We start from the raw sequence: 72089 nt of genomic DNA, 5'->3' as shown, positions 1-72089 counted from the left end.
TTTGGGTAATAGTTGATCGTCTCACCAAGTCAGCACACTTCCTGCCAATAAGAGAAGATGACAAGATGGAGAAGTTAGCACGACTGTATTTGAAGGAAGTCGTCTCCAGACATGGAATACCAATCTCTATTATCTCTGATAGGGATGGCAGATTTATTTCAAGATTCTGGCAGACATTACAGCAAGCATTGGGAACTCGTCTAGACATGAGTACTGCCTATCATCTACAAACTGATGGGTAGAGCGAAAGGACGATACAAACACTTGAAGACATGCTACAAGCTTGTGTTATTGATTTCGGAAACAGTTGGGATCGACATCTACCGTTAGCAGAATTTTCCTACAACAACAGCTACCATTCAAGCATTGAGATGGCGCTGTTTGAAGCACTTTATGGTAGAAAGTGCAGGTCTCCGATTTGTTGGAGTGAAGTGGGGGATAGACAGATTACGGGTCCGGAGATAATACAAGAAACTACCGAGAAAATCATCCAAATTCAACAAAGATTGAAAACCACCCAGAGTCGACAAAAGAGCTACGCGGACAGTAAAAGAAAAGATATAGAGTTTGAAATTGGAGAAATGGTCATGCTTAAGGTTTCACCTTGGAAAGGCGTTGTTCGATTTGGTAAACGGAGGAAACTAAATCCAAGGTACATTGGACCATTCAAGATTATAAATCGTGTCGGACCAGTAGCTTACCAACTGGAGCTACCTCAACAACTCGCGGCTGTACATAACACTTTCCACGTCTCAAATTTGAAGAAATGTTTTGCTAAAGAAGATCTCACTATTTCGTTGGACGAAATCCAAATCAATGAAAAACTTCAATTCATTGAAGAACCCGTCGAAATAATGGATCGTGAGGTTAAGAGACTTAAACAAAACAAGATACCGATTGTTAAGGTTCGATGGAATGCTCGTAGAGGACTCGAGTTCACCTGGGAGCGTGAAGATCAGATGAAGAAGAAATACCCGCATTTATTTCTAGAAGATACGTCAACACCTCCAACTGCTTAAAATTTCGGGACGAAATTTATTTAACGGGTAGGTACTGTATTGACCCGAACTTTTCCATGTTTATATATATATTAAATAAAATTGTTATTTACATGATCAAGTGTTTCCAACATGTTAAGCAATCAAACTTGTTAAGACTTGATTAATTGAAATAGGTTTCATATAGACAATTGACCACCCAAGTTGACCGGTGATTCACGAACGTTAAAACTTATAAAAACTATACGATGACATATATATGGTTATATATATATAGTTAACATGATTTTATTATAAGTATGTATCTCATTAGGTATTTTAACAATGAGTTATATACATAAAAATGAGACTATTAAATTAAGAAACTCGAAAACGATATATATAACGATTATCGTTATAACAACGTCTTACTAGGTACATATGAATCATATTAAGATATTGATACAATTGGTTAATTATGTTAAATGATAAGTAAATATATTATTAAGTGTATTAACAATGAAATACATATGTAAAAATAAGACTACTAACTTAATGATTTCGAAACGAGACATATATGTAACGATTATCGTTGTAACGACATTTAACTGTATATATATATCATACTAAGATATATTATATATCATAATATCATGATAATATAACAATTTAACATCTCATTTGTTATAATAAACAATGGGTTAACAACATTTAACAAAATCGTTAACCTAAAGGTTTCAAAACAACATTTACATGTAACGACTAACGATGACTTAACGACTCAGTTAAAATGTATATACATGTAGTGTTTTAATATGTATTCATACACTTTTGAAATACTTCAAGACACTTATCAAAATACTTCTACTTAACAAAAATGCTTACAATTACATCCTCGTTCAGTTTCATCAACAATTCTACTCGTATGCACCCGTATTCGTACTCGTACAATACACAGCTTTTAGATGTATGTACTATTGGTATATACACTCCAATGATCAGCTCTTAGCAGCTCATGTGAGTCACCTAACACATGTAGGAACCATAATTTGGCAACTAGCATGAAATATCTCATAAAATTACAAAAATATGAGTAATCATTCATGACTTATTTACATGAAAACAAAATTACATATCCTTTATATCTAATCCATACACCAACGACCAAAAACACCTACAAACACTTTCATTCTTCAATTTTCTTCATCTAATTGATCTCTCTCAAGTTCTATCTTCAAGTTCTAAGTGTTCTTCATAAATTCCAAAAGTTCTAGTTTCATAAAATCAAGAATACTTCCAAGATTGCAAGTTTACTTCCAAGTTTTCTAAATCCATTCCAAGTAATCATCCAAGATCAAGAAACCTTTGTTACATACAGTAGGTTATCTTTCTAATACAAGGTAATAATCATATTCAAACTTTAATTCAATTTCTATAACTATAACAATCTTATTTCGAGTGGAAATCTTACTTGAAATTGTTTTCGTGTCATGATTCTGCTTCAAGAACTTTCAAGCCATCCAAGGATCCTTTGAAGCTAGATCTATTTTTTTTATTTCCAGTAGTTTTATTCAAGGAACTTGAGGTAGTAATGATGTTCATAACATCATTCGATTCATACATATAAAGCTATCTTATTCGAAGGTTTAAACTTGTAATCACTAGAACATAGTTTAGTTAATTCTTAACTTGTTCGCAAATAAAAGTTAATCCTTCTAACTTGACTTTTAAAATAAACTAAACACATGTTCTATATCTATATGATATGCTAAATTAATGATTTAAAACCTGGAAACACGAAAAACACCGTAAAACCGGATTTACGCCGTCATAGTAACACCGCGGGCTGTTTTGGGTTAGTTAAATAAAAAACTATGATAAACTTTGATTTAAAAGTTGTTATTTTGGGAAAATGATTTTTATTATGAACATGAAACTATATCCAAAAATTATGGTTAAACTCAAAGTGGAAGTATGTTTTCTAAAATGGTCATCTAGACGTCGTTCTTTCGACTGAAATGACTACCTTTACAAAAATGACTTGTAACTTATTTTTACCACTATAAACCTATACTTTTTATGTTTAGATTCATAAAATAGAGTTCAATATGAAACCATAGCAATTTGATTCACTCAAAACGGATTTAAAATGAAGAAGTTATGGGTAAAACAAGATTGGATAATTTTTCTCATTTTAGCTACGTGAAAATTGGTAACAAATCTATTCCAACCATAACTTAATCAACTTGTATTGTATATTATGTAATCTTGAGATACCATAGACACGTATACAATGTTTCGACCTATCATGTCGACACATCTATATATATTTCGGAACAACCATAGACACTCTATATGTGAATGTTGGAGTTAGCTATACAGGGTTGAGGTTGATTCCAAAATATATATAGTTTGATTTGTGATCAATACTGAGATACGTATACACTGGGTCGTGGATTGATTCAAGATAATATTTATCGATTTATTTCTGTACATCTAACTGTGGACAACTAGTTGTAGGTTACTAACGAGGACAGCTGACTTAATAAACTTAAAACATCAAAATATATTAAAAGTGTTGTAAATATATTTTGAACATACTTTGATATATATGTATATATTGTTATAGGTTCGTGAATCAACCAGTGGTCAAGTCTTACTTCCCGACGAAGTAAAAATCTGTGAAAGTGAGTTATAGTCCCACTTTTAAAATCTAATATTTTGGGATGAGAATACATGCAGGTTTTATAAATGATTTACAAAATAGACACAAGTACGTGAAACTACATTCTATGGTTGAATTATCGAAATCGAATATGCCCCTTTTTATTAAGTCTGGTAATCTAAGAATTAGGGAACAGACACCCTAATTGACGCAAATCCTAAAGATATATCTATTGGCCCAACAAGCCCCATCCAAAATACCGGATGCTTTAGTACTTCGAAATTTATATCATATCCGAAGGGTGTCCCGGAATGATGGGGATATTCTTATATATGCATCTTGTTAATGTCGGTTACCAGGTGTTCACCATATGAATGATTTTTATCTCTATGTATGGGATGTGTATTGAAATATGAAATCTTGTGGTCTATTGTTACGATTTGATATATATAGGTTAAACCTATAACTCACCAACATTTTTGTTGACGTTTAAAGCATGTTTATTCTAAGGTGAATACTAAGAACTTCCGCTGTTGCATACTAAAATAAGGACAAGATTTGGAGTCCATGTTTGTATGATATTGTGTAAAAACTGCATTCAAGAAACTGATTTCAATGTAACATATTTGTATTGTAAACCATTATGTAATGGTCGTGTGTAAACAGGATATTTTAGATTATCATTAATTGATAATCTACGTAAAGCTTTTTGAACCTTTATTTATGAAATAAAGGTTATGGTTTGTTTTAAAAATGAATGCAGTCTTTGAAAAATGTCTCATATAGAGGTCAAAACCTCGCAACGAAATCAATTAATATGGAACGTTTTTAATCAATAAGAACGGGACATTTCATAGTACAACAGCGGAAGCAAGCAACCTTAAGCACCTGAGAAAAATATGCTTAAAAACATCAACACAAAGGTTGGTGAGCTATAGTTTAAGTATAACAGTAATGTAAGGTAGGCCACGAGATTTCAGTGCTACAAAGAGCGTTTCAAAACAGTATGATAAAGTATATGTTTAACCGTGGGCACTTGGTAACTAACTTAACGTTTATAACCCCCTGAAAGTACACTTGGTGACTGCGTATATTTACGAAGTATTAAACACTCGTTAAATGCTAGCGCTACTAGCCCGAGTGGGGATGTCAAACCCTAGGGATCCATATCTAAGATTCGCGTTCACCGGTTCAAAAACCAATGACTAAACGTTACCAAGCTAAAGGGAATGTTTATGCCGTTGTATAACCCACACATATATAAAGTTTAAGTACTCGTGCCTAGTATGTAAAATGTAAAATGCGCATGTATTCTCAGTTCCCAAAATAGTTAAAGTAAAAAGGGATGCTATAACTCACAATGGTAAAGTAGTAGTAAAGTTGAGTCGGGAAGTAAGCAAGTATGTAGGTCCGGAAAGTCCTCAACCTAAGTCAAATATTACTAAGTCAGTAAATCATCCCAATAGGTTTAAATGTATGTAAATTAGGTCTTAAGGGTCATCATCATTCATCATCAAACAAAAAGTATAAAGTAAGTTTCGTTCTAGAAAAGAGTTTAAAACAAAGGCTGAATTCGATCAGTCACCACGGCCTCTATACCTACTGAAATAAGGTGAGACCAGTGGCCATGGCTCCGTATATAAGTCCTTTAGTTTCTATAAAAATTCCATAACCAAACTCGTCTTCGTTTGACCGTGGCAACGGTTTAAGTGCGAGTAGGTCAGAATTTTCAGCACAACGTTAAAAGGACATACTGACTTTCGGAGGGCCATAGATCCTAAACCGTAACTCGGATTAAGACGAGTCTTAAACGAAAAATTATCTAATCGAACAGAGCTAACTGAAAATCAACTTTACAGTTGCCCAAGTATTCTGATCAGTTCCAGAAAACAGTAAACAGTAAGTTCCGGTGGGTTCTTGGTGCTTGATGTTCATCACGGTTCTCATCCTTGATGCATATAGCTTCAAGTGTACAACTCGTTGATGTGTTTACATCATCTTTACCAAGTTTCGACCATCATAACACAAGTGTAAGTCTAATATAAGTAGCACAACTCAATTAAGTGTTGCAAGTAGTTTGATGAACCAAAGTTACATCAAGATCTTAGATTTATCACATACATGAGTTATAAAAGTAATATTGAACTACAAACTTGAAAGTAAACTAACTAATCAAGATCTTAAGTTGTAGAACATAGTTCTTAGTTAGACCTTGAAGATCCAAGACCCAAAAGTCTAGATCTAAAGTTATTAAGTTAAATCTTAAGTAATAACACTTGAATCTTTACTTTAATGAAACCATAAGCTATAAAACTTAGATTTTCATCTTGTAAAGTATATGTAAGCTTTCAAGCTTTTGTTTATGTCAAAATAAGTAGACCATAAGCTATAGAAACTTAGATCTTTCATATGTATGTGAAGTTGTAACTAGAAAGTTAAGCTTCCATGTTCTTGAACTTATAAAGTTAGCTTTTAGTTCAAGAAAGTATGAGATCAAGATTAACTTGTAATACTTGACCATTTATCCAACAAACACGAATTTAAAGTGCATAATATGAAGAAATAAACTAAATAAACAAGTAACAAGTTCATGGTTGTTCACACTTGGAAAGATTCAAGCCAAGGCTTGATCCTTAAGAAAGTAAACTTTAAGTTTACAAACATGAACACAAGTAATGATTTTACAACTCATGAACTTTCTTTCTTTAAAACATTAAGTGTAGAACATAAACTAGAAAGTTTTGTTCTTGTATGTTCTTGTATGAACAAGATAAAATGAAGAACAAACTAAAGAGTTTGATTCTTATTAACATGTAAGTAATCAACAACAACTACAAGTAATCAAACAACATACAAAGATTGATGATGAGAAGTGTTGTTTGCTACGGTTTTTAGGGAGAAAAGAGAAGAAGAAGTACTCATGTTACTTACAAAGTAGAGAGAAAAGATAAGAGGAAAAGTTGAGAGAAAAATGCAAGTAAGTGTGTAAGTGGGAAGTGAAGTGAACTAGTGCTTGAAGTAATACAAAAAAATGAAACAAAGCTCCTCCCCATGAGCTCTAGGCTGACGGTTTATAAAAGGGGAGGGGGAAGGGATTAGTCCACTAGTTCCTTCATGTATTTGGTTCAAAAGTTGGTAATAAGGTTGCATGGTGTTGGAACAAGGAGTAAACATACTAGTAACTAGATTCCTCACACTTAGTTAATCTTGTTTAGTTTCAAAGTAATACTTGCATGATAGTAATGGGCTACTTAATCCATTAAGTGTGTAGGGTGGGCTCTTAAGTCCATTAATCATGAGTCCATTAATAAAAGACCAAGTATGTAACAAATAGTCCAATAAAGCCCAAGTAATTAACTAGTAACCTTAGTTAATTAAAAATGATTAATAAAAATTAATCATGCATGCAAATAATATCTTAAATATTATTCGTGAAAAGTTCATGTGTCACAAAGACGTGTCGGGCATTCAAAAGTCATGGACGGTAACAAGTAAACGTAATAAAATACATTCAATAAAACACAAGCATTAATAATAACCATTATTAATTAAACATTGGAAAATCCAGGGTCGTTACATTACCCACCTGTTAAAGAAAATTTCGTCCCGAAATTTTAAGTTGAGGTAGATGGAGGAGTCGGGAAAAGGTGAGGATACTTCTGCATCATTTGATCCTCTCGTTCCCAAGTAAACTTAGGTCCTAGTTTGGCATTCCATCGTACTCGAACGATCAGAATCTTGTTGCATTTCAAAGTTTTCACCTCACGTTCCATAATCTCGACATGTTCTTCCACGAAGTGGAGTTTGTCATCAATAGTACGTTCTTCCAGTGGTATGATGAGTTCGGGTGCAGCAAGACACTTCTTCAAGTTTGACACGTGGAAGGTAGGATGAACTGAGATTAATTGAGTTGGAAGATCCAAACGGTAAGCAACGGGTCCAACACGCTCCAAGATTTCAAAAGGACCAATGTATCGCGGGTTTAACTTTCCGCGCCTTCCAAAATGAATCACACCTTTCCAAGGTGCAACCTTCAACATTACTTGGTCACCCACGTTGAATTCAAAGTCTTTACATTTTAGGTTGGCATAACTCTTTTGACGATCACGGGCCGTCTTAAGTCTCGCTTAAATCTGAGCAATCTTCTCCGTTGTTTCGTGAACTACCTCGGGTCCGGTGATTTGCTTTTCGCCTATCTCGGCCCAACAAATAGGAGATCGGCACTTGCGGCCATACAAAGCTTTAAAATGTGTGGCATTAATGCTCGAGTGATAACTGTTGTTGTAAGAAAATTTGGCGAGTGGCAAATGCCTTTCCCAGGCCTTTCCAAAATCAATAACACATGCACGCAACATGTCCTCCAAAGTCTGAATCGTTCATTCACTTTGCCCGTCAGTCTGTGGGTGATATGCAGTACTCATGTCGAGACAAGTTCCCATGGCTTCTTGCAAAGAACGCCAAAATCTAGAAGCAAAACGGGGATCGCGATCTGAGATGATCGATAAAGGTACACCATGACGAGATACAACCTCTTTGATGTATAGTTGAGCAAGTCTCTCCATCGTATCTGTTTCCTTCATCGCTAGAAAGTGTGCAGATTTAGTAAGACGGTCAACGATAACCCAAATGGTATCGTATCCGCCCACCGTTTTTGGTAGCTTGGTGATGAAATCCATTGTGATTATTTCCCACTTCCATTGTGGGATTTCCGGTTGTTGAAGCAATCCAGAGGGCCTCTGATGTTCGGCCTTAACTTTCGAACAAGTCAAACATTTACCAACATAAGTTGCAACGTCCTTCTTAAGATTAGGCCACCAATACTGTTCTTTAAGATCGTGGTACATTTTACAACTCATGAACTTTCTTTCTTTAAAACATTAAGTGTAGAACATAAACTAAAAAGTTTTGTTCTTGTATGTTCTTGTATGAACAAGATAAAATGAAGAACAAACTAAAGAGTTTGATTCTTAATAACATGTAAGTAATCAACAACAACTACAAGTAATCAAACAACAAACAAAGATTGATGATGAGAAGTGTTGTTTGCTACGATTTTTAGAGAGAAAAGAGAAGAAGAAGAACTCATGTTACTTACAAAGTAGAGAGCAAAGATGAGAGGAAAAGTTGAGAGAAAAATGCAAGTAAGTGTGTAAGTGAGAAGCGAATTGAACTAGTGCTTGAAGTAATACAAAAAAATGAAACAAAGCTCCTCCTCATGAGCTCTAGGCCAATGGTTTACAAAAGGGGAGGGGGAAGGGATTAGTCCACTAGTTCCTTCATGTATTTGGTTCAAAAGTTGGTAATAAGGTTGCATGGTGTTGGAACAAGGAGTAAACATACTAGTAACTAGATTCCTCACACTTAGTTAATCTTGTTTAGTTTCAAAGTAATACTTGCATGATAGTAATGGGCTACTTAATCCATTAAGTGTGTAGGGTGGGCTCTTAAGTCCATTAATCATGAGTCCATTAATAAAAGACCAAGTATGTAACAAATAGTCCAATAAAGCCCAAGTAATTAACTAGTAACCTTAGTTAATTAAAAATGATTAATAAAAATTAATCATGCATGCAAATAATATCTTAAATATTATTCGTGAAAAGTTCATGTGTCAGAAAGACGTGTCGGGCATTCAAAAGTCATGGACGGTAACAAGTAAACGTAATAAAATACATTCAATAAAACACAAGCATTAATAATAACCATTATTAATTAAACGTTGGAAAATCCAGAGTCGTTACAGTTGAGGCCCATAATGCCCTCCTGTTGGTCCTGTGTGACAATGGTTTAAGATTTGACTAGCTTCATCGCCGAATATGCATCGGCGTATTATTCCATCGGGACAACTTTTAAATAAATGTGGATCTTTCCAAAAATAGTGTTTTATATCACTAAAGAATTTCTTTCGTTTTTGGTACGACAACCCTTTTTCAAGGAATCCACATACTAAATAGTTTGCATAGTCTGTAAACCATGGAATTTCATTATAATCTATCTTCAATAGATATTCATCAGGAAAGTTATCTTGTATGGCCGATTCATTTAGAACTTCTAATTCAGGATTTTTAAGACGAGAAAGATGATCAGCGGCGAGATTTTCTGCTCCCTTTTTATCTCGGATTTCAATATCGAACTCTTGTAAGAGTAAGATCCAACGGATTAATCGTGGTTTGGCATCTTGTTTCGAAAATAGGTATCTAAGAGCAGAATGGTCGGTATAGACCACCATTTTAGCTAGAACGAGATATGAACGAAATTTGTCAAAAGCAAAGACAATAGCAAGGAGTTCTTTTTCAGCAGTTGTGTAATTCGTTTGTGCTCCTTGTAACGTCTTACTAGCGTAATAAATAGGTTGAAATCATTTTTCAATCCTTTGACCTAAAACGGCTCCCATTGCAAAATCACTTGCATCGCACATGAGTTCAAATGATAGATTCCAATTTGGAGTTATCATCATCGGCGCATTAGTGAGTTTTTCTTTAAGAATATTAAAAGATTTGATGCATTCATCCGAAAAGATGAATGGAGCATCCTTTTCTAGGAGTTTATTCATAGGAGTGGCAATTTTAGAAAAATCTTTTATGAAACGTCATTAAAAACTGGCATGCCCTAGAAAACTCCTAACTCCTCTAACATTGGTGGGATGTGGAAGTTTAGCAATTACATCTAATTTAGCTCTATCCACTTCAATTCCTTCCTTTGAAATTTTATGACCAAGAACGATGCCTTCTCTAACCATGAAATGGCATTTCTCCCAATTAAGTACTAGATTTGATTGCTCGCATCTAATAAGCATTCGTTCAAGATTAACTAGACATGATTCAAATGTATCACCGAAGACTGAAAAGTCATCCATGAAAACTTCCATGCATTCTTCTATCATGTCGTGAAAAATCGCCATCATGCACCTTTGAAAGGTTGCAGGGGCGTTGCAAAGTCCAAATGGCATGCGTTTGTAAGCAAAAGTACCATAAGGGCACGTGAACGTGGTTTTATCTTGGTCCTCGGGTGCTATTGGAATTTGAAAATATTCGGAAAAACCATAAAGAAAACAATAGTAACTATTTCCGGCTAATCTTTCCAACATTTGATCAATGAAAGGTAAGGGAAAGTGATCTTTTCTGGTGGCGTAATTTAATTTTCTATAATCAATACAAACACGCCATCATGTTACAGACCTAGTAGGAATAAGCTCATTTTTTCATTTGTGATGACAGTCATGCCACCCTTCTTAGGTACGAATTGAACTGGGCTTACCCATGGACTATCAGAGATTGGATAAATTAAACCTGCATCTAGCAGTTTAATAATTTCTTTCTTAACAACATCTTGCATATTCGGATTTAGTCTTCGATGGCGTTGCACATACGTTTTATGACCTTCTTCCATAAGGATTTTATGTGTGCAATACTGATAATGCTAAAAACGAACATATATTTCATAGCATTATTTCTCAAGAAAGACAAGCTTTTAGTTGCAATTGTCCTATTTACAAGTGATATTCGGTTAAATATTAAAAGGTGAAGACAAAAGGCAGATTCGACGAATTGAAGACGCAAACGACCAAAAAGCTCAAAAGTACAAAATACAGTCAAAGAGGTTCCAATTATTGATAAGAAACGTCTAAAAATGACAAGAGTACAAGAGTACAAGATGCAAAACGCGAAGTACACGATATAAAATAGTACGCAAGGACGTTCGAAAATCCGGAACCGGGACCAGAGTCAACTCTCAACGCTCGACGCAACGGACTAAAAATTACAAGTTAACTATGTATATAAATATAATATAATATATAATTAATTATATAAATTATATATATATTATATTTATATATTAAAACCGTCGGCAGACTAGGATCCAAACTTGTGTGAGCTGGATTTACGAACTCCGCGACTTGCGGAGTTTGTAGTGCAAAAATACCGCGACTCGCGGAGCTGTCCTGGATAAAAATGCCTATAAAAGCTCACGCATTCTGAACGTTTGATACATCTTTTTCTTTCTCTCTATCATACGATATATATATATATATATATATATATATATATATATATATATATATATATATATATATATATATATATATATATATATATATATATATATATATATATATATATATATATATATATTATATTTTAATTTTAATTTTAATTTTAAATCCTAATAATAAGGGTATGTTAGCGAATGTTGTAAGGGTGTAAGTCGAAATTCTGTCCGTGTAACGCTACGCTATTTTTAATCATTGTAAGTTATGTTCAACCTTTTTAATTTAATGTCTCATAGCTAAGTTATTATTATGCTTATTTAAAACGAAGTAATCATGATGTTGGGCTAATTACTAAAATTGGGTAATTGGACTTTGTACCATAATTGGGGTTTGGACAAAAGAACAACACTTGTGGAAATTAGACTATGGGCTATTAATGGGCTTTATATTTGTTTAACTAAATGATAGTTTGTTAATTTTAATATAAAGATTTACAATTGCGCGTCCCTATAAATAACCATATACACTCGATCGGACACGATGGGCGGGGTATTTATATGTACGAATAATAGCCGAACACGGGAATGGATTAATAGTCACTAGAATTATTAAAACAGGGGTGACATTATGTACAAGGACACTTGGCATAATTGATAACAAAGTATTAAAACCTTGGGTTACACGCAGTCGATAACCTAGTGTAATTATTAAACAAAGTATTAAAACCTCGTTACAGTTTAAGTCCCCAATTAGTTGGAATATTTGACTTCGGATATAAGGATAATTTGACGAGGATACTCGCACTTTATATTTATGACTGATGGACTGTTATGGACAAAAACCAGACGGACATATTAAATAATCCAGGACAAAGGACAATTAACCCATGGGCATAAAACTAAAATCAACATGTCAAAAATCATGATTAAGGAAGTTTAAATAAGCATAATTATTTTATTTCATATTTAATTTCCTTTATTTTATATCTAATTGCACTTCTAATTATCGCACTTTTATTTATTGTCATTGTATTTAATTGCACTTTTAATTATCGTATTTTTAATTATCGCAATTTTATTTTATCGCACTTTTATTTATCAATTTCATTATCGTTATTTACTTTACGCTTTAAATTAAGTCTTTTATTTATTTAATATTTTACATTAGGTTTTAACTGCGACTAAAGTTTTAAAAATCGACAAACCGGTCATTAAACGGTAAAAACCCCCCTTTATAATAATAATATTACTTATATATATATTTGTATTTTTATAAATTAAAACTAATATAGCGTTAAGCTTTGTTTAAAAGATTCCCTGTGGACGAACCGGACTTACTAAAAACTACACTACTGTACGATTAGGTACACTGCCTATAAGTGTTGTAGCAAGGTTTAAGTATATCCATTCTATAAATAAATAAATATCTTGTGTAAAATTGTATCGTATTTAATAGTTTTTCGTTGTAAAATTTAATAGTATTTTATACCCCTTAGCTTTAACATCAAATACGAAGGACTTATTCCTTTAATATCATGAATCTTCCATGCAATAGCTGGTTTATGAGCTTTTAGCACAGAAATGAGTTGAGATTTTTCATTTTCCGTAAGAGAAGACGATATTATTACAGGTAATTCAGATTTACCATGTAAATAAGCGTATTTCAAATGGTTTGGAAGTGGCTTTAACTCTAATATCGGTGGTTCTTCTATCGATGATTTGTATCGATATCTGTCTTCCTCTTTTAGCATTTGAATTTCTTCTGTTGTTGGTTCATATCCATTAGCCATGAGTGCAGCTAACATTTCAGCTTCATCAATTGGTTCAGTTCCTTTTCCTAAAGAACATTCTCATGTTCCTTGTAATTCTGGAAATTCTTCTAAAAATTCTGCATGTGAATCTATAGTTTAAATATAATAACATGTATCATCTGCAGATTGCGGTTGTTGCATGGCTCTATCAACAGAAAAGGTAACACTCTCGTCCTCTATACTTAGGGTCAGTTTCTTACCGAACACGTCTATTATTGCTTTAGCCGTGTTTAAGAATGGTCTTCCTAATATAAGAGGAACTCGAGAATCTTCTTCCATGTCCAGAATAACAAAATCTACTAGAAATACTAAAGTACCAACTTTAACTAGCATGTTCTCCATTATCCCTCTAGGATATTTTACTGATCGATTGGCTAGTTATATACTTATTCGTGTTAGTTTCAATTCTCCGAGGTCTAGTTTAGTGTATAGTGAATACGGCATTAAATTTATACTCGCACCTAAGTCTGCCAATGCCTCTATTGAACTAAGACTACCCAGAAAACATGGAATTGTGAAACTTCCTGGATCAGATAATTTTTCTGGTATCTTATTCAACAGCACTGCAAAACAATTAGCATTCATTATAACAGCTGAGAGTTCTTCCATTTTCTTTTTATTTGTGATTAGATCTTTCAGAAATTTAACATATCTAGGCATTCCTGAAATCACATCAATGAAAGGAAGATTGACATTTATTTGTTTAAACATATTCAAGAATTTGGATTGCTCGATTTCAAGTCTTTCTTTTCTCATTTTACTTGGGTAAGGAAGTGGTGGTTGGTATGGTTTAACATAAGGCTTTGCCTTAACTGTGTTATCTTCATTAACCTTTTCAACTACCGGTTCTGTTTCCTTCTCTTTCTCGGGCTGTGATTCTTGTGGAGTAGGAAAAGAATCATCAGAAATTATAGGCATTTCAGGTGGTTTAAGTGTAATACCACTTCTTGTGGTAATAGCTTTAGCTGTTTCATTCCGGGGGTTAGCATTTGTATCGTTAGGTAGACTTCCCGGTTATCTTTCACCTATTAACCTTACTAGGTTACTTACTTCTTGTTCCAGATTTTGAATAGAAGCTTGTTGATTTCTAAATGCTTGAGCATTTTGTTCATTCGTTTGTTTCTGAGATGTGAAAAATTGGGTTTGAGATTCAACTAGCTTCGACATCATGTCTTCTAAATTTGGCTTTTTATCATCGGGTTGTGGTGGTTTATTTTGAAAAATAGGTCTTTGCTGATTTTAAGTATTGTTGGATACTTGTTGATTGCTAGGACCTTGTTGGTTGTTGTATGGAATATTTCGGTTATAATTTTGGTTTTGATTGTAGTTTGGTCTTGGCGGTTGATAATTATTCTGATAATTATTTACAGGCCTTTGGTTTATGTATGAAACATTCTCTTTTTGTTCTATTTTTTGTTCAATACTGAGACAATCTTTTGTCAAATGTGGTCCTCCACACTGCTCACAACTAATTCGTATTGAGTGAATATCTTTAGTCATCTTTTCCATTCGTCTCTCGACAACATCTATCTTTGCGGAAATGGAATCAAAGTCATGGCTAGAATCGGCTCTAGCCGCTTTAGATGATCTAACGATATCTTTTTCTTGATGCCACTCATGTGAGTGGAAAGCAGTGTTATCAATAATTTTGTAAGCTTCAGTTGCGGTTTTCTTCATAATGGTACCACCAGCTGCTATATCGATGTCTTTTCGTGTAGTGATATCGCATCCTAGGTAGAATATTTGTACTATTTGATAAGTGTCTAAACCATGTCGAGGACATCCTCTCAATAACTTTCCAAATCTTGTTCACGCCTCATATAAAGTTTCATTTGACTTTTACGTGAACATAACAATTTCTCCTTGAAGTCTCACGGCTTTAGATGCCGGAAAGAATTGTTTAAGAAATTTTTCAACTAGAACATCCCATGTATCAATCGCCCCTTCACGTAATGATTCTAACCAATCTTTGGCTTCTCCCTTTAAATTCCAGGGAAATAACATGAGATATATCTGTTCATCCTCCACTTCTCGGATCTTAAATAGAGTACAGATCCTATTAAAGGTGCGAAGATGTTCATTTGAATCTTCCTTCCGCGCACCACCAAATTGGCATTGATTAGTTACCATGTGTAGGATTTGTCCTTTGATTTCATAATCTGGCGCATTAATGTCTGGTTGAGTAATTGCGTGACCTTGGCCAGTGCGTTTAGCCCTCATTCGGTCTTCCATACTTAGAGGTTCCAGATTTTCTATGATTGAATTTGTTGAATCTGAATCACTAGAGAATTCTGATTTAATGGTTTCTTCCTCAACAATTTCTGGATGAGTGATTTGTAGTTCAGGAGGAATGATTAGTGGTTCAGGATCTCTGAATTGTCCCTGAATATCCTCCGGATTCTCAATTGTGAGGTCGGGTTCAAAAAATGAATTATCAGAAATTTGAATTGGAGTACTTGGTCGACTAGATGACGATTCTAAAGAAAAATCAACAGCGACAATATTGGCTAGATGTCTTGATCGAGTTACAGGTGGTGAACGTATAAAAGGTGGTGAACGTTTTGCTCGGTGCATTCACTGAATATCCTATTAGTTATAAAAGATAAAAAATTATATAAGTTATCAAATCAATAGACTTTTCTAATTTTGTCCACGTTTCGAATAGCCAATAGATGCAGCAGGTAGCCAGGACCCTTTAAATTGGAAGCCCACAACTCGCCACTAATAAATCCAACTATTACTACGAACCAGAAAATTTTGAATGTCTATCAATTTAACCGCTTAAAATCATTTTTCGTTGAAATTTTAGAGATAAAAATCTATGTCCTAAAAACTAGAGCGTCGAGAAATAAGAAAGAAAAAGAGTGCGTCGAAAAACGTCGAAAAATAAAAGGTCGAAAAATAAGCGTCGAAAAATAATAAGAAAATAGCGCGTCGAAACTTAAAAAGCCTAAAAATTAAAAATTAAAAGTTACGTCTAAAGGTATTAAAGCTTAAAAGGAATTTTATATCCAAAACGGCAATAACTAAAAAAAATACTAAAACTTAAAACGGCGTCGCAAAATTCTAAAGCACCTAAATCTTAGTCTAAAGAAAAAGCACTTAAGGGATTTTACGGCAAAGCCTAAAAATCTAGAAATATAAAATAACTACGGCAAATACTAAATTTCGAACGAAAAATATACAAATTACAAATTAAACGATAAAAATACAAATTATAACTAAAATGATAAAAATACAAATTTTATAAAAATATTATTTTTCTATTATTATTTTATAAAAGTATTAATTTTTAAAACTAATTAACACTAATTAAAACTTAAAAATACAAAAGTAAATAAACTAAAACTAATTAATATAAAATATAAACCCTAATCTTAATTAATTAATAATAATAATAATTAATAACCTAACCCTAATCGTGAGTCTAAGGTTTCAGACCTGTCACCTCACTCCATGCGATCGCATGGAGTACGGGTTAAATAATCATGCGATCGCATGACTCCGGATACCAGGCCTGATTAGTTGGGCTGCTACAGTGTCGGGCCCGTATACTTTTTATATTTTTTTTTTCATGTTTTATATTTTTGTAAAATATTTATATAAAACTTATAAATAAGAAAAATTTACTTATTAGTTTTTATAACTTTTCACAATAAATAGAAATATAAACTTTTTAAATTTAACTAAACTTAAAAATATAGATATATATTTTTCTTTTTCTTTTATATTTTTGATTGTATTATATAAAACTTATTTTTATAAAAATGAATTAAAGCTTAATAAAAATCTTTTTTTTTAATAGCGTTTCGCTTCGGCGTTTAAGAGAGTTCTCCGGCAGCGGCGCCAAAAATACTTGATGTTAAAGCAGAGGGGTACGAAATAGTTATATTTTTATTACGAAATACTATTAAATACGATACAATTTTACACAAGTTATTTATTTATTTATAAAGTGGATATACCTAAACCTTGCTACAACACTTATAGGCAGTGTACCTAATCGTACAGTAGTGTAGTTTTTAGTAAGTCCAGTTCATTCCGCAGGGAGCTAGCCAAGTTTAACGCTATATTTTTAAACTATAGTTGTATAAATATATATATATATATATATATATATATATATATATATATATATATATATATATATATATATATATATATATATATATATATATATATATATATATATATATATATATATAAGTAGTATTATTATTATAAAAAGGGGGTTTTACCGTTTAATGACCGATTTGTCGATTTTAAAACTTTAGTCGCAGTTAAAACCTAATGTAAAATATTAAAAATAAATATAACTTAATTTAAAGCGTAAAGTAAATAACGATAATTAAAATGCGATAAATTAAAGTGCGATAAATAAAATGACGATAATAAAATTGTGATAATTAAAAAGTACGATAATTAAAAGTGCAATGAATAAAATGACAGTAAATAAAAGTGCGATGAAATATGAAATAAAGGAATTATGCTTATTTAAACTTCCGTAATCATGATGTTCGACGTGTTGATTTTAGTTTATTACCATGGGTTAATTGTCCTTTGTCCTGGATTATTCGATATGTCCATCTGGTTTTTGTCCATAACACTCCATCAGTCATAAATATAAAGTGCGAGTGTCCTCGTCAAATTATCCTTATAACCGAAGTCAAATATTTCAACTAATTGGGGACTTAAACTGTAATAATGTTTTAATACATTGTTAATGATTACACCAGGTTATCGACTGTGTGCAATCCAAGGTTTTAATACTTTATTAACAATTACGCCAAGTGTCTTTGTACATAATTTACCCCTGTTTTAATGAGTCCATTGACTATTAATCCATTCCCGTGTCCGGTTAAATGAACGATTATTAGTATTTATAAATATCCCGCTCATCGTGTCCGATCGAGTATATGTGGTTATTTATAGATACGTCTAATTGTAAATCTCTATATTAAATTAACGAACTATCATTCAGTTAAACAAATATAAAGCTCATTAATAGTCCATAGTCCAATTTCCACAAGTGTCGGTCTTTTGTCCAAACCCCAATTATAGTACAAAGCCCAATAACCCCGTCTTTAATATTTTTTTTTTTTTGAAAAGCAAGAAATTTTATTTATATAATGGAAAGTTACAAGCCCTATAAATTCTATACAATATGATGATAACGGAAAAAAGCAAATGCCGCCTTCATGAATAAATCACACATTTTGACACCGCGGAACTTGAGGATTCAAGTAGGATAGAATTAACCGAACAGTACCGAACTTTCGGTGACAAAGTTGATTAATACTATCCGTTTAACCAAGTGACAAAATGCAAAGACCTATCCATGGAGAAGCATGAGTACAAAAGGACTATTTAGGACGTGAAGTAAATTAGCCAATGCCCGTTCTTTGTTGATCCGAGGTGTATGATGATGGGTTGATGAGCCATTGATGCCAATCGATTATAGACTTCTTTGCTCTTTTGGAGATCCAAGCGTAAGATTGTGATTGGATTTCGGTTAAAATTGTAGCAACACACCATTCCTTTTTGCTAAAGACATTAAGATTCCTATGTTTCCAAATAATGTATGTAGATGCCCATTTAGTGGCTTGCCATTTGTATGAACCGGATTTCGACGTAGGGAACGGTTGCTCCGAGATGGTAATGTCGGTAAAGGTGGTGAGGGTGTTAGAAGGAAGGTTCCACCATTTTAGTATAGATAGCCATACACTTGATGTTTTCGGACAAAGAAAAAGAATGTGTTCAATGGTTTCGACGTGTGAGTTGCATAATGGGCAAAGAATCGAATTAAGGTCAACATTACGTTTGTCTAGTTCAATGCGAGTGGGAATTCTACCATAAATTAATCTCCAGATAAATATGTTAATTTTTTGGGGTAAAAGTTTGTTTTTCGGAGTTTTGAAGGTGTGTTGTGGAGTGGCGAGTATGGTGTTGTCGAGGATAGAAGCAAGTTTCTTTGTTGTGAAGATACCATCGTTATCTAAGGCCCACTTCCAAGTGTCAGGTTTATCAGTTAAATTAATGGAGGCAATAAGATTGTTGAGTTCCGTTAATTCGTTGAGGGTACGTCCATATGGGTTTCTCGACCAATTCCATAATCCGGTGGAAGTAGAGTTTTGTGACGTGATACGATCGGCAACCAGAGCTTGTTTGTTGCTTTCAAGCATGTATAGTCTTCTAAATTGATTGCTGAATTTTTCGGAACCACACCAAGTGTCATGCCAAAATTTGGTGTCGGTTCCGTTTCCAATGCATTTGGTGATAGACTTGGTGAAGTTTGTCCCGAGGTTGTCCGCGATATTACCCGCCTTGATAATTTCATTCCAAATTGTGCTACCTGAAACATTTCTAGATAAATCATTAGCGCAAACCCCCCCCCACCCGGACCGTAAATGCTAGATATTATTTTAACCCAGAGAGCATCTTTTTCGTTATGGAATCTCCACCACCATTTGGAAAGTAGGGAGATGTTTTTGCAAGATAATGAACCAATGTTTAAACCACCCTTATCATAAGGTAAAAGAATGTGTTCCCATTTGATCCAATTAATTTTTTTGTCCGCTTCGGACCCACCCCAAAAGAATTTGCGTCTTTTTGTTTCGAGTAAATTGATGATGTTGCAAGGGGCATGGAATAAGGAGAAGTAGTAAAGAGGGATACTAGATAATACGGATTTGATTAAGGTTAGTCGTCCGCCAAAAGAGATTGATTTTGCTTTCCAGTCAGAGAGTCTTTTGTCAAACTTCTCAATGATTGGTTTCCAAGACGAGGCTTTTGTAGTGAGGGTGCCGATGGGAAGTCCGAGGTAAGTGAAAGGAGTTGTGCCGGCCGTACAATTTATGTAGCAAGCCATAGCATCAACTTCATTTTGTGCAACACCAATTCCGTATAAATTACTTTTTTTGAGATTAACTTTTAGGCCCGATATGTTTTCAAAGCATTTGAGTAATTTGGACACGTTTTTAGCGTTCCGTTTACTCCATTCACCAAAGAAGATTGTGTCGTCCGCATACTGGAGATGGGATAACACAATCTTATCATGCCCGACACAAATCCCTCGTAATTGGTCGTTTGCTATAGCACGCTTAGTGAGGATGTTTAGACCTTCGGCCGCGATGATGAAAAGGAAGGGAGAGATAGGGTCGCCTTGGCGAATTCCTCTTTCAGGAGAGAATTCCGCCGTCGGGGAACCATTGATAAGGATGGAAATGGAGGAAGAGGAAAGACATGCATGGATGAAACTGATCCATTTGCGTCCGAATCCCATACATGCCATGGTCTCGAAAAGAAAATCCCATTCGATGCAGTCGAATGCCTTTTCGAAGTCCACTTTGAATATGAGGCCTTTTTGCTTTTTTCTTTTAAGTTCATCGATAATTTCGTTTGCAATTAGAACGCTATCGAGGATGTTACGACCTTTTAGAAATGCGGTTTGTTCAACACCGATTATTTTATGGATAACTTTTGAAAGACGGTTAGCGAGAATCTTGGTGAGGATTTTATAGTAACTTCCGATTAAGCATATGGGTCGATATTCGTTAAAGCCAATAGGGTTGGATTTTTTAGGTATTAGCGTGAAGAAAGATGCATTGCATCCCCTAGATATTTCGGATTTGAGCCAAAACCAATCTAGGGCCCTAATGAGGTCTTCTTTAACTAACCACCAGTATTTTTTGAAGAATTTCATGTTAAAACCGTCCGGTCCAGGCGCCTTGGAGCTTTCGCAATCATTAAGGGCATCCCAGATCTCTTTTTCTGAGAATTGGGATTCGAGGATTAGATTATCTTCTTGCGAAATGTAGATGCGGTCAGGTTCATTTTCGAATGGGCAAGACCCTTTACGTGGTTTGGAGCGGAAAAGTGATTCAAAGTATTTAAGTGCCTCGTTTTTTATTGTGTTAGGTTCTTCGGACCATGTACCATTTAGGGATATGCCACGGATATTGTTTTTGTTAACTCTTCTTTTAATGTAATTATGAAAGTATTTAGAGTTTTCATCGCCCTCGAGGTTCCATTTGATTCGGGCTTTCTGTTTGAACATGTTAGATTTCTGTTTTTCTTTTACTATGTGTTGCATTCTGTTATTAATCCATTTGTCCTTTTCGAGATCTGTTAAGGGCCTAATTTCCGCAAGTTTCTCAAAATCATTAGAAGCATCGAGGTGTGTTTTAATTTCATTGTCTAGATTATTTAGTTGTGCGCTTAGTTTTTTTAGTTCAAATTTGACGTTTTTTTGTTTGTTTCGGAGGATACAGTCAGGGCGGTTTCCGCTTACGGGTTGTGACCATGTAGATTTTATGATGTCGTCTGCATTTTTTAATTTCAACCAGGTATTAAAAACACGAGTGGGTTTAGGGCCAAAGTCTACGATAGAGTTTTTAAGAATAATAGGACAATGGTCGGAAAGGTCACGGTCGAGTGATTTTGAGGAGATATTCGGCCAAAGTTTTAAGATGGACTCAGACACCAAGAAACGGTCAAGTTTACTGAATTTCATTGTCTTGAGACACAAGCGGGTGTATTTCTTACCTCCAAGTGGAATATCGATAAGGTTAGAGTTATCAATGAATTTATTAAAATTGTCGGCCCAGGATTGCTTGAAGAAACAGTTTAGGCGTTCAGATTTGGATCGAACTTCATTGAAATCACCAAAGATGATGTGAGGAATATCAATGGAATCAACAAGTCTTGAGAGTTCATCCCAAAATACAAGTTTTTTCCTGTGTGAATGGGGCCCGTAAACATTAATGATTACCATGTCTGAGGCATATCCAGACCACTTTCCTTTGATAGCAATGAAAAATTCACCTTCAATTGCACTTTCAAATGTAAAAGTGGAGGAGTCCCAGATCAATAGTAGACCACCCGAGGCCCCGATAGCGTCTTTTTGAACAAAATTGAAGTGGGGATTATACCAAAAGGAGTCAATAAGTGAATCAGGAGATTGTCCACATTTTGTTTCTTGTAGACCTAAGATGATAGGGCAGTTTGAGTTGCATATTTTTTTAAGCCAATTAATTTTACCCGTTACCCCTACTCCCCGAATATTAAGAGAAATACAAGCCATTAGAAAACTTACAAAGAACGAGATGATGAAGGAGGGTGCTAATGTTCCGCATTCCATCGGATTCCGATACCTGTACCAAATTCATTTGTACTTGTGCTGCTTCCAGATGCATTTTTTGAGCCCGATTTTTTGGGAATATTCAGTGTAGAGTTGGGATTAGATGTCGAGCTACATTTGCGGTTAAGTTGACCGAATTTCAGTTTTTGTCCGCTACGTGCACAATGTTTAATATATAGGAATTTGGATTGCGGTGCTTTTCTACTCGGTTCAGCTAGCGTAGAATGGTGAGGCGGTTTTGGTTGATTCCGTGCGATTTTTTTGAATTCAAGGTCGCTAGTTCGATGACTTTTCTTTTTTTCTTTCTTCGCATGCAAACGTTTCTTCTTTTCGTTAGATCGAATCTCGGCTAGTGTTGGATTAGAAGTCACATTGTCGTCAATATTAATTGGACAATCATGAGTGGATGAAGGGATCCCTGAGGAGCTGTCTGTATCAGCCTTATTTGACACATCACAGCTTCCATCAAAGTTAGAATTAGAAGGATTGGTTTCGTGGTTTGGTTGGGTTAAAGGGACGGGTTCGTTATGAGGTGGGTTAGGAGAAGATAGGTTTATTGGGTTTGTTATAGGAGCATGGAGATCGATATTGGGCTTAGCGGAGTTCAAGGATTGTAGGTTATTCATAATCTGAATTGGGCTAATAGGTATGGATGGAGGTGTAGTCTCGTTTAGAGGATTGGGGTTGGGTTCAGATGTCGAGTTGTGTAAATCATGGGATGTATGGGGACTGTTCTGATTACCGCTTATAGGGGACGATAAGTTATCATCACCTGTGTCCGTTTCCGAAACATGATCATAATCTGATGAAACAACATGTTCATTATTACCATTATCTTTAGGCTCAGAGTTCGAATTAGTGTCATCAAGATTTTTTGGAAACTTGCAGGCAGCAAATCTCTTCGAGTTAGACAAAGACGACCCATCCGAAGGTGGTATATTTTCGGTGCCAGAATTGTTGTCGCTAGTGTCGTTGGTATTGAACATGTTTTTTGGCGATTTTTGTGTCGCATAACCTTCAAATATTTGGTTACCATCCATGAGGGATTCTTCGTCCGAAGCATAATCATCAGATAGTACATCATCATCCCAAACTGATGATTCGTTATCCATGGAGTTAAACTCAATCGTAGGTTCGTTGATTTCAGAAACAAAAGCATATGTAGATGTAGACCCGTGATTGATAAGGGCACGACCGTAAATGGGTTCAAGTGATCTAGTAATGATGAGAACCTTTCCTGAAGATAAATCTTGTGAACCTTTCTCATCAATGGAACAATTTTTTTGTTCAATTATTTCACCCCATTCTTTAGCAATGTCATTGAACGTTGATTCAAACCAACATGTAAACGGTACCCCTTTGATTTCAACCCAAACTAAACGCCCAGGATAGGAGTATTCATCAGGATCCCAAGGTTGGATGTCATCAAACCAATTCCCCAAGGGGTTCCTATTTTCGTTCAGTTTGCTAGTGTTTAAAACATCGAGAGCCAATTTTTTGTCATCAAAGATAAGCATAACATCACGACCACCTAGGTATTTAGGCTCAAATCCTATAAGATTTTCCGATTTACAGATTTCATCAAAATACATAAGGTGATCAATGTTTTTGATCACCCCAACAAGAGCATGACCAAGTAAATCATTGAGCTTTTCGTCTTGCAATACGTTAATCTCTATAGTTTTAAGATAGTTATTAGTTATACCTGAGCTTTTGTTCGATTCATTTTGAGCCTGAGGGGCAGTGACTTCGGAGAATTTGCGATCATCAGTGAACTTGTTTGTTGGCGGATGATTATTCTGACACGGTTTGTTCACAGGAGGATGAGTATTGGACACGTTGTGCAATTTTCTGTCATGAGCTTTGTAAACTACAAGAAGCATACCATCAACAACAATCATATTGAGTTTCCTCACCATCGAATCAACAAGATGTTCCGGAATGTTCCTGTATCGGACGAAACCGAAGCGTTTTCCATTTTTTAACGTTTTCTTTGGGATGTAAACTTCGGTGATATCCCCAAATTGTTTGAACAGACCCCATAGTTTTACAGAATTCCAGGAGTCGGGAAAGTTGAAAAAAAGGAAAGATATGATGTTTTTTGGTTCAGGTTTATCACGAGAATGCTGGTTGGAATTAGATCCGTATTGCTTGATCAGGTTTTTTGCATTCTCATGGGATTTGAATCGTTGGTAGATGTTGTTAGATGAGGTGTTGAATCTGGCGGCTGTGGGAATATTAGGGTTCCTGATAGATTGGTTCAGATCGGGGAATTCATCAGGCTTAGGGACTTGATTAATCGAAGGTTGGACAGTCTCGTTGCTATTATTCCGATCAATTTTAACCCATACCCCAACATTGTCTGGTTTATATTTGATGTGATTGATTATGTTGGGTTTAGGGTGAATCGACTTTTTGGATGTAGAGTGATGTGGTGTAAACGGTGAAACAGGTATTGAGAACATGATGGTTGAAGCAATCAAATTAAAATAACGATTAGAATAGAGAAAACTGGTAGCCGGAAGTTTACCGGAGAAGAGGACGTATCATTATTATTAATTACTACTCCCCCGTCTTTAATATTTAGCCCAACATCACGATTACTTCGGCTTAAATAAGCATAATAATAACTTAGCTACGAGACATTAATTTAAAAACGTTGAACATAACTTACAATGATTAATAATAGCGTAGCGTTACACGGACAGAATTTCGACTTACACACTTACAACATAACATAACCTTATTATTATTAATCTTAAATTAAAATTAAAATTAAAATTATAAATATAAATATATATATTTGTGAGAGAGAGATTGATAAAGGATGTGTAAAATTCGGCCAAAACTCGCGAAATTTATAGACATGGCCAAACTTTTGGGGCAATGCGATCGCATGGGCTTCCTTTTCATTCGCCATGCGATCGCATGGAGTCTAGGGATAGCTCACAATCTTTTGTTTTCTTGTTTGCCGACGGTTTTTAATATATAATATAATATATATATAATTTTAAGAATTAATTATATATTATATTATATTCATGTGCATAGTTGACTTATAATTTTTAGTCCGTTGCGTCGCGCGTTGAGAGTTGACTCTGGTCCCGGTTCCGGATTTTCGAACGTCCTTTCGTACTATTTAATATCTTGTACTTTGCGTTTTGCTGCTTGTACTCTTGTGATTTTGAGACGTTTCTCATCAATAAATTAAACCTCTTGGATTGTACTTTGTACTTTTTAGCTTTTTGGTCATTTGCGTCTTCAATTCGTCGAATCTGTCTTTTGTCTTCACCTTTTATTATTTAAACGAATATAACTTGTAAATAGAACAATTGCAACAAAAAGCTTGTCTTTCTTGAAGGATAATGCTATGAAATATATGTTTGTTTTTAGCATTATCATGAATCATAAGTGCTTGAAACAACAATCACTCATCATTGAATTTTTTTTATCTATTATAAGCAACCTTCTATATAGATTTACTTAATATTGTAGTTTAAATGAGATTCTAAGTGATTGTGTGTGTGCATGTATGTGTAGGTGACATTTGCATATCATTTTTGGAGGGGATTGATATAAAGGATGCCAAGGTGTAAATGGTTTAAATTCATATGAGTAATCGATTTTTGCTACGTTCGTTAACATGTTACACCAAGCCGAATACGGGCTCTTTATAAGAGTCAACAATCATATAACTGTAATTCATGTGGCCCTATTTAAAATAGTGTAGCATATTATGTAGAGTCAACAAGTTGTGTAGACTGCTACTGTTTAAAAATTGAATGCCTACTTTCACACTGGATGATAGTCCAGAAGTAGATTTTACTACGAGAGCATTGCTTATAGCCCTCTCAAGAAAAGTATAAAGCAGGAGCCAGGGACATTCCCCGATGTTGGTTGTCTTCGACTAAAAAGGCAAAGAGGCCTCACCTGATAAAGACGATATTTGAGAAAAAGAAATTTTATATTTTCAACTATTAATTATATCATCATAATCTTTATATGTTTGAGATAATACTGAACCTAGAACATTTGACTTTTTTAGCCTGAAGGTATATTTGTTCTTCAAGTCAATGTAACGGTTGTAACAAGAGTTATATGTTATATCCCGTTCCTAATTAACCATATGTAGGAATTAGATATATTAAGAAAATATGGAACTTTATAATTATGTATTAATGTTTTTGAAATAATATTTTACAGGATGTAACGTCACAACTATTGAATATGATCCAGGCCATCGACTTTGTTGTATCCGATGTAGGTGCTTATGAGAAGGGTAAACACAAGTGGGTAAGTTATTTTAGTATATAGTGTCTACATTTGGGTTTGGGTTTAAATGGAGAAGTTGGATATCCTCATGTCTCAAATCAGCCTCAATCTCGGTTCTTGTTAATGGTTCCCCCACTCGCGAATTCTCCTTAGAACGTGGCGTCCGTCAAGGTGACCCACTTTCACCTTTTTTATTCATCATTGCAGCGGAAGGACTAAATGTTATGGTAAAGCGGGCTGTGTGTAATAAAAAATACATTGGTGTGGAAATTGGGCGCGATAAGGTTCCTATCCCACATCTACAATACGCTGATGATACGATTTTTTATGGGGAATGGAGTGAAGAAAATTTGAGAAACCTTTTTAAACTTCTTAAATGCTTCGAGAAAACATCGGGTCTAAAAGTTAATTATCTCAAGAGTATCTTATACGGGGTTGGTGTTGGAAAGTGTGAAGTTGAAAACTTAGCCAAGTCTTTTGGGTGTAACGCCGGATCTTTTCCTTTCACTTACCTTGGGCTACCGGTTGGTGGTAGAATGAATAAAATTGAATGTTGGAGCCCGGTTATTGAAAAATTCTCGAAACGCCTCTCGGATTGGAAGGCACGTTCGTTTTCATTTGGTGGACGCTTGACCCTTGTGAAATCGGTGCTTAATAGTCTCCCGTTGTACTACTTCTCGCTCTTCCGTGCCCCGCCATGTGTGGTAAAAAAACTTGAGTGTGTAAGACGTTCTTTCTTTTGGGGGGGGGGGGGGGGGGGGGGGGGGGGGGGGGGGTTAAATTTGGGGTCTTTGAAAAGTAAAAACTTAACTTAGATTGGCAAGTGGTGGTGGAGGTTCAAATCCGAAACCAACTCCTTGTGGGTCAAAGTCATTTCAAGTATTCATGGTTCGTCGGGGGGATTGTCACCTTGTCTAGATGGGAATTACTATTTACCTTATAACTCGGTTTGGACTAACATTGTGAAAGCAGGAAGCGACATTGATTCAAAAGGAATTTCGTTTACTAACTCCTTTGTTAGGATTATTGGGAACGGGCTTTCTACTTCTTTTTGGAACGACTTTTGGCTTGGGAACTTCTCACTCAAAAGCAGATTCGAGAGGCTCTTTTATTTGGATTCGGACCCAAACGTTACTGTTGCTGGAAGATTGGGTCAAAGTGGGTTTGAAGGTGTCGGGAATTGGGATTGGGTTCGGGAACCTACGGGACGAGCTGCGGGTAGCCTCACAGAACTCAAGGTGCTGCTTCAAGGTATTAAGCTAGATGATCAGAAGAATGATACGTGGGGTTGGTCCTTAAGTGGTAATGGTTTCTTCAAAACTAAAACTCTTACGGGAATAATTGACTCAAAATTATTAAAAACGCCTCAATCTTTTTTGGCTACCTTGCACAATTATTTGGTACCTAAAAAGGTAGAGGTGTTCATTTGGAGGGTGAGAAAAGGTAGAATACCGGTGTTAACAAACTTAGATAAGCGGGGTGTTGATTTACATTCGGTTCGTTGTCCAATTTGTGACAACGGGGTTGAGTATATTCAACACTCCCTCTTATCGTGTAGAAAAACACTTGAAATTTGGGGTAAAATATTCGATTGGTGGCGTGCCACCCTACCTAGTAGCATTGATATAAATAATCTTATAGAGGGTAGTTCGAATATCTTTAGTTCGGAATTGGGTAAAAATATATGGCAAGCGGTTTTGTGGTCATGCGCATACTTAGTGTGGAAAAATCGGAATGAGAAGGTTTTCAATAACAAATGTTGGAATATACAGGTTGCGGTTAGTGAGATCCAAATCAAGAGCTTCGAGTGGGTTGCGAAAAGATGCAAGACAAAACGCATTGAATGGCACGACTGGTTACATAACCCACATAATGCAATCGCATAAAAGTGTGCTTCTTGTGTGTTTCCTGTTAGTTTTCATTATGGAGTTGTATTGTAAAATATCATGTGTAACCATGTTGCCATCTTGGCACCTAGATCTTAGATTATCCTCATGTTTTGATATGTAGATACGTGTGTACATCATGGCTGCTGCTCTCTCGAGTTGTTAGCACATGGACATATTTCGTGATTAATAAAATTTTGTTGCCTTTCAAAAAAAAAAAAAAAAATTTATAATAATAATTTTTTTTTATTTCACATTTGATATGACTTTAGTTCTTGCATTAAAATGATATAGCTTTGTTGAATTATATATATACCCAGTGTTGTAAAAGTCGGCCGACTTGACCGACGCGTCGGCCGATGCGTCATTTTTTTGGGTTCTCCGTCCCGTTTTCTCATAAAACGACTCAAAAGACGGTCAGAGCTAAAAGTTCGGTCAAAGTTTGTCAAAGACGGTCAAAAATGGTCAAAGTCGGTCAAATTTTCGTCAAGATCTGATATATTTTAAAATTAGGGGTTGTTTTCATTTTTTAGGCCGCTCTTTTCTTTGTGTCTTTACTGATTATGTACTCGGTAACATTAATTGAGTTCGAAGTTTGATTGTTTTTAAATTCGAGTTCTTATTTAAGAAATTTATGGTACATAATCAACTATTATATATATATATATATATATATATATATATATATATATATATATATATATATATATATATATATATATATATATATATATATATATATATATATATATATATATATATATATATATATATATATATATATATTTAAGAAATTATTAATAAAGTCAATGTTGGTCAACGACCGATGCGTCCCCGACTCAGCTGACGCGTCCTTTTTAGGTCTTGACCGATGCGTCCCCGACTCGCGACTTTTAAAACCTTGTATATACCTCAAGATGACAGGCTAATGAACTTGTGCTTACACGTGTTTCTTTAACATGATGTCTTCTTTATTTTAACAAGTTGGTCGAAATTAGTAGATTTAATCCATGTGTTTTGTATAAAGCAAAAAAGTTAACCATATTATGTTTATTTCATCAACAAGAATACTTATGATAATCTCTTTATCATACCGTTACGTTAATTGATATAAATATACGTTTTCAGTTTGTTTGATTAAGAGTCGTCAGCATGCTTTACTTGATAGAAAATTTATGATTATTTACTTGGTTTAAAAGATTCATGATTATCTGGTGTTAATGTAAGCAAGTGTTTTTGTACCTGTGTGCACAGGCTTATGTGACATTCAACTTCTCCCTGTACCGGTCAAAACATAATTTGGTCAAAAGCTTGTACTACAAGTATGCCAGGTTTGTTTGAGTTAGGACTATAAAAATTCATGGTTTTAGTTTGACTTTAGGCGTTACAGATTATATTACTAAACAGGTTGTATCTATGAGCATGGCTGGTGATGTTGATTCTTGCATCTGCTCATGCTCATGAGTTGCCTCATTGTGGACCTAAAGTGACTTATTGAGACAATGGAAGGAGTCAAGGAGGTGTTTTGACTATCAAACTGTGACGTATAGAGACAATTGAACGGTGCATTTCTTTTTCTATTATGCAGGATAAAGATTAAACATATCGGATTTTGTATCCTTAAACTTTGTGTTTTGTGTAAAACATCGTTTCAGTTATTCAGCTACTGGGATGTACTTACATATCAATATGCTAATGTTGGTAATGTGTTTTGTGTTTTGATCATGTCCGAATTAGTAGGCTTAATCTACGTGCTTTGTGTAAAGCAAAAAAAAAAAAAAAAAAAAAAAAAAAAAAAAAAAACCATATGATGTTTATTTCATCCACACTAATACTTGTGAATACTCTATTTATAATACCATTAATTGATAAATACATACGTTTCCAGTTTGCTTGATTAAGGGTCGCCGTGCAACGCACGGGCTCTTAAAGACTAGTAGATTGATATGGGATAGAGGTGTATATATAGTGAAGATAATGAAAAAAAAAATTTAAAATTTAAAATTAAATGGCAAAATAGCCGTTAGGTGTAAATGGCAATGGTCAAAAAATTAAAAAAAAAATGGGCCAAGAACATGTCATGGAAAATGCTTGGGGAAGGAGTGAACCAGGGCGGAGTGCTTGAGGGCGTTCGAGGGAGGAGGAGGGCGGTTCGATTGCCATCGACGCCCTCCGAGGGCGTCTCCGATGACACACCAAGGCGTGTGGATGGGAGTGGTCAAAAGAGAAACTAAACTAGGTTAAATGTCTAACGGGCTCAGCCCAGTTCAAAATTAATAGGCTAACAATCATTAAATAAACATTTTATGGCGAAGGCGAACAATGAAAAAATATATAGCGCCGATCCCCACTCCGTATTCTTTAACTAGGTTAAAAAAAACTTTACGTTACACCTTTTTTTTCGGCTACTACTAATTTCATGGATACGTACCTTTATTAGACACGGCAAAATTTAATGACCAACTGAGGCTAATTAGGAAACATAATCACTCTTTCGATTCCTTAATTCCTTCAAATAATAATTACCGATTCTGATGTATCCATTACGAGTAATTAAGTCATAGTAATTTCAAAGAATTTTCTAACTTGAACTCGTTACATGGATTATGGATATATTCCAAAAGAGAAATCAAAGAAAACAACGATATTAAACACCGTGTTGTGAGTCGGTGTGTAATTCGTTACTATTTCAAACAAAAAATGAAGATGAAAATGATGATGTTGATTTTGCTGTTGTTGTACCTAATCAACAATTTAGATGCTTCTTTAAATCGTTCGGTTAATATTGACTCAAAATCAAACGTAAAGTCGGTTTCATTTGCTAAACGTGTAAGAAGAGGACGATATAGAGGGGGACGTAGTCGTGCAAGAGGACATCGTAGAAGAGCATTTCATGGTATTGTTGTCATTCCGTGGATTGGTACACGTGGCAATCGTCCAAGTGGTGAAGAGGGTCAAGGTGCTGATATGGCTCCTCCGATGTATGCAATACCTGGTCAAGGTGGTCAAATTGCTGATGTGGCTCCAGTGTCTACAACAGGAACTGCTTCTTTACTCAAATTGTCTTTTGTTATTGGTGTTCTTCCTTTTTTTATTCTTGCATGCTTAAATCTATAGTTTTGTTTTGTACATGACAAAAGTGAATCTGTTTTTTTTTTTTTTTTTTTTAACTAGAAAAAACGTATCTTATTTAATTTTCATAATGATGATATTATTCTATCCGTCTTATAAATACCATTAACCTCTATAAGTTTCTAGTGAAATGATTCAGATTTAAGAATTCAAACTAGTGAATACAATATCTAAGGGTTGCATGTTTGATACAGGTCGTTTTCAAATTGCCAGTTAAAATTATTCCTAAAAACTAAAGCATCATTTTCAATAATGAAAATTTATACTGAATCTTAACCTAGTATCCAAATTATATTAAGTTGAATGTTATGAACATTATGTTACTTTTATATATATGAAATTTGTCTTCAAACTGAAATGATTATTTTGTCATCTAAATCGATCGATTTGAGATTTATAAAAATATATATAATGTTGAAATAAAGTTATGTTATTTTTCAAATTCCCTCCCAAATTCTGTAATGCCATTTTTTTTTTTTTTTTTTTTTTGATAAGCAACAGTGATTTTATCAATAAAAGAAATAATACAAATTTACAAGTAATGGGCTGAATTATTATCTTCTAAAGCCCACACACTAAATAACAGCGAAAATACAACACACAGACAAAAATATCTACAGTTATGTTTAATAAGCAAACAAACGAAACTAATTCTATTCTTTCCTTTATTCAACTATGGCATTACAAACTCCCAATAACAGATTATAATTACCATACGTAAGTTAATCACATACAGGATCAAATGTCACATTTAAGTTACACCCTGGAATGATTTCTTGAACATAGTAAACAGAAATGATAGAAAAGTCAGCTGCGGATTATCAGCAACGAAAATGATGTCAACAACGTAGAGATTGTGACGTGTTACGTACTACTGTACATTTTACATATTAGCCCTAGTTTGTACGGAGTATCACATGTCAATATCACTCTATCGTATTAGTATATGTTTTTGAGAAAGAAACAGAAACTATATATAGATGTACAATTTCAAAACACATAAAGAATTTGGGCACATATATAAGGCTAATTAATGTGAAAAACATTTTTTAATCGAATGCTTTAATTCGTGCAAATAGTGCGAAAAGTTTGGTTAAAATGATTACTGGGCTGTCATTCTCGCTAAATAAGATAAGATGGTTTCACCCAACAGCCATTGTTTTAGCACCAAATAAGGCACCGGTTAAAACTAATAAATTTGTTTACATTTGGATCATATGTAGGTATTTACTTGGTTCTGGTGATTATGCCTACAATCAAGGATTACGTAAGGATTCTCATTATAGGTGTCAATATGGGCGGATGAGTCAAATTGGGTATTTTTTTTATGTTAGTGGGGTCAAAACGGATTGGGCCAGCCTGACTCAAACACTTCAAATATCCATTTCCTATTTTCATGAATGAATAATTAATTTGCTTAAAACTAAATATTTACTTTGATAACCATAATAATATATAGTACGTGCATTAGGTGGTTTGATGCTTTTAAATAAACATTGGATGGCTTTAGACCCGTTTGATTTTGAATCAAATCGTTTGGGTTAACCTGTTAGCTGACCCATTTGTACCTAAGTCAATATATATAGGCTTGGTTAAAGAACTATGTACTGGAGTTTTTGATCGCATTTTGTGGAACGAAAAAAATTCAAGATGAGTGCTTTGATCAGATAATTACTCAGATTAGGACTAACGAACTCGTTTTACTTGGTTCATGCTAGGATTAGAGGAATTAAATTAAAGTATGAATATAATAGATGGGAAAAGGTCAGGATGGTCGATCTGCGTGATGAACTACTTGTCCAATTCTTTAAATAATACTCCAAAATCTTCTGTTTTCATTATATGTTGATTGACATTTTAATGGGTTCCCATAAAGATCCTAAGTTGGTCCCACATTTTCTTTTTTCATGTGATAACATGTTGTATGAACACTTTAACATGTTGTTTTCATGATCATATATATATATATGTAAGGATCATTATATTTAATATCATTACTCTTTGCTCATATAAATTGGTATTCATATAGAGTTGTACCTTGTTCATGTTAACTTGTACTTTTTATTTAGAAAAATTAATAGAAAAAATTACGCCGTTAGTACCTGTGGTTTGTAACTATTTTCATCACAACACCTAAAGTTTTAATTTTTCGTTGTTGGTACCTTAGTTTTGTATGACTTTCGTGGTTGGTACCCCTGACTAACTGCAGTTAAATTCTAATGATTAGCTCTCCACATGTGCCACCCATGTGAGGGTATATTCGTCAATTTGATGGACACTCTCTATTCATTCTTTGTGTTTATGTTTCTGTCTCAATTTTCATCACGAAGACCTTCAAATTCCGGCTAACTCCGATGACTTCCACAGTTCTTGATCCACTCCTTTCAGTGCTCCTTCCAGTTCGTGGGTACACCTTATGGATTCTTCTGTTTCATCAAGGTCGAATCGATGGATAATAATAAGAAATTTTTATACAGAAGCAAAATTGAGGGACGGGGTAGTAGTACTACTACTAGCAGTAACAATAAGTTTCGGACATCGTTATCATTTAATTAGCCGGAGAAATCAAAGAATAAGGGATAACGCCGGTTAAAAAGAAGGTGGTTAACGGCGTGAAATTAGGTCGGTGCACGAACGGCATTACGCGATGAATCGGGCACAAGCTGAAGAGATGAGGAAGAAAACGTATTTACTGTATAAACAAGGTTTATTGGGATGTTTAGGGTTTAGTTCTAAAAGCTATGGAGCTATGAATGAGTTTGCTAGAGCTTTGAATCCTGTTTCATCAAGGTAAAGATAATTAAAGTAAGTTTGGGGATTAACTAATTAATTAATTACTTCGTAATCAGGGGGCAGAATCAGCCTAGGGCTTTATGTGTTTTTCTGTACTTTTATGGATTCATATGGAAGATGATAGTTAAGAATGAAGTAATTTGATACGAAGAAGATGGGGATCAGATGATGTTGGGGATGAATGATGATGACGGAAAGAGAAATTATGGGATGGTGGGTGTAGACCCCAAATACACTTTTCTAATACAGTACTATTCAGTTTCCTTAAATCTGTATTTTATTATAATATTTATATTCAATAGAACATACAATTTTATTAGTATAATTTAAACGGAGTAATTTATTTTTATTATTATAATATAATATTGCAAGAGTCGGATATACCCTCACATGAGTGGCACATGTGAGGTGGTAACTGTTAAATGTAGACGGACGTTTGGTGTGGGTACTAACCACGAAAGTTACACAAAACTTAGGTACTAACAACGCAAAATTTAAACTTTAGGTGTTGTGATGAAAATGATTACAAACTACAGGTACCAACGGCGTAATTTTTTCAAATTAATATTATACGGAGTAGCTGGTTCCAAAGGAGCTATGTCCCAACTTTTTCCCACATGTTTTGTCTACCTGTTCTTTTGTTGCCAGAATCCATTGATTTTTTGACCTCATATTTCATTGTATCTGTTTAAATGTTTGCTTATGCATTGAATTTTAGGGTGGAAATACAGATCGTATAAATCTTAATCTTATCTTGGTATCCTACATCTCTTTAAGAAATTGATTAGGTTGTAATAAGAATGCCAATATATTTTATTCCTAAGGCATTTGGTTTTAAAATTTTAAATCTTATAACCAATAAATTATATTATATACAAACAAATTAATTTTCTCTAAAAGGTCTTACTAGAATAATTTATGTGACAAAAATTACAGTTCTTGAACAGGGTAAAAAGATGTATCTAGCTACTTACAATTTTGAGTTACAAAAATGGTACTGTGTTAAACTTCTATTTTTGTATGCTTTCTCTAAAATTATGAAGTATAAAAGTTTGTGTCTGAAAATGAACATGACTTGTATATGTTTGTGGATGTATATTATATGCACATAAATTATATATATCATTCAGCTCATTAAAGATATGTATATTTGCAACTTTACAAATTGGAAACTTTCATGGTGACTCTTTCCTAATCTCATTTTCCTCTGTATTATCACCATTATCATTTTTTCGCCCCCGGTCCACTTCATCGTTAAACCTAACAAACTGCAGCTTCAATCGCCCGTCTTCTCTAAACGCGTGCAAGATTTCTTGTGTCGGGATCTTTTCTTCTTTAAGAACGAGTCTCCCATTATACCGATAAGATTTAAAACACACCCGTCTTCCAATAGTAGATATCGGAGGCGGGATTTCTTTCCCACTAATCCTAGACCTTTTTGGTTCACCCCAAACACCACCTTTTGCATTCTTTATCGTATGTTCATGTCGTTGTCGTTCCCATTGACTATTAAAGTCTTCTTCTACATCATCAAAGCTTTCAAACCCGAGCGCTTCTGATAAACATTCAGAATTATGATCCGGGGATGATAGCATTGAGTCCGTTCGGTCGTTAAGGTTGAATCCGGAAAACACATCGGTGGGTGAATTATCGAGCGGTTTCGGGGGTGAAATGTGTTTACATGAAGATAGGGGTGGTGGGGGGTCTAATGGATTATCAAAGATGTGTTGAAGGCTTCCACAGGCAGCCATATTTTCTGGTGTATATGTTGTTGTTGTTGTTGTTGTTGTTGTTGTTGCAAAATTCATACAAAACAACAAGAGTTTAAAGAGAGAAAATGTTTATTTAGGAGAAAGATTTGTTAGAAAGACCGATTCATAAAGTTGCAAATGTTCATGAGGGAAGGGTGATGCTATTAAATAGGAAGTGTGTGTTGGCTTTTAGCTTTTATAAATTTTGGTAATGACTTGGTGGTTACGGATTTATGTGGATAGATATTTGTTTCCAACGTATATCATGGAGTATAACACATACCTTGTGTATTTTTGGACTAAAAAATATGAATAAATGTGTACTTATAAAAACATGAGGATATATAAGAAAACAACTCTCCTAGGTTGTATTTTTTTTTTATTTTTTGAACGGCAATATATATATATATATATTAAATCAATCTCGAAAATTACAAAGGTTTTCACAAGATGAAAACATAGCGATACCGAACTAGAATCCTACGTTAACATCTAGGTTACTCAAATATTACAAATAATAACTCGAATTAAATTACAAAATAAGGGATTGTGGATTTTGTAGTCAATCGAAGCACTCAATACTCTTTGATTTGCATCTCTTCGCGATCCAATCGTAACTCTTAACTTGAATATCGTTTAGAGCAAAAGGGGGAGACCAACATACTTTCTTAAATACTGTTTGATTCCTATTTTTCCAAATGAGATAAGTACTAGTTCACACCGTTGCTTGCCAAATCTTCGCACCCACATCTGAACATTGAATTAAACACGTCACAAAGGCGAACTTCCTACCGTTATGGAGGCGTTTCTTTGGAATAAACACGTCCCTAACCATCCCATATTGTTTGAAAAGTTTCCAAAAGTCCACAACCTTCGATTCCTCAGGAAAATTAAAAAACATGTACGATGTCAACCGGTTTCGGTTCAACCATCCGTTGTTGTTGCCATGATAGTTGCCGTTGTACCGCCCTCTAACTCCGCCCGTGCCTGCCTTAGCCGTGCCATTCTCTCTCTCTCTCTCTCTCTCTCTCTCTCTCTCTCTCTTGTTTTTCTCTCTCACACACCATTCTCTCTCTGAAACAAAATATTATAAACGAGTTCCTCCCCTAGGTTGTATTAAATTTTTTTTTTTTTTTTTTTTATCTTACGAATATCTATAACCATCACAAGATAAGTTAATGGTTAACGTGCTCATATTCTTATATGGAGTCTTATGTTTGAATCTCACTAGAATACTTGGTAATTGACGTATCGACAATTGTTTCTAACAATGATTAATCTGTGTTGATTCAATAACTCTCTATAGTAGTGTACTAGATTTTAAGAGCCCGTGCGTTGCACGGCAGCTCTAAAAATAGTTTTCGTAATCGTTAATATTTATACAGTATTGCCTGTTATTGATACCAGTTTAATGACGAAACACGTTAGTAGTATATGTATTAAAACTAAAGAAATGGTAAAAATGAGTTTCACAAACGCTATGAATCAATAGTCTTAGTTAACAACAATGAGTTATTGATAGTACTTCAAAACTAAAATAGTTAAAAATAGAGTAATACAATTTCGTGTCAAGATCTTCAGCAGGTCAAAGTTCCAAGTCTAATTATATTTGTTGTATAATGTATGGTAACGAATGATGAGTTATGATCTTGTATTTAAAAGTGAGTAATAGTCATTCAATTCAATATTCACTATTGTGAGGCTTTTGAAAAGATTAGAAGAGTCAAAAAATAATTAAGTCATTACCCGTCGATTTGCGTTTAACTACCCATTGGTATATCAATATTAAGGTTCGAATTTTGAATAGCTAAGAACTTACAAATAACAAACTAAAAAAAAATAAAAATACTTTAATATAACTTTTCAATTTTTCATGATCGCCATACTTTGTAATTCATGAGACAACATATAATACTCGCCCTATTAGGATTACATGTTAATAAAAAACAAAAGTTACTCGATCTACTTTCTATAGTTTTATATATAGAAGTAACAAACAATCTAAAAAGGAGCTTATGCTTGTGCACTTAGAAGAACATCAAAGGTAAAACAGAACCCACAAATGAGTAAAAACTATTCAAGCATAAATATACACAAATTTACATATTAAAAGCTATTCAAGCATAAATATACACAAATGTCCAACTTCCCATCTCTAAAGCTTTTGCCATTTCTAACCGCCAGAAACCCATAGATCCAGCAACAATCTGTAAAGCTTTTGCCATTTCTACCGGCCACAACAATACTCAACAATATCGTTTAGGGAGTTTAAAAAATCCAGAAACCTAAAAATAATAATATAAGTAGACTCTACAAAATGCACTCAACACACCAAAGGCAACAATCAGTGACAGCAGAAAATAAACCGTCAAATTACCACAGAAGAGAAAAAACCTTCAACTCACAATTAAACTTATACAACCATCTGCAATCCATGACTGCCCTATGGAAGATAAAAACAGAAACTGCAAGACCATGAATTAAACATAATATAGATTAGAAAAAACGTAATGATGTAATTATAATGTGCATATGTTATCATAAAAACCTATATCATCCGGATCATGCAGCTAAACATGGTTAGAATTTTCATTGATGCACGCTATACCAACGACACATACCAAACAGCGGATAAACAAAGTGACTTTCAAACATTCAAAATAGGAAATATAGCTAAACCGATAAATAAACAGGATAAACATTAAAAAAAAATGACTAACATAAACTTACTGTTGAAGATATGTGTTCACCTGGCTTTTGTCACCAACCATTTTAGAAATTAGTGATTATGCCTGCCCATTTAGATATGTGTTAAATCACATGTAACTGAAAAATACCTTAAAATAATGGGTGAGAAGAATTGAGTCTTCCACCTGATCAAATGGATAATAAGGTTACAATCAGAATAGCACTTGAAAAGCTTAACATGAGATGTAAAAGTAAAAAACGAAAGATTATTCATTTCATTTAGTACCATACTTCTGGGAATAATATAGTATTGTTATCAATTAAAAAACAATGTTTGATTTGAGAATTACCTAACCTGCGGTTGTTTGTGGATTCAACCGAGGTAAATATAAACATCAGCTCCCAAAACGCCACCATCATCCGCACAAGGATCAAGCATAACATAATTTCAATTCAAGGCTTACATCAAGAATAAACACCCATAGCTTCTCTACCCTGACCAGGTAGAGAAGGCACACATTCATAAACATCGAGTTTAATGTATTTATTATGATTAGATTACATATAAATAAATAAACCCATCGACATTTATGAGCCCGTCCATTGGATGGCAGTTGAAAACCCCGTTAAATATTAGATGAGTGTTTATCTAATTGGTTGAATGATGGACATTTTATTAACTGTTAGAAAATATGGCATTATACATGATACAATAATAAACTCAAAAGTGGTGAATTACAAATAAATCTGCAATATGAAATTTGTGTTCCAGGAAAACGCACTCATTGTCAGTGTCGATGAGAATAAAGTGATTAAGCAAAGAAGTCATGGACAACAATGAAAACTACTGAATGGAAAATAAAAAAAATGACAATTCAATAAACTAATATGTAAATACCGACAAACGGGTCGAAAAGTTTTGCTATCATATCTGAAATAATAACTTATCTAGTTATATTTAACACGCTTATTGTTAATACCAAGATAGACAGAAATTTAGACAAAAGTAGTCTACTCCATCTCAATCCAGTCTCTTGGTTCGTGCCCGATAGTAAATATTTTGACATGTTAAAATTGAAATTGAGTAAAAGAAATCACATGGTATGTCTGAAATGGGTTTAAAAAAATTGGCAATGACACCACAATCAAAAGCAAACTTATATATTTCTACTACCCAAATTACTATTTGGAAAATTGCAAACTTTCTTATGAATCCCATGTAAAAAAAAAAAAAAAAAGGCTTAAACTTTTTATAAATTGAAAGAAAAAGATACAATTGAAATCTCTTGAAGTTTACACACTAATTAATACAACAGTAAGCCATAAAAAAAGAAAAGAAGTAAACATTGTAACCATAAATATGTTGTACCTTCAACGTTTAATTTGTAGCCACACCTCTAACACGATGTGCAAATGCAGAAATGTAATAGCAGTCGAATGTAAATGAACAGCAGATTAACTTGTTGTTGCTGCCACATGAAAGAACATTTAACAAACAAAAAGAGACAACATAGTTGATCCATGATAAATGACGAAAACATTATATGACATTCATAAAACAACAACATGAATTACAAATGACAATATAAGTAAATAGAGAATTACCATTTTGAACAGGTGGGGTAGTTGTAATATTTTAAGCAGCTCCAAAAGTGACAACATTCTAAAAAAGGGTCAATCAAAGGACTCAAACGACTGAAACCCCATACGAGAAACCCTGAATTTGAGCTTCATCTATCAATAAAAGAAATTCATAATCTCAGTCAACACATGGACATTTAGTTACATTTCAAATAAGAACCGAATCGTAAAAAAAAAAATGACATAGAACTTCAAAAAGTGTCCTGCTAATCATGCTTTGAGTACCTATAAACAGCCCGGTATAAGTGTATTCAAATGGAAAAAGTGTTACGAATCAATCATCAAATATAAAATATAAATCATGTAATTAGCCACTTTATAATTGTAACTTATCATTATGCATTCGGATTGAAACCTGATACTATATTACTTCAAACATACTTGTTGTCATGGTATATATAGTAAACAACTTAATAGTTAACAAAAAAATATAGATTACTTTATTACTTGCAAAAAATCCATTGACCAGCTTAAAGAAAAATAAAACCCAAGTCAAGCCACTAAGAAGTAAATGGGTAAAGATTACCATAACACAACAATCATGCAATAACCAAGCTCAAAATCTTATTGTAGAGAAACAACAATAATAGAAGACATGGACCTTTTTTACTAACCATCTAAACGTGCAATTTTTTTGTATCAGGTCTAAAAATCATCCAACAATCGTATACGTGTATTTTCTAGTATACACAAAAAAAATAAAAATAAACAAAACCAAGTCATCTCTCTAGAACTACTTCAACTTTCAACTATTTAATTTTGGCTAATGGCATATTAAAAAGCAAAGATACATGATCACCTATACTAAAACCATTTTGTAATGAAATAAAATATGAAAAGCATAAATACTTACTGGATAACAATGTCAAATTAAGGACCGATAGCATTACACATGTTCAATTTTCCATTCAAGTACACCACAATCTTAGAGGATCTAACCTTGACATCCATTGGTTCTTAAGGCTAAAATAGCCTATTATTTTCATAAGTGTAATCAAGTTAAGATGTAAACATAAGTAATCAATAAAATAAAATATTTTAGTGAGACATTAACACAAACACTTGGTGTGCAAATTTTTTTTTAAAACTTTGTAAACATATTTAAGTAAATGCAATTACAATGTAAAACCAAATCAAACTCTAAGTGTAACACAATGTCAATAAGAACAATATAATGAAGCGTATATAACTTGTATATACCTACAAACTGAAGTACTAAATCATACACAATCAACAAAATAACACTTTGAGGATAACCCGGCTTACTAACCAAAACTACATTACATTAAGAATAAGTAACAAATTCAATGATAACAACGTCAGTACATAACTACAACATAAGCTTTTAGGGAGATGATATCTGAACATATTCTTTTCAAAATTAGTTAATTAGTAAGTAATAAAAAAATAAAATTTTTGAGTACGACGAACTTAATTTTTATTGTCTTAAAATATTTTATAGTAAGTAACATTAAAACATTATAATAATAACTCGTGCAAATGTATTTGAAAAGTTGAAATTGAAAACCCAATCTGCAAACCCAAATACAAATTAATATCATATCCAAAATCGTAATTGAAGACCCAATTTGAAAAGTTGTTCAACCGATCTAAAATCAAAATCAAAACTGGAATATCAAAACTGCGATTGTGTTTTGTATATGATCGAGATCCACTTTCACACTGTTCAAAATTTGGTCAAGCTTGACCACCGGCGAACTGCTGTAGCAACCGTAGTTGTTACAACGACTATCCAATCGAATAAAGATGGAATGTCGGTCGCCACCACCGCACTGGTTTAACCACCACAGAATCAATCGTTTTTTTTATGCCATCTCCACTATTAATTACTTCTCTGAGAATCGCGAAGAAGGTAAATGATGATGTTAATATATAAAATTTGTACCGTTAGGTCGAGAAAAGGCAACGGATTTAGTGGTGGTTATGGAGATTTAAAATACGGCGGTAGGCCATGCTCGTCGGTGTAATCGTTGATGGGTTTTTTTTGTGGTTAGAGAGACAAAAGGGGGAAGTTGCAGACTTTGAAGAGTGTTTAATATCATGAGATGTTTCATTGGTCCAGGTGTAATTTTGTTAGAATTAAAAGAAGTAAGTGTTATAAATTAAAAACATCCACGTGGCATAATCAATCTAAATGAAATGACAGTCTGACAACTCAGACATAACTTTCACGCTTTGTAAAATGTAGAGATAATGTTAATGAAAACATGGTTTAACTGAATGATTTCAGTTCTAAATTATAAGGCATATAAAGATTTTTAATTTCATTTAACGGCTGAGAACATTATTAATAAAAATTAGCAAGGGGCTACAACACTACAAAAACAATACAGGTTTTTTTAACCAAATATTTCAATTTAGATCAACATTCTTATAACGCGACGAAAGCCAATTGAAAGAAGATAAAACAATATAATCTAACACTTCTAAAACTTGAAAGGATCAAAGATAGTGCCGTTTCTGAAGCGTCAAAAAATCCACAATATCGCATAGCAAATAACCTCAATGATAATGCCGCCTATTTGATGATTTCTGATGCGAAGACTTAATCCAATCCCACAATTTATCAAGTAACTAGTTTTATGAGCCCGTGCGTTGCACGGATATTGTAAATATATGTTTGTGAAAATGTCAAATTTATAACAATAGCATAAATATATATAAAGACGTAGTTTGTTGCAGATAAATACATTTAGTTCATGAGCCCGTGTATTGCACGATAGTTGAAAAGTATAATAAAAAGTGAAGTCGTTCTCATAAAAACTAATGAAATAGTACACGATTGATATATGAAATCGATTTACTTACACTTCTTTGTATACAAACTTGGTATAATTCTTTATATGAAATTGAACATTACTGGGAACACGATTTTATAGAATTAATTTTTATCTCTATCATGGACGAATAATTGTATTAACTACTCCGTATTTATTAAAAATATTGAAGTTTGTAAATGGGAGATTAAAGTTTCTATAGATAATGCAATTGTAGGTGATATGGAATGGATGGATTCTATTCTATCACTTAGAGTTCTCCGTATTAATTAAGAATTTATTTATTATTCGTATTAAATATAAATTTATTTTGTTAATAATATATAATGATATGATATTTTTATAGAATATAATATTATGTATGAAGTCATCTATTATACTTCGTATTATTAGTTTCTATATGGAACTATTATACTCCTTATATGATTAGTATTTGTGGGAACTTTTATTTTTATGGAAATAAATTGATACGTTTATTACTAAATATAAATTGAAAAATATATATCTTTTAATGATTATAATTAATTATTACTAAGAGATGGTGTTTTGTATACGGTGTAATCATAATTTAATTGAGAATTTATAAATATTTATAAGTATGGTAACTAAATTTCAACCTATATAAAAATTTAAGTGGGAAATATTATTTAAGTTAAGTTTAATTGAGAAATTGACACGTGTACAAATTTAATTCAGATTAATTAATAAGTTGACACATAGGATTATAAGCACGTGCTTTATAATAATGTATAGATAGATAGATAGATTTCCATTTAAGAAGGTTGATATCTATCCACGAAAACAATGTATTCCAAACATGTGTCACGATCTCGCATTCAAAAAAGACATGTTAGGAGATCTTTAACATATAAGGTACTTTAAATATCTGACAATTTTCCTCAAAGTTGGAGCAATGATGTTAATCATTCTAACTTGCCATGGATAAAATTAATTTGTATTTTTCTAACCGTCTTTGTGACAATGTAGGTTCTTCTGCTTATCTCTATGTTTCTCCATAATGCTCATGATAATATAAATCACCTCGATCGAAGAGCGCCCTAACACGAAACCATATTGGTTCTCTGAAACATTTGTTTCGCGTCGGAGCCTGGTCTCAACCACTTTCTCCCAAAGTTGCATAGTGTGACTAAGTAATTTTATATCTCTATAGTTACCACATATTTGAGCATCCCCCTATTCTCTAGATGGGAATAACCTTATTAAGTCTCCATTCCTTACACATTTTAGTACTACTAAACGTCTTGTTGAAAATACTTGTTAGCCACCTTACACCATCATCGCCAAGAAACCACCACGCCTCAATGGGGATTTGATCATGTACTACAAGTTTTATTTCTTCCCATATTTCTTAGTGTTGTTCTTACTTCCTCCTAATTGATCCTACTACGAAAATTATTATTCTGATATTGTCCTATATTCGTGTTCCCAGTTCTTCGCGGTGCCCGGGTCCTCCCCATACGAAAAGATATGAGAAATACTCTTCTCATCTTTTCCTAATTTCGTATCCTTTACTATGCTTTGACTGTAGTAACCCGTCCTTATCCCCCTGGACGAAATCAACAACATCTGGTTCCATTGCGATGATCGACTCCAAGTAATGTTCTTAACATGAGCAAATGCATAGCGGAAGACTTAATTCGTACCTGAGAATAACATGCTTTAAAATGTCAACATAAAGTTGGTGAGATATATAGGTTTGATGCTAACAGTGTTATAACTATGGACCACAAGATTTCATATATAAAAATATAATACACTCGCAAGTGTATAAAATTATTCTGCTTATGTTGAGGCCTCAGTAACCAACCTTAACAATAATATAATAAGTCATCTTCGCAAAGATGGATATGTACACTCGCAAGTGTATAAATAATCCTCGAAGTACTAAACATCCGCCCACTAGTTCTTATGTCTAGTGCAGCCTACTGAATGGGGGTGTTAAACCCGATAGATCTATCTTTAGGATTCGCGCTTACATGCTATTATAACATATAACTAAATTACCTAGCACATCAATCTGCAGAATATCATTTTTAATCACTTGTGTCCATAACGTAAATCATTTATAAAAACAGCGCATGTATACTCAGCCCAAAATATTTAAAGTTTAAAAGGGATCTATATACTCACCATACTGTATTTTGTAGTAAAAATACATATAACGACATCGAACAAGTATAGGGTTGGCCTCGGATTCACGAACCTATATCACGTATATATATTAATACATAATTGAAGTCAAATAATTTTTACCTATTAATTATATATTACTTATATAATAAATGGTAATGTCTTTTTAATATTTTATGTAACATTATTATAATTATGTATCAAAAAAATTTTATATGTATTTAAAGATATTGTTAATAATAATAATAATAATAAACTTGATAATTTAATAATAATGAAAATTTTAATAATAATAATAATAATAATAATAATAATAATAATAATAATAATAATATTAATAATAATATTAATGTAAAAGAATAACAATAATATTAATAATGATAAAGATAACTACCTCAAATGGTTAAAACAAATAATTGTACGTGACAAGACTCGAACTCTAGACCTCCTGCTCATATCCCAACACCTTTGACCATCAAACCATGTCTATTTTTCTGATTTAAATTCATCCAGATTAATTATAACCCGTACCATCGTCCTACCCATTCCATAACCCAAATTAACTCGGCCCAATAGTAATTTATCAACCACGGCCCAATCAAGAACTCGGCCTGTTTAACCTCTGGATTTCGGCCCATCCTAACACCCGAAAGCGGGATCGAATTACACAGAAGGGGAGTTCACAGCCATAAATAAAACAAATACTCCAACATTTTAATCTTGTGTGGGGTTGGTTTGAAAAAGAAATTAGTAGATACCTAGGTCTTTTACAGCTCAACATCCCACTATGTAATCTTTATTAAATCATATGCCTTCCACTTGTTATATTAAGTTTTGTGGAGTAGGTTAGTCAACAGAAGATAGTGTCATGATTGGAAAATGGCTCGGTGGTTGGTCTTGTATTTGTTTTAACCGAAAAAGTTTGTGATTTCCTTTTGAGTTTTTGGATCGTTCAATATAACTAAAGGAGGAGGTTATTTGGGTAGGTTGTGGTTGGTGATTCAACATGGTGATGATGTGTAGCGAGTAAACGGTTATAGTTGTCCACAGCGGGAGCAATCGTTGGTGGTGATTTGGGTTATTTGGGTGGTGGTGTAAAGGTGGTCACCGTGGCGGTTTCAAGTTGAATAGAGAACAAAACAATAATAATTTGCAATTGCAACCGATTGTAGCAATAGCAAGGGTTTATTTGAATCGAAGTAGAAGGAAGAAAATATATAAAGGAGACATACGGTAACGGTTTTTGGTTAGGGTTTACGTTGAATTCACTCAGAAGTATGAGAGAGATAGAGAGAGATAGAAGAGAGAAAGGTGTAATGGTTCAAGAAGATGAATTGGTTTTAGATGGTTGAGGTGATGATGATGGTTATGAGATAATTTTCTTGGTGGTGATGGTTAAATGATAGAGTGGTGGTTCAAGGTAAGAGGTGGCGGTTGAGATGGTTCACAATGGTGGGTTGTAGGTTTGAAGGTTTACGAAGAGTTAGAGGGAGAGAGAAAAGAGGGTTAGTCATTATATTTCGACTAAAACAGTAGAAACAACAATTAGCTGCAGCGTATCAGTGTTGATGATGATGATTCTTGTTTTGTTGGTTCGAAAAGGGAGTTGACGATGGTGGTGGATCGTGGTAGATTATGGTGAGTTCGAATAAGACTGCAAGTGACTAGATAATACTCTTGTATATATGTATATGTCTGCGAGATAATGGTGAAACGGGTTGCAGGAGATAGTTAGTTGTTCATAATGGTAGTGGTGATTAGAGATAGGAGGGAGCAGTAGTTCTTATTCGAGGGTTGCTAAGTAGGTGTTTATGTAGGAAGAAAGATGTCATTACTACCCTGTGGTCTCGATTATCAATTGTTTTATAGCTAAGTTGGCTCTACTGAAGGATTCCTTTCAGAATACAGATAATAGAATAAAAACAGATTACATTCTATCTCAATTGTACGATTGATTTTGTTGTTCCACAAAGTAGATGACAGAAAACAAAATTAGCAATAGTTTGAAAATGATCTTCAACAGAATACGTATATTATCTGTATTCATATACCGTATTTATTTATATATCATATATCTGTTATATATCTGTATGTATATATGTATATATCATACTAGATTTTGTATTATTACATAATAACATGTATCTTTTAATAAATAAAAAAAATATATTAAGAATACCACTACCTATATAAATATAATGATAATAATATTAATAATAATTTTATCAATTTAATACTAATAGTAATAATAATATCGATTAATAAAGTGTACTAGAAAATATTGATATAATAATATTTATAATATAAATAAATAAAAAAAATAAGTTTAATAATTATTAATTGAATAATTTAATAGTACTAATAACATTAATAATAATTTATTAATAATAACAAATAAATAATAATAAGAATACTGATAATATTAATCATAAATAGTAATGTTCATAGTAATAAATAATTGATACCAAAATACTAATACAAATATCAATGTGAATGTAACAATAATCATATATCCTATAATAACTAGTATTAAACTTTGTAATTTCAATTTATATATTTATTTATTATTTTTTTTTTTTTATTTTTTTTTTTATTTATTTATTTTTTTTACACATATATATATATATATATATATATATATATATTTACACACCATTGTTCGTGAATCGTCAGGCATGGTTAAAGGGTAACTGATTATAGATTTTAAACTTTCTAGACTCAACATTAGGGTTTTTGCTTATCGTGTCGGAAACATATAGAAGATAAGGTTTAAATTTGGTCGGAAATTTCTGGGTCGTTACAGTACCCACCCGTTAAAGAAATTTCGTCCCCGAAATTTGGTAGAGGTTGTCATAAATAACAATATGAATGTTTTCATGACGAATATGGGGTAATAATGAAGTTTTATCATTATTGAGAGGTATAGATAAAACGATTCGATCAAGTGAAGCGTACGAATGAAGCTATCACAAAAATAAAATGGGTAAATATGAAATTGTTTTAACCGATGACGTAGTTATGATTGATTTCTGGAATTTAAGGAAAGAAAATCTTCGTAATAGGATCTAGTTCTGCGGCGATTTAGGAAATCAAAATCTTCTTTGATTAAAGCAATAATCTGTTCTGATTTCTCTGTCGGATATATTGCTATAAATCCACCCCTTCGTTTTCCTTATCCCCACACCTTTTATTCTTTCTTCCTCTACTCATTCTTAATATGCTCCATCCAATCCTGATTCTTATTATACTTCTAACTTTCATAACTTTCATTCTCCTCTTTCATCTGCCGTCAGCAGAATCTATTTACTTTTATGCTTTCTTTGGAATTATAATGTTTCTAATTCTCCCGTGTCTTTTCGTTGCAATACGTATTGATATACATGGTTTGTAGTTTCTGGGTGGTTGTTGGGTTTTATATCTTCCCTTTTATTTCGATATTCCTACTTCTGTCTTCTATAATCATTGTCATTTATAGTTAATGCTTTCTTCTATTTGCTGCGATCTATAGTCAAATTTTTATCTCGAAGCTTCATTCTTTCGTTTCCTCTTCTTGTGTTTAAGCGTCTCTTGTAATGGTCCGGAATTCGTAGGTATGAGATTTAGAATGAACATAGCTAATATCTTAAGAAAGAAAGGGTATCGGCAAAATTTTGATTTGTTAAATTACCAGAATACCCTAGAAAAGATAGAACTATCAAGACGATATGTTCCTAATACATTTGGGAATTGGATAGAATGTAAGAGCCGTGTAACATGGCACATGATGATGGTACTGCGAATCATCACATTCCATTAGAAACTTAACATAACTTACTGTATTATAATGAAGTTGATCAAGTTTCATTATATTATACTAATTCATGCGTCAGTTCCTAACACTATTTCAAAACATTTATATTTTAAATTCGAAGGTTTCAGAATTTAGAAACTAACACAGTTTCTTTTATGATGTGATGCAGATAGCTTGAGAAAATAGATGATTTCCGATAAGAATAGTTATAAAAATATCTTCAGAAACATTGAGGATATTTATAATGAAAGATATGATAATATCTTGGAACTTCTAATGCCGAAGGATGATGATGAAGAATAGTGTCAGCAAAGGTTTTAGAGTAAGGAGTAGGGTATGTACTAAGGATTTCAGCAGGCACTGAATCTTTTAAATTCTTTGAAGTCAAACTTATTCTTTGTGATTTGTCCATGGCTTACTTCATAGTTTCGCATAATCCGCTTTTTGATACTAAATTTTCTATTGAGTGTTTCCAATACTCCTTTCTGTATCATTAAACTTTTGGCCGTTTAGACCATCAACCACTTCCCTGTTTCCTCTGCATTTAATGCTACGATATCTGAATCATCGGTTGTTAACCCGAGGTGGTTTCAGGAGAACTGTGTTTTTAGATGATTAAATGCTAATGATAGTAGGGTGGAACATAAAAGATTTTCCGGTAACGAAGGCGAAAAGACAACGTATATATTTCGAAGTTATAATAAGACTAGTCTTGCTGAGAAGTCGAAGTTAACTTGCTGGAGCTGTGACAAAATTTGGCTACTTTGAAAAGGAGTCATAAGGTTGCTTTTGCTAATAATTGATAAAGGATTCGACGAGATTACGGATTAAACTCTGATTTTGGATTCGAGAGTTTTTCAGGTGCATAAATCTTTCCTTTCGTAGATGAAGTGCGGTTGATTCAACTTCTCGGTTGAGGTGTTTTCAAGAATCATGAAAGATTTGAACATGGATTGGAATCGTAAAGATTTAAATGAGGTTTAAGATGAAATCAAGTGGCAAACTTGAAGAATTGTTTAGTTTCATATGTTATAATTAATATTTTAATTCATTTTTTTAATTGTCCAATGTTGATAGTCCCAATCGATAGTCCACAGTTAACAGTACAATAATTCATATATAATTTAATTTATAATATTCGAATTAATTAATACGTATCGTGACCCGTGTACATGTCTCAGACTCGATCACAACTCAAAGTATATATATTATTTGAGAATCAACCTCAACCCTGTATAGCTAACTCCCGCATTACTGCATATAGAGTGTCTATGGTTATTCCAAATAATATATATAGATGCGTCGATATGATATGTCAAAACCTTGTATACGTGTCCCGATATTTAAAGTGCGTAAAATAAATAACAGAAATTAAATGACGATAAATTAAATGCGTAAAGTAAATAACAGAAATTAAATGACGATAAATAAAATTGCGATAATTAAATTGCGATAAATAAAATGTAATCAGTTAGCTAGGAACAGTTAGCTGGAACAGTTAGCGTGGATTCTTAACAAAATTTCAATTAGTTAATTCGTTTGTTTCTAACAATTTTTATTTTGTCCAATGTTTTCTTCATTATGCCACTTGTTGGATTCTGATAGGTCAAAATCCAAATATGAAATTTAAATGGAAATGGTTATTTTGTGGTGAATGGATACGTATATCGGTGGTTGTACATAGGATAGTAAATGACCGTTGAATCAGCTTCGAAGAATGTACATTGTAACTTATTAATGTGAAATCTGAATATTCCTCGGGTATTACCTACCCGTTATAATATTTTCACAATTAACACTTTGTACTAAAGAATTTTTAATTACAATCTTTATGAAAACATATATACATATATATTTTATTCAGATGCAATCATGGATTTAATGAGTTAATATGATATTAACTCATCTGATTTACCGTTAGAACAAGAATATATAATCTCTAAAACATTAGAGGTTACATAATCGCTATGTCGAACTAACATAAATGATGTAGAACGTCATGTAGAACGATGATCATACTCTAAATACAGATGGTAATATTGAGGCGTGTGATGTTGATATTCGAGGTACAGATTGTGATGTTGAGAGTTACGGCGCGGTTATGGTTTAGGGATGATAAGGGTACTGTCGACGTCGATGATGGTGGTACTGATTATGTTGCTGGTGCTGTTGCTGGTGGTCGTAACCTTCGCACCAGGTTCTCCAAAGTCGTCACACGAGCGCGAAGTTCGTTAATTTCTGCTAGTACATCGGGATGATTGACAGTTGGAGTAAGCGAATGAACAAGATCCAAAATGTAGGATAGTATATAATCGTGACGAGATACTCGAGAAATAAGAGAGAAAATGGTTTCTCGAACATGTTCGCTGATAAGTAATTCAGGTTCATCGCCAAGAGGACAATTTGGTGGATGGAAGGGATCTTCGATGTGAAATGATTTTCGATTATATGATGATATTCTAACTTCATAGAATATCTATATATTTAATACTAAAGATTTCATAAACTACAGAGGAACCTACAGCATATGTCAGGCAAGTCTACAGATGCGCCAAGATATGAATTTTGTCTATACACTATCGATGCACTAAATGCAGTAAGACGTGTCTAGACTTATGAATGATAAGCAGAAAATTCCCTAGGGATGATAAGCAGATGATTTCCGACTAGAATGATAAGCAAAACTTTTTGACAGGCAGACACGGTCGAAGTCCAGACTCACTACTGTATCCTAACAACTACTAGTCAGACACACTAATGCAAGGCCTGGTTCACTAAGACCAACGCTCTGATACCATCTGTAGTAACCCGTCCTTATCCCCCTGGACGAAATCAACAACATCTGGTTCCATTGCGATGATCGACTCCAAGTAATGTTCTTAACATGAGCAAATGCACAGCGGAAGACTTAATTCGTACCTGAGAATAACATGCTTTAAAATGTCAACATAAAGTTGGTGAGATATATAGGTTTGATGCTAACAGTGTTATAACTATGGACCACAAGATTTCATATATAAAAATATAATACACTCGCAAGTGTATAAAATTATTCTGCTTATGTTGAGGCCTCAGTAACCAACCTTAACAATAATATAATAAGTCATCTTCGCAAAGATGGATATGTACACTCGCAAGTGTATAAATAATCCTCGAAGTACTAAACATCCGCCCACTAGTTCTTATGTCTAGTGCAGCCTACTGAATGGGGGTGTTAAACCCGATAGATCTATCTTTAGGATTCGCGCTTACATGCTATTATAACATATAACTAAATTACCTAGCACATCAATCTGCAGAATATCATTTTTAATCACTTGTGTCCATAACGTAAATCATTTATAAAAACAGCGCATGTATACTCAGCCCAAAATATTTAAAGTTTAAAAGGGATCTATATACTCACCATACTGTATTTTGTAGTAAAAATACATATAACGACATCGAACAAGTATAGGGTTGGCCTCGGATTCACGAACCTATATCACGTATATATATTAATACATAATTGAAGTCAAATAATTTTTACCTATTAATTATATATTACTTATATAATAAATGGTAATGTCTTTTTAATATTTTATGTAACATTATTATAATTATGTATCAAAAAAATTTTATATGTATTTAAAGATATTGTTAATAATAATAATAATAATAAACTTGATAATTTAATAATAATGAAAATTTTAATAATAATAATAATAATAATAATAATAATAATAATAATAATAATGATAATATTAATAATAATATTAATGTAAAAGAATAACAATAATATTAATAATGATAAAGATAACTACCTCAAATGGTTAAAACAAATAATTGTACGTGACAAGACTCGAACTCTAGACCTCCTGCTCATATCCCAACACCTTTGACCATCAAACCATGTCTATTTTTCTGATTTAAATTCATCCAGATTAATTATAACCCGTACCATCGTCCTACCCATTCCATAACCCAAATTAACTCGGCCCAATAGTAATTTATCAACCACGGCCCAATCAAGAACTCGGCCTGTTTAACCTCTGGATTTCGGCCCATCCTAACACCCGGAAGCGGGATCGAATTACACAGAAGGGGAGTTCACAGCCATAAATAAAACAAATACTCCAACATTTTAATCTTGTGTGGGGTTGGTTTGAAAAAGAAATTAGTAGATACCTAGGTCTTTTACAGCTCAACATCCCACTATGTAATCTTTATTAAATCATATGCCTTCCACTTGTTATATTAAGTTTTGTGGAGTAGGTTAGTCAACAGAAGATAGTGTCATGATTGGAAAATGGCTCGGTGGTTGGTCTTGTATTTGTTTTAACCGAAAAAGTTTGTGATTTCCTTTTGAGTTTTTGGATCGTTCAATATAACTAAAGGAGGAGGTTATTTGGGTAGGTTGTGGTTGGTGATTCAACATGGTGATGATGTGTAGCGAGTAAACGGTTATAGTTGTCCACAGCGGGAGCAATCGTTGGTGGTGATTTGGGTTATTTGGGTGGTGGTGTAAAGGTGGTCACCGTGGCGGTTTCAAGTTGAATAGAGAACAAAACAATAATAATTTGCAATTGCAACCGATTGTAGCAATAGCAAGGGTTTATTTGAATCGAAGTAGAAGGAAGAAAATATATAAAGGAGACATACGGTAACGGTTTTTGGTTAGGGTTTACGTTGAATTCACTCAGAAGTATGAGAGAGATAGAGAGAGATAGAAGAGAGAAAGGTGTAATGGTTCAAGAAGATGAATTGGTTTTAGATGGTTGAGGTGATGATGATGGTTATGAGATAATTTTCTTGGTGGTGATGGTTAAATGATAGAGTGGTGGTTCAAGGTAAGAGGTGGCGGTTGAGATGGTTCACAATGGTGGGTTGTAGGTTTGAAGGTTTACGAAGAGTTAGAGGGAGAGAGAAAAGAGGGTTAGTCATTATATTTCGACTAAAACAGTAGAAACAACAATTAGCTGCAGCGTATCAGTGTTGATGATGATGATTCTTGTTTTGTTGGTTCGAAAAGGGAGTTGACGATGGTGGTGGATCGTGGTAGATTATGGTGAGTTCGAATAAGACTGCAAGTGACTAGATAATACTCTTGTATATATGTATATGTCTGCGAGATAATGGTGAAACGGGTTGCAGGAGATAGTTAGTTGTTCATAATGGTAGTGGTGATTAGAGATAGGAGGGAGCAGTAGTTCTTATTCGAGGGTTGCTAAGTAGGTGTTTATGTAGGAAGAAAGATGTCATTACTACCCTGTGGTCTCGATTATCAATTGTTTTATAGCTAAGTTGGCTCTACTGAAGGATTCCTTTCAGAATACAGATAATAGAATAAAAACAGATTACATTCTATCTCAATTGTACGATTGATTTTGTTGTTCCACAAAGTAGATGACAGAAAACAAAATTTGCAATAGTTTGAAAATGATCTTCAACAGAATACGTATATTATCTGTATTCATATACCGTATTTATTTATATATCATATATCTGTTATATATCTGTATGTATATATGTATATATCATACTAGATTTTGTATTATTACATAATAACATGTATCTTTTAATAAATAAAAAAAATATATTAAGAATACCACTACCTATATAAATATAATGATAATAATATTAATAATAATTTTATCAATTTAATACTAATAGTAATAATAATATCGATTAATAAAGTGTACTAGAAAATATTGATACAATAATATTTATAATATAAATAAATAAAAAAAATAAGTTTAATAATTATTAATTGAATAATTTAATAGTACTAATAACATTAATAATAATTTATTAATAATAACAAATAAATAATAATAAGAATACTGATAATATTAATCATAAATAGTAATGTTCATAGTAATAAATAATTGATACCAAAATACTAATACAAATATCAATGTGAATGTAACAATAATCATATATCCTATAATAACTAGTATTAAACTTTGTAATTTCAATTTATATATTTATTTATTATTTTTTTTTTTTATTTTTTTTTATTTATTTATTTTTTTTACACATATATATATATATATATATATATATATATATATATATATATATATATATATATATATATATATATATATATATATATATATATATATATATATATATTTACACACCATTGTTCGTGAATCGTCAGGCATGGTTAAAGGGTAACTGATTATAGATTTTAAACTTTCTAGACTCAACATTAGGGTTTTTGCTTATCGTGTCGGAAACATATAGAAGATAAGGTTTAAATTTGGTCGGAAATTTCTGGGTCGTTACATTGACCAACTCCATCTTTGATATATCTAATGTTATCTAGATCCCTTCTCCTTCGTTCCCTAGCTTTGGCTATCCTATCGGTATCATTTGCTCCCTTTTTAGAGTTTAGTTTTCTATACAAATATTCATATGCTTTTTCTTTTACAAGTGAACTACTTTCTTTGCTTCTCTTTTGGCTTCTATATCTCTCTTTAACCTTGGTAACATCGACAAATGTCTCATCCCGGATAGTGATGAGCTCCAAAAAGCTGAGCTGCTTAACCGCGACTTTGGTTTGGACCTCGTCACTAAGCCTCCATGATTCTCTACATGACTTATGTCCTCGCGATGTTCCATCAACCACACAGAAGGATTCCTTGGCTACCTCTTTGATGGTATACGCCAAACTATTCCACATCCGATCCGTGTTGACATGTGTTGCATCTGCAACTTCAACATCAACTCTTTCAGCAACCATAGCTCTAAAAGTCTCCACCTTATACTCGTTCAAGTTTTCCAACGCATTCTAGGTTGGGTGGCCCTCACTCTCGTGTCTGCCCGTCTTTGGAGAACTAAATCCATGACCAACAGTGTTAGGAGGGACAAGTCCAGGCTGTCAGGACCGGACTTTACATGCTCCACATGTGCTAAGGTCACCCTTGCAAAACAACAAATAGTCGATCTCGGTATTGTGACTCTCACTATGGAAAGTAGCTAACTAGGCATGTCTTCTTTGAAAAAAGAGCTTACAACTACCAAATCGTGAGCAACGACAAACTCAAGAATTGAGCGACCGTCTTCATTTCTAAGTTCTAACACCGTATCCAAAGCCAGCGTGTATCCCCATATATCCCTCTGCATCCGTTTCTATATGCCCATTAAGATCGCCTCCTACAAGCAATCCATGTTCACTCGGACACCCCCTCACAACCATGTCTAACGATTCCCAAAAGCATCTGCTTTCTACTACTCCTAAACCTACATGAGGTGGTTAGGCACTAATGATCGTGTAAGTCTCCTCCTGAATTATTAACCTAACCGACATAATCATATCGCTATAGCTACTCACATCAACAATATAATCCTTATAACGGGATCCTATAATAACTCCTCCCCCATTTTGTGTTATCCTACAAGCCTAGTACCACAACATGTAATCATTAATCTCTTTACCCCTATACCCTTCCATCTAATCTCTAAGACACACAATATGTCCACTTTACGCTTTAAGTAATGTATTCACAAGCTCATGAGATTTGCTAGTCAAAGTTTCTACATTCCAGCTACCCACTCTAATCCTAACCGGATTTCCTCTACTCCCTCAAGACCTTTCCGTCCATAAGCTAGTAGGACATGACCTCAAGTAACCATGCATACGTGAACCATGCATACGTGAAGAGTTTATCTTACCTTATATAGGAAACCAACAAAAACACCTAGCAAAAGTAATAATCTGATAATAACAATAATATACTAAGCAGCAAAAAATTTAGGATAATAATTAAGAATAATAAAAGCAATAACAATAATCTTATAAGTTTACAAAAATGCAAATTATAAGTTAACTACTACAAGAAAGGATGATGCCATCTAATGTCAATCAAGAAAGGATGCTGCCATCTAATGTCAATTATTGAACTGTTTGAAAGCTTAATTGTAATGGGCAATCAAGATAGGATGTTGCCATCTAATGTCAATAGAACCTTGTATAGATCTGGGCGTCGATCTCGAAAGATCCCCCAGCTATGTCTCTTAATCTTTATTTGATCGAGGTCGAAAGTTGCTACAAGAACTGCTTCATCTTTATCATTAGCAACTTCAATTATTTCTCCAGCAGGTCCTGTTCAGTATATCCATGTTCAGAAACTGGTCATTAGGGTGTGTGATAACTAAACACAGCAACTTCAACCCATATACTTAAAAATGAGTTGGGTTACGTTTTCATACCTGAAGGGACGTACATGTAAATTCGCAAAAGATAACCAGAAACAAGTCGAAAAGGTAGAAAGTGACCATAATATTCATAAATTTGATTCTTGTTAACATTATATAGTTTTTGGGATGTAAATTGCACAAACTGTTTTCAAATATTTGGGACTGTAGGATTTCGGGACAACCCACCCTTTTCAACAAGTATCACACTATTACCCATATTGACCCATAACCCTACCTGTCCATTTTACTACGTCTAAATATTATTAATCACAGATGGAGTACTGCAGCAAAATCCAGAAATGAATACCTGCTATAAAGGAGTTGCCATAGAATGTGATTGCACTTTTACCATGTTCTGTTTGGATGACCTCTTTACCTATGCGATTTGAGGCTACAAGAGGTACCTGAAAAAGAATAATAAAAGTTAGTAAAAAATAAAAAAGGGATTTAGTTTTGATATTTACTTGTGACTCACCAAATTAGCTCCTGCATGCCCTTGCATCACTCGTTTCCAATGGTCCCGCGAATCAAGACCTTCATCTTGAGGTTCCGAACCAATGGCAGTAGGATAAAACAGGATCTCTGCACCTTGAAGAACCATAGCTCGAGCTGCTTCAGGAAACCACTGGTCCCAGCATATTGCTGACAAAAAAGATGTATGTTCAGTTGAAGCAATGCTTTCAAGTGTATGCAATTAATCCTTCCAGAAAGGAGACCAGAATTGATATTAGAGGGTCGCAAAATGGGTAATCTTATGCAGCACTTTAACTGGGCTGGGAAAAATCTTTACTTATGTATTAGCGTGTCAAAATTGGATTACACAAACTATGCTATTTCAGTAGAAGTAAAAATCATTATTTACTAAAAAGAATTGTAAGGTTTTACACATAAATTTATATGTGCAAGACTTTCAACGTGCTTGACCAATTTCCTTTATAGCTAATATTTCAGTACACTCGTCTGACACGTTATAGATAAAAAAATATGGACATATTCGTAAGTGAATGGGTCAACACTGCCAACTCTAATAGAAATGCATCTCCTGATTCGAATGGATACAGCATGAAGTTAGTCAAATGTTGGTGTGTGCAAGATAAAAAAAAATGCGTACCCACACCGATCTTTGCGAATTTAGTTTGGAACACCTGTACACAGCCATCAATGTATGTATGGTAAGTACAATAATTCTATATTAGATTAGATAGAGAACTGAGTCTTGTCTTTATAATTGGAATACGCCCATTACAGTTCATAAAATATGTCAAGTTTCAGCTTCTAGCGCCATAAAGATAAGTTTAAGGGAAATGTACTAATTTTTAAATATCCAATTAGAAGATAATAACTACATGAAACTAAAATGGTTAGGAAGTCAAAAGTGGATATTTAATATGAAGCATGAATGTCTAAAACTCACCTTGAAGCCAGTGTCACCGGGATTGAAGTAGAACTTCTCCTCGTATCCTGAAAAAACAGGGTTATGTTAATTAAAAAAATCGGAACGAAATATATATATATTGAATTATTATAGGTGATCTACTTATCATATATACAATACCAGGTCCATCAGGAATATGAGATTTTCTATATAGTCCAAGATCGGTCCCGTCAGCATCGATTATGGCGATAGAGTTATAATGTGCATTATTTGCCTCCTCAAAGAAGCTGACAGGTATAACAACTCCTAATTCCTTTGCAAGTTCTTGCATCCTGAAAAAATAAATTTATGATGTAATCACGTGATTCAAGTGAGGTTTAAAATAATATACGATCACATATGGTTATGTGTCAACCTCAAAATTGTGGGATGATCCTTATACGGTTTTGCTCGTTGAATAAAGTCTTCCCTTTGTGCTTGACAAAAATAATAGCCCTCAAACAATTCCTGTTGAAGGTAAGACATATTTAAATTTAAACTTTCAATAAATAGAACACCATAAGAGGGGCAGAATAAACCTCGTTGAATAACATTTTACTTCGATCAAAATAAGTTGTTTAGGTACTTACGGTCATAAAAGATGTTCAATTTACTAATTAGGAATTCACATATATACTCCGAAATATTCTCTATTTCATAAATCAAACCTGAATAAGGATGATATTAGCACCCTTCTCATGAGCAGATCTCACTAGCCTGCGATTCAAAACATTCTTTAAAGACAATGCATTCAACAAATGAATTTCACATTCAAATCGACTACTCCTTATAACATGATGAACTAAATATCTTACCTCCAAATACGCTCACGTATCTAATATAGTTTCACCTCTTGCTTGTATGTGTATTTTTAATTAACAAACAACTTTTCACCTCACAAAACTTGTTACTGGACGCAGCAGCCATTTATTTAAGCTGCGACATCAACCTAACCGCCATTGGTATATCATTTTAATAGTTTAATGACTTTTAACGTTAGACCAAATAAACTTTAATCACAACTATAAAACTAAGTGAACAAATCCACAGTGTTATCTAAGGGTGTGTTTGTTTACCTCTTAGGTTCAGCGCTGAACGCTGAACCATTCAGCATTCAACGCGTTTATTTCTGACATCTAAATGGCATATGATGTTGAATGGTTCAGCATTAATGTTGAACCATTCAGAGTTAAAACAAGCACCTAAATTTTCTATAATATCCTTCTCAAATCATAACCAGAACACTTATCAAACAAATACATTGATTTTTTTATTCATCAAACACGTTAATAAGGTAATTTTAACCAAATCATATCGCTCATTCATTATGATTATCAAACATAAGTTTATACAGACTTTGATTCATTCAGACTATAGACTATGAACCATTCAGCGCTAAATCATTAAGTTTTAACAAACGCAGTCTAAATCAATACGCAAATTTATTGAAATCAAAGTTTATCAGACGCAATATAAATCAATACGCAGTCTAAAGGACTACAAATTAGTCAAATTCAACAATAGTTTTATGAATTTAAACACTTCAAATCAACAAGCAGTTAGGTTTAAGTTGATAGATACGTAAGTATAAATAAATAGCAACGGTCAAAATTGATACCCTAGGGTTTAAGTAGTGAAATTGAAAATGGATGATATATTAGAAAAAAGTAAACCGTTCAGCGGTGTTAACGTTGGTGGCGACATCGTCGGAACAAGCAAATTGAAGAGCTGCAACTGCCACTTTCCGCCCTGCCATTTTTATTTTTATTTTAAACTTTAATTTCCGGTGAAAATGGAGGAATATAAAAGTTTGCTGATTTTGGATGTTTGACGCATAACAGCTTTAAACCTTACAACGCTTTTATATGTTATTTTAGAAATTTAATAGGTTCTTTTGATTTTTATTTTTATTTCTTTTTATTTGACTTAATTTTACTCCTCGTCCCTGAGGTTTTGACTCCTCGTCTTTTATCTATTTTTTCTGCATTCCTCGTCCCTAATATATTTACTTTATATATTCCTCATCCTTCCGTCCAATTGTCGTCAATTTCAACCGTTAAATACAGTCATGTGCAAGTCATGTGAGGGTATTTTCGTCTTTTCATGTTTAAAACACCTAATTCAATTTTATTCTCCTACAGTAAAACCACTTTTCTTAACAAATAGCTCCTTTCCAAGAATAAAAGGTCATATATCTCCATTAAAATCGATGTAAACACTTGGGAAGTTTTCAGATCTGAAATCAAACTCTAAAATCTATTCAAAAAAAGTGTTCAGATCTGAAATACGTGTTCAGATCTGAAATAGATTCAAAGAATATGATCAGATCTGAAATACAATTACAAGATTCAGACGACAGTTGCTGGTTTCCGATAGTGGAGGCGGTGGTTTGCAATGGTTGCTGGTTTCCGACAGTTGCCGCCCTAAACCACAAGCCCTTCAACCCGATGGTGGCAGTGATGATTGTTGTATTTTTTTTGTGTGGATGTGTTTGTCACTAGATATATTTGTAGATAGAAGCAGACAACGAATGTGTTAGTGTTGGACACTGACTCAATTCCATATTGAGTTGTCCACTTGGCTACCTAATAATTATGCACATGTTTCTCTATTATCTTGAAAGATTGGAAGTCAAAAGAAAGGAGCCATGTACTATTGGTTTGAAGGCTTTGTTTAAAACATGTTTTTTGAACAAATGAAGGTAGGCCACACTTGCATTCACACATAAATTCATATGGCTCATTTCAAGTATAAAAGGCAATGCTTGGAACCTCATTTGATCATCCCATTCTTCACATCTAAAATCTCATATCAAAATACTTGAAAGAATTTACTAATAACTCTTGTAAGGAGTATTGTAAGAAATAGAGAGAGTATAGAATTGTTAAATAAAATTCTATACGAGTGAGTTATGAGGGAAGTGTAATAATCTAGTGAGTGGTCCAAATACTTTGTTAGTATTTTCGGAGCCTAGATTGAGTGATACATTGTAACCTCGGGTTTGCCATATTTGCTAGTAAAATTCATCTCTGCTTCCGTCCGTGGACTAGGCCTCACGCCGAACCACGTAAATCATTGTGTCTTTATTTATAGCTTAATTGTTCTATTAATTTCTCGGGTCTTGATAGCGTATAAATCACAACAAACTGGTATCAGAGCTATAGCTGTGATTAAATATACAAGATGACGATAATAAGGTCCGACGTAGAGAAGTTTAATGGCCAGAACGATTTTGGTCTTTGGCGAATGAAGATGCGGGCTCTACTGAGCCAACTAGGTTATTTGTTAGCTTTGAAAGGGAGAGAACATCTACCCGAAAAGTTGACAGATGAAGAGAAGGATGAACTTCTGAAAAAGGCACACGGCATGATTATTCTAAATCTTGCCGATTGTGTGCTTAGAGAAGTTGCGGTTGAAACCACACCGGCTGAACTTTGAAAACAGCTAGAAACTCTATATATGACTAAGAGTCTAACGAACCGGTTGTATATGAAACAACGATTGTATACTCTTCGGATGAAAGAAGGTTCACTAAATGATCACATCGATGAGTTCAATAAAATAATTTTGGACTTGAATAATATTGGTGTGAAAATTGATGATGAAGATCAATCGTTAATTTTCTTATGTTCCTTGCCAAAATCATATGAGCATTTGGTTACAATTCTACTATATAGTAAAGATACTATCTTGTAACGACCCACACCAAACCACTATCGAACCCGCGGAAAATACCAAAAAAAAAAATTGATTGTTCAGCTAATGGCGCGGCGCGCTGATCTGGTCTGTCCAAAAAGTCTTCAAATGCTAAAAAGATTGGCCACTTCCCGACATAATTAGACAAAACGCTTTTAACAACACACTCAAATATGTACAACTAACACTTTTCAAACATAAAATAAGTTTTACAAAGCGGGGCCCACAACGGCCGTTTTACGAGTTTAATACATAACGAGAGTTTCGACCGCAAAAGTTTAAATACCAAACGACCCTACGAGCATGGTGTTTGGGGTTAAACTACCCAAGTCTCGGTCAAACCCCAAAGGCTAATCTCTCCAAAAGCGTCCCCTAACACGACGGGATCTCTACTCCAAACAAACGCCCTTACCTTTGTCCATACCTGAGCCTATAAAAAGGTAAACAACTAGAGGGTAAGCAAAGCTTAGTGAATGCAATAATTACACATACATATATATAACTCATCTATTTGCAATCACATTCACCAAATACCTCATATGACCTTGTAACTCAATTAGCATGTCATCGTACCCAAAACACTTAACAAGTCGTACATTATCACAAAACCGCATTAGCATATACTCAACACAATGTATATATATATATATATATATATATATATATATATATATATATATATATATATATATATATATATATATATATATATATATATATATAAACAATATGCTAAATAATCGACAATCTCAATATGGTTAACCATAAACGCTATGGTGCTACCGGCTCGTGGTTCACACCATACGCAATTGAGTCATACTCTTTTATAGTGCTACCGGCTCGTGGTTCACACTCGATGCTACCGGATCGTGGTTCGCATCTTATTTTATAGTGCTACCGGCTCGTGGTTCACACTCGATGCTCCCGGCTCGTGGTTCACATCTTATTTTATAGTGCTACCGGCTAGTGGTTCACACTCGATGCTACCGGCTCGTGGTTCATATCTTATTTTATAGTGCTACCGGCTCGTGGTTCACACTCGATGCTACCGGCTCGTGGTTCACATCTTATTTTATAGTGCTACCGGCTCGTGGTTCACACTCGATGCTACCGGCTCGTGGTTCACATCTTATCGCACACATGTTATGGCACTACCGGCTCGATGGTTCATACCATAACACCCACAAATAAACGCGTCATATACACATACGTATAATTACTCCACTCACCTCAAAATCTCTTGTGAAAGATAATCAAGCTCGGAAATCTTCAATGTAACGTACCTATTACATTATACATAATATCAATCACAAACTCAAGTTGGTCAACCAACTAAAACTCCATTCTAGTGTTATCTTGACACATGGTGCAATTTCGACCCATTTGCAACCCTAACCCTAATATTTGGGTTAACATTCCTAAAACCCTAATCATTATCCAAGTTAGGTCCTAAGACACTTTTCAATACAAAGTTTATGCATCAAACACATACATTTACCCATTTAGGTCCATCATGACCCATTTGACCATTTAAAGTCAATACACCCATTTCGGGTCACCCATTAACCCACTTAACACCCATTTACATATATATAAGTGTGCTAGTACTTTAACTAACCAATTTAGGCTCATAAACATAGTTTAATACTTTGAAAACCCTAGTTAGTTATCTTTGGGTCTACATAACCCAAATTCACCCAAAACACCCAATTTACTAACAAATGGGTTTTAGGTTCATCACTTACCCCACACCCTAACCCATAATCAAATTAAAATCAAGAAATCAAGATTAGAGCATACCACTGCCACCAAAACGTAGCTAGAGGAAAGATGAACAACTTTGAAACTCGCACTAAGACCCGATTCAACCTCCTTCTTCCTTTAATGGAGCTTTCTCACTCTAGAACCTCCTCTCTCTCTAGGATTTAATGGAAGATGATTAAGTGGATGGAAATGGAGTAATTGAGGCTCCAACAACTGATCCTAAGCCTTAAAGTCGGATTCCTTGTGATTTTACCAATTTGCCTTCAAAATATCTAATTAAAAAGGAATCTGTCACAGAACAATGACGCGGCGCGCCAAATGCCCAGACCAGTTTTCTGCATTCTTTTTAATATGTACAACCAAAACTCCACTTCAAGTACATTAATTACACTTATGTACACTACAAATAAACGGGTCTTACAGCTCTCCCCCACTTGAATCGGAGCTCGTCCTCGCGATCCACGCCGCATGACAAGAAGGAAGATAAACCAACACAAACTTTTCGGGCTTCCAAGTAAACTCGGAACCTTTACTACGATGCCATTGAACTTTAAAAGTTCTCACCTCTTTATTTCTCAACATTTTCACCTTCTCATCAAGTACAGCAATCGGCTCTTCAACATATTCTAACTTATTGTTTTGCTCAATTTCGCCTAATGGCATCCATGAAGAATCATCCGCAAGACACTTACGGAGATGGGAAACATGAAATGTATTATGAATTCCCGCAAGCTCTTAGGGTAATTCCAAACGATACGCGACTTCACCAATACGAGCTAAAACCTTAAATGGCCCAATAAACCGAGGAGCTAACTTTCCCCGTTTTCGAAATCGAATAATACCTTTCCATGGCGAAACTTTGAGCATCACCATGTCACCTTCTTGAAATTCGATCGTTCGTCTACATTTATCGGCATACGACTTTTGTCTATCTTGAGCCTTCTTCAAATGATCCCGAATAATATCAATCTTGTTATTCGTCTCTAAAACCAAATCGGTACTCCCGGTTTCCTTTTGTCCCACTTCACCCCAAAAAATCGGGGTTCGACATCTACGCCCATAAAGCATCTCATATGGAGGCATCCCGATACTAGTATGATAACTATTATTGTACGAGAATTCCACCAAAGGCAAATGCTCATCCCAACTACCACCGAAATCAATAATGCACGCTCGTAACATATCTTCCAAAGTTTGATTCGTACGTTCGGTTTGACCGTCCGTTTGAGGATGATACGTCGTGCTTAATTTTAATTGTGTACCCATATCTTCATTAAATTTCTCCCAAAACCGAGATGTAAAACGGGTATCTCGATCCGAAATAATAGATATAGGAACTCCGTGTCGAGAGATAACTTCCTTGATAAACAACTTAACCAAGGTCTCCGACGATATTGCTTCTTTAATGGGAAGAAACAAAACACTTTTCGTCAATCGATCAACTATAACCCAAATCGAATCAAATTGGGTACTCGCCATTTTAGGTAACTTTGTGATGAAATCCATGGTAATGTGCTCCCATTTCCATTTCGGGATTTCTAACAGTTGTAACTTACCATAACGGCTTTTGGTGCTCGGCCTTAACTTGCAAACACGTGACGCATTGCTCAACATACTTTACAACATCACGTTTCATGCCCGGCCACCAATAATCCTTCCTCAAATCAAGATACATTTTCGTCGCGCCCGGATGAATGGAATACTTTGACTTATGTGCTTCATCAAGTAGCACCCGCCGGTAACCACCCATCTTAGACACCCACACTCTTTCTTGAAAAGACAATAAACCACGCGAGCCCATAGTGATGAACTCTGATTGCCCCACAATTCGTTTTTCGTGTTTGTTGTGAACGTAAGCCTCTATTTGAATCATACCAAGTTTTTCAAGAAAATCGTTAGTAATAATCATACGTAACAATCCCAATCGTAACGCCGGGTGATGACTGTAGTGACCCGAACTTTTCCATGTTTATATATATTAATTGAGATTGATATTTACATGATTAAATGTTTCCAACATGTTAAGCAATCAAACTTGTTAAGACTTGATTAATTGAAATATGTTTCATATAGACAATTGACCACCCAAGTTGACCGGTGATTCACGAACGTTAAAACTTGTAAAAACTATATGATGACATATATATGGATATATATATAGTTAACATGATACTATGATAAGTAAACATATCATTAAGTATATTAACAATGAACTACATATGTAAAAACAAGACTACTAACTTAATGATTTTTAAACGAGACATATATGTAACGATTATCGTTGTAAAGACATTTAATGTATATATATCATATTAAGAGATATTCATACATGATAATATCATGATAATATAATAATTTAAAATCTCATTTGATATTATAAACATTGGGTTAACAACATTTAACAAGATCGTTAACCTAAAGGTTTCAAAACAACACTTACATGTAACGACTAACGATGACTTAACGACTCAGTTAAAATGTATATACATGTAGTGTTTTAATATGTATTTATACACTTTTGAAAGACTTCAATACACTTATCAAAATACTTCTACTTAACAAAAATTCTTACAATTACATCCTCGTTCAGTTTCATCAACAATTCTACTCGTATGCACCCGTATTCGTACTTGTACAATACACAGCTTTTAGATGTATGTACTATTGGTATATACACTCCAATGATCAGCTCTTAGCAGCCCATGTGAGTCACCTAACACATGTGGGAACCATCATTTGGCAACTAGCATTAAATATCTCATAAAATTACAAAAATATGAGTAATCATTCATGACTTATTTACATGAAAACAAAATTACATATCCTTTATATCTAATCCATACACCAACGACCAAAAACACCTACAAACACTTTCATTCTTCAATTTTCTTCATCTAATTGATCTCTCTCAAGTTCTATCTTCAAGTTCTAAGTGTTCTTCATAAATTCTACAAGTTCTAGTTACATAAAATCAAGAATACTTTCAAGTTTGCTAGCTCACTTCCAATCTTGTAAGGTGATCATCCAACCTCAAGAAATCTTTGTTTCTTACAGTAGGTTATCATTCTAATACAAGGTAATAATCATATTCAAACTTTGGTTCAATTTCTATAACTATAACAATCTTATTTCAAGTGATGATCTTACTTGAACTTGTTTTCGTGTCATGATTCTGCTTCAAGAACTTCGAGCCATCCAAGGATCCATTGAAGCTAGATCCATTTTTCTCTTTTCCAGTAGGTTTATCCAAGGAACTTAAGGTAGTAATGATTTTCATAACATCATTCGATTCATACATATAAAGCTATCTTATTCGAAGGTTTAAACTTGTAATCACTAGAACATAGTTTAGTTAATTCTAAACTTGTTCGCAAATAAAAGTTAATCCTTCTAACTTGACTTTTAAAATCAACTAAACACATGTTCTATATCTATATGATATGCTAACTTAATGATTTAAAACCTGGAAACACGAAAAACACCGTAAAACCGGATTTACGCCGTCGTAGTAACACCGCGGGCTGTTTTGAGTTAGTTAATTAAAAACTATGATAAACTTTGATTTAAAAGTTGTTATTCTGAGAAAATGATTTTTATTATGAACATGAAACTATATCCAAAAATTATGGTTAAACTCAAAGTGGAAGTATGTTTTCTAAAATGGTCATCTAGACGTCGTTCTTTCGACTGAAATGACTACCTTTACAAAAAAGACTTGTAACTTATTTTTCTGACTATAAACCTATACTTTTTCTGTTTAGATTCATAAAATAGAGTTCAATATGAAACCATAGCAATTTGATTCACTCAAAACGGATTTAAAATGAAGAAGTTATGGGTAAAACAAGATTGGATAATTTTTCTCATTTTAGCTACGTGAAAATTGGTAACAAATCTATTCCAACCATAACTTAATCAACTTGTATTGTATATTATGTAATCTTGAGATACCATAGACACGTATACAATGTTTCGACCTATCATGTCGACACATCTATATATATTTCGGAACAACCATAGACACTCTATATGTGAATGTTGGAGTTAGCTATACAGGGTTGAGGTTGATTCCAAAATATATATAGTTTGAGTTGTGATCAATACTGAGATACGTATACACTGGGTCGTGGATTGATTCAAGATAATATTTATCGATTTATTTCTGTACATCTAACCGTGAACAACTAGTTGTAGGTTACTAACGAGGACAGCTGACTTAATAAACTTAAAACATCAAAATATATTAAAAGTGTTGTAAATATATTTTGAACATACTTTGATATATATGTATATATTGTTATAGGTTCGTGAATCAACAGTGGCCAAGTCTTACTTCCCGACGAAGTAAAAATCTGTGAAAGTGAGTTATAGACCCACTTTTAAAATCTAATATTTTTGGGATGAGAATACATGCAGGTTTTATAAATGATTTACAAAATAGACACAAGTACGTGAAACTACATTCTATGGTTGAATTATCGAAATCGAATATGCCCCTTTTTATTAAGTCTGGTAATCTAAGAATTAGGGAACAGATACCCTAATTGACGCGAATCCTAAAGATAGATCTATTGGGCCTGACAAACCCCATCCAAAGTACCGGATGCTTTAGTACTTCGAAATTTATATCATATCCGAAGGGTGTCCCGGAATGATGGGGATATTCTTATATATGCATCTTGTTAATGTCGGTTACCAGGTGTTTACCATATGAATGATTTTTATCTCTATGTATGGGATGTGTATTGAAATATGAAATCTTGTGGTCTATTGTTACGATTTGATATATATAGGTTAAACCTATAACTCACCAACATTTTTGTTGACGTTTAAAGCATGTTTATTCTCAGGTGAATACTAAGAGCTTCCGCTGTTGCATACTAAAATAAGGACAAGATTTGGAGTCCATGATTGTATGATATTGTGTAAAAACTGCATTCAAGAAACTGATTTCGATGTAACATATTTGTATTGTAAACCATTATGTAATGATCGTGTGTAAACAGGATATTTTAGATTATCATTATTTGATAATCTACGTAAAGCTTTTTAAACCTTTATTTATGAAATAAAGGTTATGGTTTGTTTTAAAAATGAATGCAGTCTTTGAAAAACGTCTCATATAGAGGTCAAAACCTCGCAACGAAATCAATTAATATGGAACGTTTTTAATCAATAAGAACGGGACATTTCAGTTGGTATCCGAGCGTTGGTCTTAGAGAACCAGAATTTTGCATTAGTGTGTCTTATCGAGTTTGTTAGGATGCATTAGTGAGTCTGGACTTCGACCGTGTTTATGTAGCGACCCCGACAAATCGTCAAATGACGGCGTCATCTACGTATGGTCCCATTACATGGTCGTAAGTCTTTATAACAAAGTTTGACCGAAAAGTATGTCGCATTCATTTCATAAATAAGGGTGTTTCAAAGTTTACAAAAGTAGTTTCCATAACAAGTACATAACAATGTTTAAAGTTTGTATGAAACACATGCGACACGATTAAAAGTAGTCAAAAGACGCTCCACGTATGCAAGTATACTCGACATCCAATGCAAGTATCAAATAGTATGAGCGGAAGCATGTATCACCTAAGTTCAAGGACCTGAGAAAAACATAGAGAATCTGTCAACGAAAACGTTGGTGAAATCATAGGTTTAAATAAGTAAATGAGTAATAGTAAGTTGAACCACAAGATTTGCAACATCGATAAAGCCATAGTACATTCTAAAAGTTAATATTCACGAGCACCCAATTATCAAAGCTTAACGTTCCGTCCGTTGAATACCCCATCAATTAGTGCTAGAACAACACTGTTCCCGAAAATATATTTCATTCGTAAACGGTAGCGAACCGTTTGAATGAGGGTTTGTCAAACCCATATGGCCATATAACATAAGTTCTCGCTTACACCATCTGATGTAACTAATGATAATCGGATTGAGGATTTTCGTTCTAAACTCGTATGTAGAATGTTTGTTTTCCCGTTCTTGTGTTCACTTAGTTCAAAAGAATCGTTTATGTTTTCTCATCCCAAAAGTAAGTTTAAAAGAGTAAAAGTGGGACTATGATCTCACCTTGTATGCACGAACCAAAAAGTACTTCGACAAGTAACGCGTGCAAAGAACAATGCTAGTCTTGACCTAAACAAATAGGTTGTATTAATAACGGTAACCACGATAGGTCAAAGATGTTCAATTAGTCCTATGGCTCGTTAAGACTCGATCATAATAGCATGTGAATCAAATTGTCATGTTTCATGCAAGGTACAAGTATAAAAACATGTTAGAACGATTGCACAAATATTTGGTTAAGTTTGATTAAAAGTCAAACTTTGGTCGGTCAAAGTCAACGAAAGTCAACACGTTCGGGTCGGGTCCCAAACTATTTTTCTAAGCTTAGAAGTCATATATGAGCATGTTGGCCAAGTTACATGTTAATCGGAGGTGCGTAGCATAGCAAACATTATTCGAAAATTGACCAAGTTGGACAGAATCTGTCCAGGTTATTCTGCGCGCCGCGCAGAAAGGGGGCGCGCCGCGCCACTTCCTGGGCAGAGAATCCTGGCCAGTTTTTCAAAGTGTGCACGAACCAAAACCTTTTCTAACACAACTCTTGACCCGCAAACACTTATAGCGCCTATCATACGTCGTTGGAAAGGTATTTTGACGAAGAATGCAACTAAACACATATCATCAATCAAACTTGCACTTATAACAACCTAAAATCGCATTTAATGTTCCATAATCAATGCATTCAAGTCAATATTGAAATTAAATGATTCGGCAACCAAATTACATGAACGATATGCCGTTTCGTAGGTAATTAAGCATACAACACAACCTAACACTTACAATTAACATTCATGTCATTTAATGCATCAAAGATTCATTCTTAGTTCATGAAACCCCAACCAAAAATCACCAAATTTCATAATCAAGTTTAAGGGGTTTCCTTGGTCAATCTTTACATCATAATGAAGCTAGTAACACTAGGAACAAGATTAAAACATGAAGTCTTAGCATCTAACAACATATGAACACTTAATATTCAAGATTAAACATGTTAACTTTCCATATGAACTAGTTACTTCAAAATATCGAAATCACGCATACAAATCACATAAACAAACTAAACTTGAGCCATAGACACTAATTAACAAACTTATAACTTAAAAATCTCAAGAACACAAAGATTAGTGATTTTAGAAAGTTACCCAAATTTGATGAGGTTGGTATGGAATCGAAGAGGAGATCACGAGGAGTTCAAATATGTAAACGGTTTGGAATGAATCCTTCTTGAATGATTTTAGATGATGATTTGCTTTTTGGAGAATTTGAGAAAAATGGAGAAGTATGGAAAGAAAAGAAGAAAGAAAATGAAAATGGGGAGGATAAGGGGGTTGACTAGTCAAATGGCTAGTCACCATTTTGGCATGTTGGCGAAACAAGTCCCTCTACTTCCAATCGGGTGCGTTAAATTACCTAATCAATATAAATCGAAACGCGTATTAACGGGAGATGTTATAAACATATAACGGAACTCAA

General features: G+C 33.8%; 5 protein-coding genes across 5 annotated transcripts; 1 reads left to right on the top strand and 4 right to left on the bottom strand.

The window, feature by feature from the left end:
- Positions 1-22383: 22383 nt before the first annotated feature.
- On the bottom strand, positions 22384-25116 carry LOC139844114 (uncharacterized). Its single transcript, XM_071834325.1, has 2 exons — positions 24287-25116; positions 22384-24133 (listed from the first exon to the last, which is right to left on the bottom strand). The coding sequence occupies exons 1-2, from the start codon at positions 25044-25046 to the stop codon at positions 22563-22565; spliced, it is 2331 nt and encodes a 776-aa protein (XP_071690426.1). The 5' UTR covers positions 25047-25116; the 3' UTR covers positions 22384-22562.
- A 1247-nt stretch (positions 25117-26363) lies between these two features.
- LOC139841969 (uncharacterized) lies at positions 26364-28739 on the top strand. Its single transcript, XM_071832151.1, has 4 exons — positions 26364-26441; positions 26785-26860; positions 26956-27500; positions 27669-28739. The coding sequence occupies exons 1-4, from the start codon at positions 26364-26366 to the stop codon at positions 28737-28739; spliced, it is 1770 nt and encodes a 589-aa protein (XP_071688252.1).
- Positions 28740-35821: 7082 nt separating this feature from the next.
- On the bottom strand, positions 35822-36438 carry LOC139904416 (uncharacterized). Its single transcript, XM_071886354.1, has one exon. The coding sequence runs from the start codon at positions 36413-36415 to the stop codon at positions 35840-35842; it is 576 nt and encodes a 191-aa protein (XP_071742455.1). The 5' UTR covers positions 36416-36438; the 3' UTR covers positions 35822-35839.
- A 2350-nt stretch (positions 36439-38788) lies between these two features.
- LOC139841966 (uncharacterized) lies at positions 38789-56213 on the bottom strand. The gene is made up of 2 exons (XM_071832149.1): positions 55757-56213; positions 38789-38880 (listed from the first exon to the last, which is right to left on the bottom strand). The coding sequence occupies exons 1-2, from the start codon at positions 56211-56213 to the stop codon at positions 38789-38791; spliced, it is 549 nt and encodes a 182-aa protein (XP_071688250.1).
- A 1021-nt stretch (positions 56214-57234) lies between these two features.
- Positions 57235-60908, bottom strand: LOC139844113 (N-carbamoylputrescine amidase). The gene is made up of 9 exons (XM_071834324.1): positions 60758-60908; positions 59753-59801; positions 59461-59552; positions 59226-59377; positions 59085-59131; positions 58782-58815; positions 58146-58312; positions 57978-58074; positions 57235-57575 (listed from the first exon to the last, which is right to left on the bottom strand). The coding sequence occupies exons 1-9, from the start codon at positions 60838-60840 to the stop codon at positions 57403-57405; spliced, it is 894 nt and encodes a 297-aa protein (XP_071690425.1). The 5' UTR covers positions 60841-60908; the 3' UTR covers positions 57235-57402.
- Positions 60909-72089: the final 11181 nt, after the last annotated feature.

This window comes from Rutidosis leptorrhynchoides, chromosome 4, assembly GCF_046630445.1.
Source record: "Rutidosis leptorrhynchoides isolate AG116_Rl617_1_P2 chromosome 4, CSIRO_AGI_Rlap_v1, whole genome shotgun sequence".
Classification (NCBI taxonomy): Eukaryota; Viridiplantae; Streptophyta; class Magnoliopsida; order Asterales; family Asteraceae; genus Rutidosis; species Rutidosis leptorrhynchoides.
Note: the sequence above shows the minus strand (reverse complement) of the source record. Positions and strands in the feature narration are given on the sequence as shown.

Excerpts from the sequence above, each read along its gene's own strand:
- LOC139844114 (XM_071834325.1), bottom strand. The coding sequence starts at position 25,046 with ATGTTCTCAATACCTGTTTCACCGTTTACACCACATCACTCTACATCC. Across the intron at positions 24,134-24,286 it reads TGAATCGAACAAAAGCTCAG|GATTTGAGCCTAAATACCTA; the intron begins GTATAACTAATA and ends AAAATCTTATAG.
- LOC139841969 (XM_071832151.1), top strand. The coding sequence starts at position 26,364 with ATGCCTACTTTCACACTGGATGATAGTCCAGAAGTAGATTTTACTACG. Across the intron at positions 26,861-26,955 it reads TGTAGGTGCTTATGAGAAGG|CCTCAATCTCGGTTCTTGTT; the intron begins GTAAACACAAGT and ends GTCTCAAATCAG. Across the intron at positions 27,501-27,668 it reads GCTTGACCCTTGTGAAATCG|ATTGGCAAGTGGTGGTGGAG; the intron begins GTGCTTAATAGT and ends AACTTAACTTAG.
- LOC139904416 (XM_071886354.1), bottom strand. The coding sequence starts at position 36,415 with ATGGCTGCCTGTGGAAGCCTTCAACACATCTTTGATAATCCATTAGAC.
- LOC139841966 (XM_071832149.1), bottom strand. The coding sequence starts at position 56,213 with ATGGTTGCTGAAAGAGTTGATGTTGAAGTTGCAGATGCAACACATGTC. Across the intron at positions 38,881-55,756 it reads CAAAGATGGAGTTGGTCAAT|TTTCTGTTTTTATCTTCCAT; the intron begins GTAACGACCCAG and ends ATGGTCTTGCAG.
- LOC139844113 (XM_071834324.1), bottom strand. The coding sequence starts at position 60,840 with ATGGCAGGGCGGAAAGTGGCAGTTGCAGCTCTTCAATTTGCTTGTTCC. Across the intron at positions 59,132-59,225 it reads TCATATTCCTGATGGACCTG|GATACGAGGAGAAGTTCTAC; the intron begins GTATTGTATATA and ends CTGTTTTTTCAG. Across the intron at positions 58,816-59,084 it reads CCGGTGACACTGGCTTCAAG|GTGTTCCAAACTAAATTCGC; the intron begins GTGAGTTTTAGA and ends GGCTGTGTACAG.